The sequence below is a fragment of the Nicotiana tomentosiformis genome, chromosome 3 (genome assembly GCF_000390325.3).
Source record: "Nicotiana tomentosiformis chromosome 3, ASM39032v3, whole genome shotgun sequence".
Classification (NCBI taxonomy): domain Eukaryota; kingdom Viridiplantae; phylum Streptophyta; class Magnoliopsida; order Solanales; family Solanaceae; genus Nicotiana; species Nicotiana tomentosiformis.
In genome coordinates this window covers 118,919,776-118,991,864 of record NC_090814.1, presented here as the reverse complement: position 1 = coordinate 118,991,864, position 72,089 = coordinate 118,919,776, and the positions used below count along the sequence as shown (strand labels likewise).

Here is a 72,089-nt window from a genome sequence, read left to right as displayed (position 1 = left end):
ATAAATAAAAGTCTGAATAAAATATAGTTGTCTGAAAATAAACACACAGCTAAAGTACAATAGACGGGGACTTCAGAACTGCGGATGCCATGCAGTTATACCTCAAGTCTCCTCTGGTAGCTGAAATCCGAGCAAGTCTATGGTACGCTGCTGGGACCAACTCCAAAATCTGCACAAGAAGTGCAGAGTGTAGTATCAGTACAACCGACCCCATGTAATGGTAAGTGCTGAGCCTAACCTTGACGAAGTAGTGACGAGGCTAAGGCGGTTCACTCACATTAACCTGTATGCAATATTAATAACAACAACAAATAATAGAAATAAATCAGGCAACTCATTTATAATAATTGAAGCCAACTCAGCAGTCATAACCAATTATCATTTCCATCAAGTCTGTTGCAGCGTGCAACCCGCTCTCACAATATATTCACATTCAATTCTGTTGCAGCGTACAACCCGCTCTCACAATATATTCACATTCGATTCTGTTGCGGCATGCAACCCGCTCCTCCAATATATTTATTTTAATCAAGTATGTCATATATTTATTTTAATAAAGTATAGATATAGACTTTTAAATATTGACTTTTTAATAAGTCTATTGCGGCGTGCAATCCGATCCCCCAATATTGACTTTTCAATAAGTCTATTGCGGCGTGCAATCCGATCCCCCAATATTGAGTTTTCAATAAGTCTGTTGCGTCGTGCAACCCGATCCTCCAATATTAATTTTTCATAAGTCTGTTGCGGCATGCAACCCGATCTTCCAATATTAACTTTTAATAAATCTGTTGCGGCGTGCAACCCGATCCTCCAATATTAACTTTTAATAAGTCTGTTACAGCGTGCAACCCGATCCTCCAATATATCCATTTCAATCAATTTTTATAGAAGAAATATCCCCAATAAATGCAATAATTAATATAAAATTATAAGACATCAAGTATACAATAATTATGATTTAATTATGAAACAAACAATGACAAATAGCAAATTAGTATAGAAATCAGAGAGAAAATAGGTTGTTTAATATTTAATATGCTAAATGTCAAATAACAATTAAATCACATAATTCAAATAGCATGTAACAATTAATGCATAAATTCAAGAATTAATATTTGACAAAGAATAAGAGAGAAACAATTATTATAATAATTAATTTATGATTTTTTAAGTAAGCAGGCAAACAATTAATTTGACGACGTATAGACACTCGTCACCTCGCCTATACGTCGTTCACATGCATTTCACATAACAAATAATTTAAGGGATCCACTTCCTCAAGTCAAGGTTAACCCCGACACTTAACTCGTTTTGTGAATTGCAATAAATTATTCAACCATAACTTTTCCTTTTAAATTTTCCTCTGAAAGCTTCAAATATATTCACAAACAATTAGATATATTCAATACGAATCATAGGAATTAATTTCATATGAATTTATAAATTTTCCGGATAAAAATCCAAAATTTATTAAAATATTCGGTAGTAGGACCCACGTCTCGAATCCCAAAAAAACTCATGAAATCCGAACACCCATTCCGATACGAGTTCAACCATACAAAATATGTCCAATTCCGATATCAAATGGACCTTCAAATCTTAATTTTTCGTTTTTGGAAGATTTTATAAAAATCTGATTTTTCTTCCAAAATTTCACGGATTCATGATAAAAATGAGTATGAAATCATGAAATATAATTAATATAGGATAAGGAATACTTACCCCCAATGTTTTTCCGTTAAAATCGCCCAAAAATCGCTTTACCCGAGCTCAAAAATGGGAAAGAATTAAAAATGGGTCGAAACCACATTTTCAGAACTTAAGTTATGTTTCTGGGATTTTTACCCTTCGCGAACGCGGTCAGTGCCTCGCGTTCGCAAAGCACAATTATGTGCTGTTAAATTTTACTCTTCGCGAACGCGAGGGCTACCTCACGAATGCTATGCATGCCTGGCTTGGCCTTCGCGAACGCGAAGGCTAATTATTCCTAGCCAGTCTCTTTCCCTTCGCGAACGCGAGGCTTCTATCGCGAAGGCGAAGCTTTGAACCTCAAGCCTTCGCGAACGCGGTCACTATGTCACGAACGCGAAGCACAAAACATGCCAGCCCAATTTGCTCTTCGCATTCGCGAGAGTACCTTCGCGAACACGAAGAAGATTACAATAGAAGCCTGAAGTCTGCAGAAAACCAAATTTCCTAAGTCCGAAATCATCCTGTAGCCTATCCGAAACTCACCCGAGCCCTCGAGGCTCCAAACCAAACATGCACACAAGTTCTAAAACATCATACGACCTTGCTCGCGCGATCAAATTGCCAAAATAACACCTAGAACTATGAATCAGATACCAAATCAAAGGAAGTTTTCAAGAAAACTTTTAAACTTATATTTTTACAACCGGACATCCGAATCACGTCAAATCAATTCTGATTCTTACCAAATTCGGCAGACAAGTTATAAATATTATAATGGACCTATACCGGGCTCTGAAATCAAAATACGGACCTGAGGTCAATAAATCCAATATCAGTAATTTCTTAAAACTCATTAAGCTTTCAATCTTTAAATTTTTCATCAAAATTCCATATCTCGAGTTAGGGACCTTAGAATTCGATTCTGGGCATACGCCTCAGTCCCAAATCACGATGCGGACCTATCAAAATTTTTAAAATACTGATCCAGGTCCGTTTGCTCAAAATATTGACTAAAGTCAACTTAGTTGAGTTTTAAAGCTCTATTTCACATTTTAATCTATTTTTCACATAACAACTTTCTGAAAATATGTACGGACTGCGCACGCAAGTCGAGGATTGATAAATGGTGCTTTTCGAGGTCTTAGAACACAGAATTACTTATTAAATTTAAAGATGACATTTTGGGTCATCACACTAACACTACGCGTTCACGATGGGCTTGTCGCTTTCGCGAAGGGTAACGCCCCCATCGCTTCGCGTTCGCAAAGAAGAAACCCTGCCTCATCAGTTTACTCTTCGCGTTCACGAGAGGACCTTCGCGAACGCGAAGAAGGACATGCCAGAACCCAGACTCTGCAAAAAAAAAAACAGATTTCCAAAGTCCAAAACATCCCATGGCCTATCCGAAACTCACCCGAGACCTCGGGGCTCCAAATCAAACATGCACACAAGTCTAAAAACATCATACAAATCTGCTCGCTCGATTAAACCGGTTTTAGCACCAAATCAAATGAAATTCTCAAAAACACTTTAAAATTTTTATTTTCTCAACTGGACGTCCGAATCACGTCAAATCAACTCCATTTCTCACCAAATTTCACAGACAAGTCTTAAATATCATAATGAACTGTACCGGGCTCCAAAACCAAAATACGGACCCAATACTCACAATGCCAAACATCAATAAATTCTTAGAAATAATTAATTTTCAGACTTTTAATTTTTATCAAAAATTCATAACTTGAGTTAGGGACCTTCGAATTCGATTCCGGGCATACGCCCAGGTCCCATAATTCGATACGGACCCACCGGGATCGTTAAAATACGGATCTGGGCCCGTTTAGCAAAAATATTGAACGAAGTCAACTAAATTCAACTTTTAAGACATAAATTACTATTTTCATCAATTTTCAACATAAAAACTTTCTAAAAACATGCCCGGACTGCGCACGCAAATCGAGAAGGGTAAAAATGAGATTTTTAAGGCTTAAGAGCGCAGATTCGAGTTCTAAAACATAAGATGACTTTTTGGGTCATCACATTTCGTTTGCTTTCTAATTTCATTTATACTTAGATTTCTCCTTTTAGGTTTAGGAAGGATTTTTATTTAATAAAATTTAAGGTTTTTTTGTTAATAACGTTTTGATAAATTAATTTTTTATAAATATATGTTAGGTAAAATACGTGCATTTTGAACTCAGTTTAGGAGTTTTTATTTTTTAATAATTCTTTTATGATTTTTAACTATACATAATGTGATTTTATATAATTCTTTTTCTGTTTAGAATTGTACACACAAGTAATTCTAAAAAATAAGTTACAATTCCACTTGTCATCATCAAAATGTTGTTGTTCAGTAGCAACTACAAAATTAAGGGTTTTTATGTTCTTTTTCTTTGACTTTGAGCAAAAGGTTTTTGTAGTTGAAATTTACATTCACATATTTATATTAGTAGTTATATTTTGTATTCACGCATTTGTATTTATATTTTGTATTCACGTATTTGTAGTAGTTAATTTTGTATTCACATATTAGCAACAAGAAAAAAAATCTATTTTTATAAAATTAAAACAAAATCAAATACGACGAGTAGTGGGATCCGGAGCTACGCCTTGGCTAAACCTTGGATATCCAAGTGGATTACCTTTGGGAGTTAAGTCGAAGATCACGATGGTCTTGTGAGTAACTGCGATTGCAGTTTACTTTCATAATGTTTTCTTATGGCCTCACCTTTGAAACTCGACAAAGCTGCCTACCTTTCTTTCAATACTTTAAGATGGAAGTACATCGAGTATAGGACTTTCTCAATCTTCGTCCAAACGGGTTTGATTTCTTATTTCATTCCTTCTCTGCTCCTGGAAACATATCAAGATTAAGGATATTAAAAAGACAAAGTCAATCGATAGATCAAAGAGTTGGTTTTTTTTCCTAAAGTGACATTCTCTCTTCTATCTATCTTTATTGAATTATGAACTTCAAGTGTTTATATATTTCAATTAGAAGCAATAGTTGAACTAGCATAATAAAGAAGCTAGCAAAAAGGTGGGCTCAGAGTCAGATTCGGCCAAATAAACCGGTCTTCTTGCATCTTTGAAATTGACTACGCATTTTATCATATGTGTTTTTAGCCGGAATGATTAACCCATACATCTTTATTTTGGTATTCTTGATTGTGAATCTTTGTTGAATTTGACAGTCGCCATATTGCGTCAGACTTTGTGCTTCAACCTTTTTTCAAGCTATTTCTTATACTATTTTGTCGTGCTCTCATATAATAAAATACAATATAACTAAAATATTTTACGCGGGTTGCACGTACACTAAATCTAGTATTTAAAAAAACCGGATGCCTACAAATAGCAACATTTCGTACTCCTTTGGTAATAGACACAACCATTCAATCTATCTTCTTTTTTGAAGTTAGACTTTTCCTTCAACTAAGTTAGATCAATACTTTTATTTTAACGCTACGATATCCTTCTATTCACTTTCGAAATTGTCGCCGGAAATAAAGTTTTCTTACAATTTTTTATTTCACTGGACAAAGCAAGTGAATCACAATAAGTTGATTGGAAAACACGTGCATTGAATATTTGCCCCAATAAACGTACTCTATTTCAAGGTAAATGCAAAGGGAAGAAGAAATCCACGTTTATTTTGACTTTTAAGTTGCACTCAGAGGTTAGTGGCATTCCAGTGATGGTAAAAACTTACATGTATACATTCGCCTTAATTAAGTTAACCATAAAAGATAAATTAAGGCTATTAGGAGTCTTATTTCTAACAAATAAATAAAAATTAAAAAAGAATTAAATTCATAATAACATAAATATAACGATACAAAATATAGGTTTGCCATCAACGTGCCTTCTCTTTTATTTCGTGCAACTCTTCAATTCCAAGCCCTCCGGTGGTTCTTCTCCATCACTCTCCAAGGACTACTGCAGGTTTGTGAGTTAAAGAATCGTCATATAGCATGTTAGTTCATACTATTTTAGGAACATGTGCATATTGAAAGAATTCAAGGACTACTTTTTGTGCATATTATTTCTGCCACTGTTTTTATTTCTCCATTGTCGCTGAGTGAAAAAACTCATTGTTTTACTTGTCTTGGTACTTGAAAAAATCAGAAGTATCGGTACTCTTGAAAACATTAAAATAAATACTCATGGTTTGACTTTAGGACTTAGGAAAGCCTTTCAAGTCAATTAATGTGTAGAAACAAAAATTCGATATGTGTATTATTTAGGAGTACTCTCAATTATACTATCTCAAAAATTTTATTTTTAAATATTATTAATTTGATCTTTTTATATTTTGTAACATGAATCTGGCTAAATCTGATTATAGTTGTATAAAACTTTTTATTTTTTCTGTTGTTATATATATTACAGAAATTTATTTCTTTTTTTGTAATATCAGAATGTCAAATTTTGAGAAGACAAACAATATTGAAAAAACTACCCTCTGTAGCCCCTCAAAATTTTAATAACTCATATTTTTTTTTACTGATACAAAATGGCCCTTCGGCCCAAACTTATTGCATCTAATAGCCCAAAATATCTATTTTGTATATTTTTTGTATAGTGACACTTTATTTTGTATATTGACAGTCTATTTTGTATATGTTTTGTATATTGACAGACTATTTAGTATATATTTTGTATAGTGACAGTCTATTTTGTATATATTTTGTATAGTGACAGTTTATTGTATATAAATTATATAGTGACAGTCTACTTAGTATATTTTTGGATAGTGACAGTCTATTTTGTATATATTTTGTATAGTGACATTCTATTTAGTATATTTTTTTGTATAATGACAGTTTATTTTTGTATATATTTTGTATAGTGACAGTCTATTTTGTATAATATTTATATAATGACAGTTTATTTTGTATATATTTTGTAATATACCAATATTCAAATATATTTTCACCAAAAGAAATACATAAATATCCATGAAAATATATACTAATGGTGGGCCTGAAATTATAATTCCTATCAAAATCAACTAATGACATACATGTGGAAATGAAAATTTATTTGGTGAAAACTAAAAGATTTCCCTAGCAAAGAAAGTTAGCCCTGAAAAAAATGAGGCTATAACAGAGAGCTTGGAATTTTTATTCAAAGGGTGGTTGCCCCTCTCTCTTTAGCCAATGATTTTTCTTTTCCACTTTTAAAACAAAATAAACAGCCCTTGAATTTCTGCAAATACGTACTAATAACAAATGAGTTGATTTGTTCCTTCAGTTTAGTTTGGAGTTGCTCTTGCTCTGTTAAATTGTTATATTATACTTGTTGCATTAATTGCTAAATCTCTTGTAATTAGATCAAAACTGTTCCATTATTGATTTCATAATCAAACGTAAAAAACAAAAGAAGTAAAAAAAAAAGTCCAAATGAAAATCAATAAAACGCGCATGCAGAGGACGAAATCTGAAATCTATCCAATATCATTTCGCAATGCTGCATGACCAAAAATTCCAGAAAAAACAACTATGTGATTATATAGTATGGATTTACGTTAAAACCAAAGTAAAGATTATACCAGATATATAAAATGCTATAGTTAAAAATGAGGGGGTTTCAACAGATTGTAAGCAGAGAAACTGAGAAAGAAGTAGAAAGCAGTACTTTTGGGCTAGCCATTAGAATTACTTTTGGGTTATAATATGTGTATTGGAATTTTGGGCTACCCGATGTTATAGGTTTGGCCCGAGTGGCTATAAATGATATTTGCCCAACAATATTCAAGAAAGAAGAGAGATGCAATTTAGACCATTGGATTTTAAGGGTACACGTGGCAAAAATCAAAGAGGCCATTGAAGAATACATGAGGATTATTTACCTCCAAACCCTTAAAAAAGAAGAAGCTTAGTTAAGTATAAGGAGGGTTATTTACATCCAATACAACGGTGAATATAAGGATATCAGTTTCTTTTGAGATGTTATTAAGTAGTGCAAAACATATAATGATTAACTATAGTTAAGTATTAACAGTTATAATTAAATAAGATGATATGTGGTATTTTTTTATTAGTTGGGTATAAACATCCGATGCGGGTAAGTTTTTATCTTCCACTGACTTTAAGGTATGGCTGTTGCAATCATGGCTATGGTTATACTCTCTCCGGTCCATAATAAGTGATCAATTTCTCTTTGGCACACCCATTAAAGAAATATAAAATTACAGACAAAAATAGTTAGTGTGACTAAACTACCATTAATTAAATATTACGGCATAGTTAATGTGAGGGGTAAAAGACTTTTTAGAGATACGTACATAAGGGTAATTTTGAAAAAATAAATTGAATTTGTTATTGATTATATAAATGGACACTTATTTTGGACCAAAATAAAAAGACAAATGTAACGACCCGGCCGGTCGTTTTGAGAGTAATAGCCCCGATCCCCTATTAATTGCTTTTTTCAAATCTTTTTCTGCTATTGTGACTTGCCGGGATGATTGATTTTGTGTTTCGGAGTGTTTTGGGACACTTAGTCCCTAAATGAGAGCTTAAGCCTTAGGATTTGGACCGTAGTCGGAACTGTGTGAAGACGACTCCGGAATAAAATTCCGTCTGTTCCATTAGCTCCGTTAGGTGATTTTAGATTTAGGAGCGTGTCCGGATTGTATTTTGGAGGTTCGTAACTCATTTAGGCTTGAAATGGCGAAAGTCGAATTTTTAGAGTTTTGGACCGGTAGTGAAATTTTTGATATCGGGATCGTTTTTCGATTCCGGAAGTTGGAGTATGTCCGTAATGTTGATTATGACTTGTGCGCAAAATTTGAAGTCAATCGGACTTGATTTGATAGGTTTCGGCATCGGTAGTAGAATTTTGAAGTTTCAAGTTCTTTAAGTTTGAATTGGAGGATGATTTGTGATTTTAGCGTTGTTTGATGGAATTTAAGAGTTCGACTAAGTTCGTATGGTGTTTTAGGATTGGTTGGTATGTTTGGTCGAGGTCCCGGGGGCCTCGGGTGTATTTCGGATGCTCAACGAGTCATCTTTGGACTTAGAGAAGTGGCAGATTTCTAGTGTTTTATTGCAGAAAAATCCTTCATCGCATTCGCGAGAGGTGCCTCGCGATCGCGTAGAGCATCTGGGAAAGGCAGCGAAGTTGTTCTTCACGTTCGCGATGTTGTTCCCGCGTTCGCGAAGGTGTGGGACCTTAAGCCCACACGTTCGCGATTTGGTCCTCACGTTCGCGTAGAGGAACGCGGCAGAGAAAGCTTCGGGCATTAAGCCTACGCGTTCGCGAAGAGGTTCCCGCGTTCGCGAAGGGTCCGTCAGTGGAAGGTGCGCGTTCGCGAGAAGTCCCCTCGCATTCGCGAAGGAGGAATTTTGGGCCAGTGGAAGATTGTTCATCGCGTTTGCGATCGTGATGTTGCGTTCGCGAAGAAGAACGCACCTGGGCCGAATTTAAGGTTCAAAAATGAGGGTTGAGCTCATAACATAAAAATTTGATTGAGAGCTCAGTAGAAGGCGAAATTTGGAGAGATTTTCGGAGGAAGTTTTTGGGTAATGATTCCTAACTCCTTTATAGTTATATTCCACAAATCTATGGTTGATTTCATCATTTAATTTCGGATTTGGGATGAAAAATTGAGAAAGATTCTTAGGCCGAATTTTGGGATTTTGATCGAGATTTTGGTATCGGATTTGAGCAATTTTGGAACGAGTAAACCCGTGAGTGAATGGGTGTTCGTATTTTTTGACTTTTACCCGATTCCGAGACGTGGACTCGGGGTGACTTTTTGGGCATTTTTTCTAATTTCACGCTTTAGCTTCGAATTAATTAGCTAAATTAGTTACTCGTAGTCATATTTACATTATGCAATTTATTTGAATAGATTCGGGCCATTTGGAGTCGGATATTCGTGGCAAGAACGTGTTATCGAGGTGATTTGAGCGGTTCGAGATAAGGGGCTTGCCTAACCTTGTGTTGGAGACTTTCCCCTTAAGATGTCTTGATATTATTTGGTGTGTGGGCGCCGTGTACGTGAGGTGACGAGTACGTACATGGGCTGTTATTGCAGAAAAAAAAATCATGTTTATCCTTTTTAAATCATAAATTGCTTCTCTTATTAAATTACACTAATATACTTAATTGTTTAGTTTAGACTAGAAAAGCATGCTTACGTGTTCTAACTGCCTATTTGACATTCTGTGCGCCATGCTTAGTTAAATCCCTATTCACTTATATGTATTTAGTATAAACTGTATAACTCGATGCCATACCTGTCATTTCATCTTGCGTTGCATATTTAAATTGGGACTACAGACGTATTACGGGAGATCCCCCAACACTGCATATTTACTTTGGGACTACGGACGTATTCCGGAGATCCCCATGTACTGCATATTTACTTTGGGACTACGGACGTATTCCGGGAGATCCCCCTGTACTGCATATTTATTTTGGAACTACAAACGTATTTCGGGAGATCTCCCTGTACTGCATATTTACTTTGGGACTACGGACGTTTTTTGGGAGATCCCCCAGCACTGCATATTTATTTTGGGACTACTGACGTATTCCGGGAGATCCCCCAGCACTGCATATTTACTTTAGGACTACGGACATATTTCGAAAAATCCCCCCGTACTGCATATTCATTCGGAACTGCGGGGCGGTATCCCGAGAGATTTTCCACTGTGTTTACCTTGTTTTGAGCCTAGGGCTCCCTTAACTGTTAAATTTTTGAGAATTTCTATAACTATGCTACCATAAATTTCACTTATATATTTTACTATTTAATTGATTATATTTACTCCGGTAGGGCCTTGACCTGACCTCGTCACTACTCGACCGAGGTTAGGCTTGGCACATACTGGGTACCATTGTGGTGTACCCATGCCCTTCCTGCACATATTTTCATGTGCAAATCTAGGTACGAGCTATCAGCCTTGGGGTTAGTGCATACTGCTGATTCTAGGAGACTTCAAGGTACTTCTGCTTGCGTCCGCAGATCTTCGGAGTCCCCTTCTGCTTCCTCGCCTAGAGACTTTCTTTATTATCTTCAGATTTTTGTATAGAGCTACATAGATTATAGCAGCTTGTGACTTAGTGATATTTCGGGTCTTGAGAAATTATTTTGTATATGCCGAGTGGTACTACTCTTGGCTATTTATAATATGTTATTTATCTTTAAAATGTTGTGTTTCTTTTTATTTTTCTCAATATTAGGCTTACTTAGTCGTAAAGACTAGGTGCCATCATGACACCTTACGGGGTATAATTTGGGTCGTGTCAAGTTAGTATCAAAGCACTAGGTTCATAGGAGTCGCGAGTCACAAGCCGGTTTATTAGAGTCTCACGGATCGGTGCGAAGACATCCGTACTTATCTTCGGGAGGCTATGTTAATGTTAAGAACAATCATATTTCTTTGATTTCCTTGTCGTGCGAGTTATTGACACAAAAAAAAATTCTAAGATTCAATTCTATTCTTTCTCACAGATGGTGAGGACCCGCAATGGGAGGACCAACGATCAGGCACTCGAGCTCCCTGCCAGAGCCGCCAGAGGCCGGGGTCGGGGTAGAGGACGAACACACGGTGCAGCCCGAGCACCTGCGAGAGCTGCGTCAGAGGACTTTAGCTCAATTCTTGAGCATGTTCAGCACTCTGGCTCAGGCTGGACTATTTCCGATAGCTCCCGCTACATCTCAAGCCGGGGGAGGGGCACAGACTCCCGCAGCCTGCACTCCTGAGCAGAGGGTCCAGGTTGATCAGGCCCCAAAGTATATTCCTATGCCCCCAGTGGCCCTGGTTCAGCATGAGATCAGGGTAGCTGCTTCTGAGGCAGAGCAACTCAGACTTGAGAGGTACAAGAAGTACCACCTACCTACTTTCAGCGGTACAAGATGCTCTGGGTTGTCTTGAGGAGTGTCATCGTATTCTCCGCACTATGGGTATTGTGGAGACGAGTGGGGTTTCTTTCACCGCTTTCCAGCTGAGGGGAGCAGCATATCAGTGGTGGCGTGCCTATGAGCTGAGCAGTACGGATGAGGCAGCCTCACTCACTTGGATTCAGTTTTCAGAGATGTTCTTGCGTGAGTATGTTCCTCAAAGCCGTAGGGATGCTTGGCGTGCAGAGTTTGAGCAGTTGCGTTAGGGTGCTATGACTGTGTCGGAGTATGTAGTCCATTTTAGTGAGTTAGCTCGCCATGCACCGGCTCTGGTTGCTACAGTTAGAGAGAGGGTTCGTCGCTTCATTGAGGGACTCCACCCCAGTATTCGGACCAGTATGGCCAGGGAGTTGGAGATGGACATCACATATCAGTAGGCAGTGAGCATTTCCAGGAGAGTGGAGGGCATGTTCGCCTGGGACAGAGAGGAGAAAGAGGCCAAGAGGTCTCGAGAGACTGGTCATTATTCAGGAGCTTGTGCACCAGCAGCACGCTATGGTAGGGTTTTGTGAGTCACCCTGTTCATTCAGCTCTTCCAGCAGCCAGCGGTGTTCCAGCTCCTCCTAGACCTCAAGAGCCCTATTATGCACCGCCAATATCTAGTATGCCTCCTACTCGGGGTGCTATTACCGGCCAGTCCAGCAGGCCAGGTTCGAGTCACTCTCAGCCGCCGCATCCTCCGAGAGGTTGTTTTGAATGTGGTGATACTTGTCATCTGGTTAGAGACTGCCCCAGAGCCAGGAGGGATGCACCTCCACAGACTTATCAGCCTCCACGTGCTCCACCGGGTCTTCCGGCCATTCTTCCAGCACCAGCTGCCACCCCACCTCCTCAGCCAGCTCCAAGTGGAGGTCGGGGAGGTCGAGGTCGCCCTAGAGGGGGAGGCCAAATCATGTACTATGCCCTTCCAGCCCGTTCAGAGGCCGTTGCTTCAGATTCAGTCATCACAGGTATCGTCCTTGTCTGTCATAGGGATGCATCAGTATTATTTGACCCAGGCTCTACGTATTCATATGTGTCTTCTTATTTTGCTCCATATTTGGGGATATCTTGGGATTCTTTGAGTTCCCCTGTTTATGTATCTACTCCTATGGGAGATTCTCTCGTTGACCGCGTATATCGGTCGTGTTTGATTGCTCTTAGTGGTTTTGAGACTAGAGCCGATTTGTTATTACTCAGTATGGTAGATTTTGATGTTATCTTGGGCGTGGAATTGTTGTCGCCTCATTATGCCATTCTTGATTGTCACGCTCAGACCGTGACGCTGGCTATGCTAGGTTTGCCGAGATCAGAGTGGAGAAGTACCTTAAAGTATACTCCCCGCAAGGTCATTTCATTTCTTAAGGATCAGCTAATGGTTGAGAAGGGGTGTGATGCGTATTTGGCCTATGTGAGAGACGTCAGTATTGGTACCCCTACAGTCGAGTCAATTCCAGTAATGAGGGACTTTCCATATGTGTTTCCAGCTGATCTTCCGGGTATGCCGCCCGATAGAGATATTGATTTCGGCATTGATTTGTTACCGGGCACTCAGCCCATTTCTATTCCTCCCTACCGTATGGCTCCTCCTGAGTTGAAGGAGTTGAAGGAGCAGCTGCAGGAGTTGCTTGATAACGGCTTCATCAGGCCCAGTGTATCACCTTGGGGTGCTCCGGTCTTATTTGTGAAGAAGAAGGATGGTTCTATGCGTGTGTGTATTGATTATCGGCAGTTGAACAAGGTTACAGTGAAGAACAGGTATCCTTTGCCTCACATTGATGATTTATTTGATCAGTTACAGGGTGCCAGGGTGTTTTCCAAGATTGACTTGCATTCTGGCTATCATCAGTTGAAGATTCGGGAGCTGGATATCCCGAAGACTGCTTTCAGGACCAGATATGGTCACAATGAGTTTCTTGTCATGTCATTTGGGCTGACCAATGCCCCAGCAGCCTTTATGCATTTGATGCACAGTGTATTCCGGCCATATCTTGATTCCTTCGTCATTGTGTTTATTGACGACATACTGGTATATTCCCGGTCTCGAGAAGATCATGAGCAGCACCTGAGGACCGTGCTTCAGACTTTGAGGGAGAAGAAATTGTATGCAAAATTTTCTAAGTTTGAATTCTGGCTTGATTCAGTGGCATTCTTGGGCCACATAGTGTCTTGTGATGGGATCAAGGTAGATCCGAAGAAGGTGGAGGCAGTGCAGAGTTGGCCCAGACCGTCATCAGCTACCGAGATCCGCAGTTTCCTTAGTTTGGCGGGGTATTACCATCGCTTTATGGAGGGATTTTCATCCATTACAACACCTATGACCAGGCTGACCTAGAAGGGTGCTCTGTTCAGGTGGACCGAGGAGTATGAGCAGAGCTTTCAGAAGCTCAAGACAGCTTTGACTACAGCCCCAGTATTAGTATTGCCTACAAGTTCGGGGTCCTACACTGTCTATTGTGATGCCTCGAGGATTGGCCTTGGAGCGGTATTGATGCAGGACGGTAAGGTGATTGCCTACGCGTCTAGACAGTTGAAGGTGCATAAGAAGAATTATCCAGTCCATGATCTCGAGTTAGCAGCTATTGTTCACGCCCTAAAGATCTGGCGTCATTATTTGTACGGTGTTCCCTGTGAGATTTACACTGATCACCGGAGTTTGCAGTACTTGTCCAGGCAGAAGAACCTTAATTTGCGTTAGCGGAGGTGGTTGGAGCTACTTAAAGACTATGATATCACTATATTATACCACCCGGGGAAGGCCAATGTAGTGGCCGACGCCTTGAGTCGTCGGGCAGAGAGTTTGGGGAGTTTGGCATATCTTCTGGCAGCTGATAGGCCCTTAGCCTTGGATGTTCAGGCCTTAGCCAACCAGTTCGTGAGATTGGATATTTCAGAGCCTAGCCGGGTATTAGCTTGTGTGGTTGCTCGGTCTTCTCTTTATGACCGTATCAAGGAGCACCAGTAGATGATCCTTATCTTCTAGTTCTTCAGGACAGGGTTCAGCGAGGTGATGTCAGAGATGTGACTATTGGTGATGACGGTGTAATAAGGATGTAGGGCCGGATCTGTGTGCCCAATGTAGATGGGCTTCGGGAGTCGATTCTCGAGGAGGCCCACAGCTCGCGGTACTCCATTCATCCCGGTGCCGCGAAGATGTACCAAGATTTCAGACAACACTACTGGTGGAGGAGGATGAAGAAGGATATAGTTGGGTTTGTGGCCAAGTGTCTCAACTGTCAGCAGGTCAAATATGAGCACCAGAGGCTGGGTGGATTACTTCAGAGCTTAGAGATCCCAGAGTGGAAGTGGGAGCGGATCACCATGGACTTTGTAGTTGGACTTCTACGGACTTTGAAAAGGTTCGATGCTATTTGGGTGATCGTGGATCGGCTGACCAAGTCAGCTCATTTTATTCCAGTGTTGACCACTTATTCTTCTGAGAGGCTGGCTGAGATTTATATCAGAGAGATTATCCGCCTTCATGGTATTCCAGTATCCATCATTTCAGACAGAGGTACACAGTTCACATCCCGATTTTGGAGAGCCGTACAGCAGGAGTTGGGTACTAGGGTAGAGTTGAGCACAGCCTTTCACCCTCAGACGGACGGGCAGTCCGAGCGCACAATTCAGATTCTTGAGGATATGCTTTGTGCCTGTGTGATGGAGTTTGGAGGGTTATGGGACCGATACTTGCCACTTGCAAAGTTCTCTTACAACAACAGTTACCAGTCCAGCATTCAGATGGCACCGTATGAGGCTTTGTATAATAGGCGGTGCCGGTCCCCAATGGGATGGTTTGAGCGGGGCGAGGCTCGATTGTTGGGTACAGATTTGGTCCAGGATGCCCTGAATAAGGTGAAGGTGATTCAGGAGAGACTTCGCATAGCCCAGTCCAGGCAGAAGAGTTATGCAGACTGTAAGGTTCGTGATTTGGCATTTATGGTTGGTGAGCGGGTCTTGCTTCGGGTATCGCCTATGAAGGGTGTCATGAGGTTCGAGAAGAAGGGAAAGTTGAGCCTGAGGTTCATTGGTCCTTTTGAGATATTGCGGCGAGTTGGGGAGGTTGCTTATGAGCTTGCCTTACCTCCCAGCCTAGCAGGAGTTCACCCGGTATTCTACGTGTCTATGCTCCGGAAGTATCACGGTGATCCGACTCATGTATAGGATTTCAGCTCAGTCCAGTTGGACAAAGATCTATCTTATATTGAGGAGCCAGTAGCCATTTTGGACAGGCAGGTCAGAAAGCTCAGGTCAAAGAATATTGCTTCAGTAAAGGTCCAGTGGAGGGGTCAGCCGGTCGAGGAGGCGACTTGGGACACCGAGCAGGATATGTGCAGCCAGTACCCTCATCTTTTCACAGTTTCAGGTATGTCTTTATACTCGTTCGAGGACGAACGATTGTTTTAAGAGGGGGAGGATGTAACGACCCGGCCGGTCATTTTGAGAGTAATAGCCCTGATCCCCTATTAAATGCTTTCCCCAAATCTTTTTCTGCTATTGTGACTTGCCGGGATAATTGGTTTTGAGTTTCGGAGTGTTTTGGGACGCTTAGTCCCTAAATGAGAGCTTAAGCCTTAGGATTTAGATCGTAGTCAGAACTGTGTGAAGACGACCCCGGAATAGAATTTTGTCGGTTCCGTTAGCTCCGTTAGGTGATTTTGGGTTTAGGAGCGTGTCCAAATTGTATTTTGGAGGTTCGTAGCTCATTTAGACTTGAAATGACGAAAGTCGAATTTTTGGAGTTTTGGGCCAGTAGTAGAATTTTTGATATCGGGGTCATTTTCCGATTCCGGAAGTTGGAGTAGGTCCGTAATATTGATTATGTCTTGTGCATAAAATTTGAGGTCAATCGGACGTGATTTGATAGGTTTCGGCATCGGTTGTAGAATTTTAAAGTTTCAAGCTCTTTAAGTTTGAATTGGAGGGTAATTCGTGATTTAAGCATTGTTTGATGGGATTTGAGAGCTCGACTAAGTTCGTATGGTATTTTAAAATTGGTTGGTATATTTGGTCGAGGTCCCGGGGGCCTCGGATGTGTTTCGGATGCTCAACGAGTCATCTTTGGACTTAGAGAAGTGGCTGATTTCTGGTATTTTATTGCAGAAAAATCCTTCATCGCGTTTGCGAGAGGTGCCTCGCGATTGTGTAGAGCATCTAGGAAAGGCAGCAAAGTTGTTCTTCGCATTCGCGATATTGTTCCCGTGTTCGCGAAGGTGTGGGACCTTAAGCCTACGCGTTCGCGATATGGTCCTCGCGTTCGCGTAGAGGAACGGGACAGAGGAAGCTTCGAGCATTAAGCCTACACGTTCGCGAAGAGGTTCCCGCATTCACGAAGGGTCCGTCAGTGGAAGGTACGCTTTCGCGAGAAGTTCCCTCGCGTTCGCGAAGGAGGAATTTTGGGCCAGTGGAAGATTGTTCATCGCGTTCGCGATCGTGATGTCGCGTTCGCGAAGAAGAACGCACCTGAGCAGAATTTAAGGTTCAAAAATGAGGGTTGAGCTCATAACACAAAAGTTTGATTGAGAGCTCGGTAGAAGGCGAAATTTGAAGAGATTTTCGGAGGAAGTTTTTGGGTAATGATTCCTAACTCCTTTATGGTTATATTCCACAAATCTATGGTTGATTTCATTATTTAATTTCGGATTTGGGGTAAAAAATTGAGAAAGATTCTTAGGCCGAATTTTGGGGTTTTGATCGAGATTTTGGTATCGGATTTGAGCAATTTTAGTACGAGTAAACCCGTGAGTGAATGGGTGTTCGTATTTTTTGACTTTTACCCGATTCCGAGACATGGGCTCGGGGTGACTTTTTGGGCGTTTTTCCTAATTTCACGCTTTAGCTTCGAATTAATTAGCTAAATTAGTTACTCGTAGTTATATTTACATTATGCAATTTATTTGAATAGATTCGGGCCATTTGGAGTCGGATACTCGTGGCAAGAACGTGTTATCGAGGTGATTTGAGCGGTTCGAGGTAAGTGGCTTGCCTAACCTTGTGTTGGGGACTTTTCCCTTAAGATGTCTTGATATTATTTGGTATGTGGGCGCCGTGTACGTGAGGTGACGAGTACGTACACGGGCTGTTATTGCAACAAAAAAAAAATCATGTTTATCCTTTTTAAATCATAAATTGCTTCTCTTATTAAATTGTACTAATATGCTTAATTGTTTAGTTTAGACTAGAAAAGCATGCTTACGTGTTCTAACTGCCTATTTGACATTCTGTGCGTCATGCTTAGTTAAATCCCTATTCACTTATCTGAGTTCAGTATAAACTGTATAACTCGATGCCATACCTGTCATTTCATCTTGCGTTGCATATTTAAATTGGGACTACAGACGTATTCCGGGAGATCCCCCAGTACAGCATATTTACTTTGGGACTACGGACGTATTCCGGGAGATCCTCCTGTACTGCATATTTACTTTGGGACTACAGACGTATTTGGGGAGATCCCATGTACTGCATATTTACTTTGGGACTACGGACGTATTCTGGGAGATTCCCCTGTACTGCATATTTACTTTGAGACTACGGACATATTTCGGGAGATCCCCCAGCACTGCATATTTACTTTGGGACTACGGACGTATTCCGGGAGATCTCCCAGCACTGCATATTTACTTTGGGATTACGGACGTATTCCGGGAGATCCCCCTATACTTCATATTCATTCGGAACTGCGAGACGGTATCCCGGGAGATTTTCCACTGTGTTTACCTTGTTTTGAGCCGAGGGCTCCCTTAACTGTTAAATTTTTGAGAATTTCTATAACTATATTACCATAAATTTCACTTATATCTTTTACTGTTTAATTGATTATATTTACTCCGGTAGGGCCTTGACCTGACCTCGTCACTACTCGACCGAAGTTAGGCTTGGCACTTATTGGGTACCATTGTGGTGTACTCATGCCCTTCCTGCATATGTTTTCGTGTGCAGATCTAGGTACGAGCTATCAGCCTTGGGATTAGTGAGTGCTGCTGATTCTAGGAGACTTCAAGGTACTTCTGCTTATGTCCGCAGATCTTCGGAGTCCCCTTCTACTCCCTCGCCTAGAGACTTTCTTTATTATCTTCAGACTTTTGTATAGAGCTATATAGATTATAGCAGCTTGTGACTTAGTGATATTTCGGGTCTTGGAAAATTATTTTGTATATGCCGAGTGGTACTACTTTTGGCTATTTATAATATGTTATTTATCTTTAAAATGTTGTGTTTCTTTATATTTTTCGCAATATTAAACTTATCCAGTCGTAAAGATTAGGTGCCATCACGACATCTTACGGGGAATAATTTGTATCGTGACAACAAATTGATCACTTGTTATGGATTGGACTGCGCAGCGTCACAGAAACAATAGCAAATACTAGACTTTTCAAAGTTTCTAATAACTAATTAGCAGGTATGTCCTCAAGTCCTTTCCTTAATTGTATGTGTATAAGGATGAGTCGATTGATACCGGTACACCCAATAAGTCAGTGTTTCATCTATATTACTTTTTATATAAGTCCTAATTATTATTTATACATTTTAACTTAGGCTCTGGTTAGAGAATATTTTACTTTACTTTGTTAAGAGAATAATTGAAATTGCACCAAGAGTTTGGCAGGTTTCTCTCATATACTATCGCATTAATTAAAAGAATCTTATATAATAATTATTAATGTCCTCTATAAAAAATAAAAAAATAAAAAAGTTAACGATTTGCACAAATCGAGTTACATATGGGTTTGAACTAACAGTTGGAGATTAAAATTTTGAACACCTAAGGTTGCATGATTTGTAATAAATTAATTATTCATTTTAGTGTTACATGTATAGCTACAGTCACTTGACAGTCAAGATTAAGAATATTTAGTTTAATCTTTCTCTTGGTACATGAAGCATTTAATTAAATCATTAAGCTTAAGTTAGACCAACATTGTAGGACAACTATGGAATGGAAAAATAAAAGGTTTACATTTACACTCAAGTTTACATGGGACTTTGAAGTATTGTAGTGCAACAATATCTATACTTTCTTAAACAAATTGAAGTTGGCTATTTAAAATATTATAGTAAAGCATTTTAAATTATGTGAATGTACAACTAATCTTTGTTTATCACACTCTCATGAGCAAGAACTCACTATGAAATGGCAAATTTGATTTTTATGTTTAGATATTGGGGCCATTGGTTGAGAAGAAATGTTTTATGGTAGTTTTAGCAAATCTCTGAATTAACATATCAGTGGGGGGAAAAGTTTCTTCGTTCAATAATTTTTTATGTATTTGGTATCTTTATTCTTTTATTTGTGAGGACAAATTTTTGGTTTAGCACCGATTTAATATTTGTCTGAGTACTATTATTGCCTCTCTTCTTTTTAATTTTCTTTCTTTAGTACATATCATTCAATTTTTTGAAAAACTACCCCTAACGGATGGTCTGTTTATTACATGATAACTACATTGAAATAAGAATAGTATTGGCCTCTTTGCTATGAAGGCAGTTTTAGATTTTTGCCATAGCTTAAAACGAATGATCTAATTCTTTCATGTACCTCTCAAAAGATGATTGTGTACTTCTAACATTTTGATAAGTTAAATATTTTTGGTGTGTGATGCTTTTTAATAGAAGAATTAATCCAAATAGTCGTTCACCAAACCATTTAAACTAAAAATATCCGGTGTAAGTACAATATATGTATAATTTATGTATTATATGTATATAATTATATATATTTACTGTATAATCTATGTATATGATTAAAAAAAGTAAATAATGAATATGACTGTCTATTTGTATAAAAAATCTTATTTAATATCTGTAATTCATCGGATATTGGTTTTTGACATATTTTATTTATATAAAATTATAAAGTTTTCAACTTTGAAGTGTCCAATCTTGTTGATTTCGGCGAGCTTCGTCTTTCGTATGGAGAAAAATATTTTGATGCAGATTTGCGAGAAATACTTTTATCTTCAAAAACAAAGTTAATGTTATAGTCACACAGTTCATTATTGGTCGCAAATAAGGTAGTATAATTCAAATACTTACAAATATCCAATTTTAATTTGTTCTTTGACTTTCCTTTTTTTTATGAAATTTTATACTTTCATTGGCGGATGGAGAAAAATATTTTGATGCAGATTTGCGAGAAATACTTTTATCTTCAAAAACAAAGTTAATGTTATAGTCACACAGTTCATTATTGGTCGCAAATAAGGTAGTATAATTCAAATACTTACAAATATCCAATTTTAATTTGTTCTTTGACTTTCCTTTTTTTATGAAATTTTATACTTTCATTGGTAGTTCTTGAAAAAGATGTAGTGCTCAACATTTGATAAGTTAACTGTTTTAATTTATTAATTATTTATTCTTGATTAAATTTTCACAAATTTGATTATTTTCACCTTTGACGTGTCCCATCTTGAGTGAGTTTCATATGCAAAAAAAATATCTTGATAAATTTTTTTGTGAGAAATATTTTATCTTAGAAAATAAGTTAATGCTTTAGTAAATGTGCAAGCCAGAAACAATGTAAACTTTTCAATTTCTCTCAATAACATCAAATTTTAATATGTTCTCCAAGTTCTTATTTAGAAAAAGTGCACTTTTATTAATTGGCGTTAGATAAGAGAGTGAAATTTCATAAAATTATGACTATCAATAAATTTCTGTTGATTGTTTATGGTGCACTGATTTCGAACTTGACCTAAGAAATTTAAGTTTGAAGTTATTTTGTTAATTATCTAGAAAGGATCCAATTTTTTACTACTATATTGTGTTTAGACTTAGTATAAGAACTACATGTATCTAATTATACTTTGATTGTTCATATTTATAACCTTAGACAATATCCAATCATCTTAACCTTGATAAAAAAATTATCATATTTGAATATTTTTGTTTTAATAATATTAACATTATTTACATCATGTTCGTCGTGGCTCGGAATACACAGTGTCGAGAAACTAGTATATATTTAAATAAAGAAACAGATTTCGAATACCATATGCTTGACAACTGATTCTATTCACCTGTGGACCACAAAATCACATAACATTGTGGATTTTGCTGATTCGATAAACATTTTTTTAGTAATACAATAACTAAAAGTTGCGCTTCTGATACTGCGATATCTCGAGGTTAGTGCGTATCACACAGAATTATAGGGAGATACTTGGAATATTTTAATATTGTACAAATATGATCTAGGAGTATCTTTTATTCACGTGGAAAGTTGGTACTGTCTTTATTGTCGTCATTTAAATCAAAGCACTTGACCTTTGAAATGGAAATGTCAGACACCTACCCCATTTTTAATACCTGCAACAGAAGAGACAAATCAAAGCTGGCCAAGCAAATGAGGAGTCCGGGAAAAAAAAGTGTGATTATTTTGGAACGATACAAATAAGTAAAAATAAGATTGTGTACCATTTTATATATAGTGTCAGTGGTGGAATCATATTTAACCAAAGGGTGTCAAATTGATATCATTTTGCTAGAAAATTATACTGTTAGATAAATTTATTATACGTTGACTCTTCTTGACTTTTTGGTATATTTAATTTTTTATATCTTGACACTCCTTAGTAAAAATCCTGGCTCCGCCACTGTATAGCGCAATTATTCACCGCGCTATATTTGAACTCAAAAAGGGCGGGAGATATAGCGCACATATAGGACGCGCTATAGTATAACACATCCTATATATGCGCTATACCCTTAAAAAAGCGGTCATCCATCTTCCCCGACCAGGAAACTAGTAAACCCTATTTCCCCATTCCAGCGGTCCCCCCTCCCCCCCCCCCCCAATTTTTAAAGCAAAAAAAACTCATTGAAGCCCACCCGTCCCACAAAAAGTATATCTTCTCCGTATTATAGCAAGCTAACACCGGATCTAAGTGGTTATTGCGTAGTGGATTGCTTGTTTCGGCCCTCAAATCATCAAATTTTCACCTTTCAAAAAAATTTAAATCGAGGTATTCCGACTTACTTTTTGGTAAAACTCATGCATAAAAAATGCGTATTAGTTATTTTTTACTGTGGTCTATTTTTTTTAGTGATTGTTTTGTGATTTAATTAATTTGTTATTTTTTTATCCAGTTTAGATTATTTATGTGCTAAAAAATTAATAAAATAGATAAATTATTATTTTATGAATAATTAATGTTATTAGTTGTTATAAAAATTATTTATTAGTTGTTTTTTACTGTGGTATATATTTTTTTGTGATTGTTTTATGATTAAATTAATTTTTTATTTTTTATCCGAATTAGATTATTTATGTGCTTAAAATTTAGTAAAATAGATAAATTGTTATTTTATGAATAATTAATATTATTTGGATTTTATTGTTGTACGTATATTAATATGTGACTTTATTATTTTTTAGTACCCTTTAGTATTATGTTGTGCCCGTAATTATAATTTAGTGCCCGTAATTGTAATGTAATGCCCTTTAGCATAGTAAAACTAATAATAAATTTTAGGTAATGGTAGTTGACTTTGTATAAACTAACATATGAAATATAAATATAGAAAATTTATCAACCTAAGTATCTGTTATATGAATAATTACTAAATTATCTTTGTAGTTTTTGAAATTAATCATTTAATTATCGGTTAACCCAAAAAATATCTGAAAAATGATAGTTCAAACACAAACTCTCTCGAATTTTAGCCAACAAATGTAAGAAATAACATAAAAACAACAATATTTGTCAAACTAAGTATTTTTGTATGAATAATTATTACTTATACCATGTATAGTTATAAAAATTAATTATTTAATTCTATTATACCCAAAAATAGTTGAGTAAGAAACAAACATATAAAATAATAAACTAACATATAAAATAAAAAATAAATATATAAAATAATAAACTAACATATAAAATAATAAACTAACATATAAAATAATGTAATAAACTAACATATAAAATAATAATATAGAAAATGTATCAACCTAAATAATAATATAGTAAAAATATCAATTAAATATTAATATAAAAGAGATTGCAATATGTTTAAAGATGTTAAGCAATCAAAAAGAAAAATACTTTAATTAATATTGTTCAATTTACAGACATCGTCATGGAGGTTCCCCCTATGCATCTCGGACCTACATCTCGAGAGCTACTATTGCTACAGGACAACCATAGGTCTTCATACATCTGGGATTGGCAGTGTCTGGCCCAGACATTCCGCCCCAGATGTATAGATGATATGTGGGAGTTCATTAGGGACCACCCACTCCATCCCCGTATAGTTAGACGCCTTTAGGATACTGGTTTCTACAGGATCATAGAGATCGGCCGGTTGCAGTTCGACTGGGCGTTGATCACGGCTATGATAGAGTGGTGGCGATCGGAGACGCACACATTTCATCTACCCTTCGGCGAGGCTACCATCACGCTTGAGGATGTGGAGGTTCTTTTCGGGCTACCGGTTGATGGATTACCTGTAGCTTACCCGCATGTTCTTAGAGACTATAGGGGAGTGCATTACCTGCATATGTTGCAACGGCTCACCGGTTTCCAACCAGCGGAGCCGACTACATTGAGTGGGGCCAATCAATTGCATCTGACACTCGTCCGACAGCATCTGGCGGTAATGGATGCGGAGATTATGGATGATTCACCGCCGGAGGATATCGACCGGCATACGAGATTGATGTTGCTGCTGATGTTAGGTGGTGTACTGTTCCCGAACACTTCGAAAAACCTAGTCAGTTTGAGATTTCTACATTATCTGGAGCGACTAGATGATTTACCTGGTTACAACTGGGGTGCAGTTGTTCTAGGTTAACTGTATAGGCAGATGTGTCGGGCGTGTATGGGCACCCAGAGAGACGTTGTCAGATTTTTACCGCTGCTGCAGGTAAAAACATAGTCAATTCTTTTCATGATTATAATATACATAGTAAAAAAATACCTTAAATTTTACGTCTACAATCTATATTAGGTTTGGGCTTGGGAGCGGTTCCTGCAGTTCTAGCCACCTCTACCACTGATCGCTCTGCATGCACCACCTCCACTATTTCTCCCTTTAGCTTGGAGGTAGGTTGATAGGGGAGGCTATGGACGCAAGGTCGAGGCTCGACATCATCTCCCCTGTTACAGGGATTTGTTGGATTTTCTTGAAGGCGCGCAAGTACATATATACTTAAGTTTACTTGGCCTGGCTTTATATGTGTTGCATTTACTCACGATTCTTGTGTTTAATAAATAGTTTGTATGGAGGCCATACAGCAATGCGCTCATAGCTGGTTTGCCCGATTATTGCTCCCGCGGCCGAGCTATGTGGATCTCTTCCGTCCTATTGATATGTCTCGATATAGTCGAGCATCATGCCATGAGTGAGTCCTTCGCCAGTTTGGTCGACCGTAGCTTGTACCTATTCCGCCCACTTGGGTTAGGACACGTTACCAGTGGGATAATTGTTGCAGGGTTGATCAGACATACTTGGCCTAGCTAGAGGCCCAGATTGAGGTTTGGGACCAGAGGTATGACCTGATTCCGCCACACCCTCCACCTGAGCGTAAGGATGGCGAGCATGAGTATATGGGTTAGTATCGCAATGTTACCCGACTTCTCGTCGGGAATCCTGTTCATCGCGCTGGTGGTCGGTACATTCCATACGTCGGGAGACATGAGGCACTGGTATGTTATTTGTTATACTTACTTATAACGTTACATTATCCTTCCGTAATTAATATTTTACATATTATGTAGGCTATTGGCTTACATCAGTTCTACCAGTTGGGACTGCAGATGTTGCAGCACACCGGCGAGGGAGCTGCAGCTTTACATGTGTTTGGCTGTCGGGTTACTGATCTTGCTGCCGAGACATTGAGACGTGCCCGAGATGATGAGCGCTTAGGATACGAGGCTGCTTATGTGCCGCTAGAGGAGTACCATCATGGGCCACCAGTCGAGCCTGAACGTGGTAAACGTGGCAGGCGTGGCCAGAGAGAAAGGGGTGTCCCACGAGGTCGTGGTGGTCGGCGAGGACGGGGTCCCTGGCAAGGGGTCGATGAGGCACCCGTGGAGGATATTAGAGATGATCAGCCGGGTGAACACCCTGAGCCACACGATGCTCCTCATGATATGCCATAATTTAGCCTTCAGCTATCGCCAGGGACTTCGCAGTTGACCCCGTCAGCTTCATTGTTGATCGCGGGCACGGGCATTATGCGACAGGAGTGGGATAAGTATTTTCCTGATCCCCCAGAGCCACGAGAGGTGCATAGTGGGCGACGATTGAGTTATGGCTCATTATCGAGGGATGTTGAGGATCTTTCACATACTTCATCTACTTTAGTGCACCTTGATGTTTCGATAGAGTATTGTGGCGCTACTCAAGCGCAGGTTTGTTTGTATTATTATTATTTCTAATTTTTTTATCTCATTGATTAGTCAGTAATATCTAAAGCGTTTTTATTTTTTTTTAAAGACATCGTCATCGCCCGTCACGGAGGCCACATTGTGCGATACTGACATGCCAGAGACGGATGATCTTATTCAGGAACCCGCTGAGACCATGATATGACCATTAAATTATTTTTTGCTAATACGTACGTTAGTAATTTTTATTTCATATACTAAAATATCTTATTATTCTGTAAGTTACTGCTGGCCCAACGACCACTTCTACCTAGTATGCCAGCCTTACCGACGATCATGCTGCAGCGCATCCTCTGATAAAGAGGCGACATGATGAGGATGATCCTGATAGCGTAGCCGGGCGGGATGGGATGCGCTTTAAGCTAGCCAATGCTTTAAAGCATACAGGCTGTGGGACACATTGACATTTATTATTATTTGTATATATGACATTAAATATATAATAGTAACATTATTTATGTTTTACATAATTTGCGCACGTATTTTTATTTCTCGGGTTATTTATTAGTTTAACACTGTAACAAAAAAAAATGACAACTTAACATAAAATTTAAATTCGTTACCAATTAAAGATAATACATTGTTACGACCCAAACCGATGGGCCACGACGGGCACCCAGTGTCTTACCTAACCGAGCACCAACGTAACGTATCCTTCTTATCATACCATTATGGGTAAATAGGCCAAAAATGACGTTATGAGATAAACAGAATAAAACATAAGAGGATATTAGACATATGGCGACCCAACATGATATAGAAACTTATACATGTGACATACGGGCCTATAAAGACGACATGATCATACAAGTATCCATAAACATGATATCTGTCTACAAGCCTCTAAGAGTACATAAATATCATAAAGGTCGGGACAGGGTCCCGCCATACCAATTGATGCATGTCCAAATCATACTGACCAAATAGGCAACTCCGGAGCAAGTGGAGTGCACCAACACCTTCCGCTGAGATGATAGCCTACTAAGGGTACTCTCAACCTATCTATCGGGACCTGCGGGCATGAAACGCATCGTTCCCAAGAAAAAGAGACGTCGGTACAAATAAAGTACCGAGTATGTAAGGCATGGAAGCAGTATATAAAAGACATGAAAGAAACATGGAGTAAAGAACTCAACCTGTAAGTCTGAATAGCTCTGTGAATCATGAAATATTTATAATGTCATGCATATGCGTATAAATGTCACATCATGCATAGGTCCTCTGAGAGCATCCCATCATATCATCTCGTCCTCTATGGGCAAAATTATCAATGTAGACTAGTTGATCAGGTGGTGGTGCGTATATAACGCCATAGCCTTTCCCCATTCCCCACACCCCATATACATATATTATATGCGTATATAACGTCATCTGGTCATGGGTCAATATACATGTATAAATGAATACAATGCATAATGAAGTAAGTCAATAAGATCTCTCGGAATGTCATAAGACCCATGAACAGACGATGTGATAGTCGGACGTATGGGGAATCAAGAACATAGGCAACCCTAGTACTTTTAGGAATAGAATCATTTGTGAAAGTTGCGTGCTTGCTCGTTTCGTTGTATCATATGGATCATGCCAAAAGGAAAGAAGGGATAGCCTTAACATACCTTAACTCTATTGAATTCTTAATACCTTCTAAGCAATTCTTCAAATAACTCAACTCAATCTACCATAGCATAAAGAGATTCAAAATCAGTGTTGAGTAAAGGCTAGGTCCGTAACTTAAACTAGTAACTCGCTTATGTAAATTTGGGCAGCATATCCCCTGTAACAAGAGCCTCCTCGAATACCATATACCAGCAACAATGACCAGAGAAATCCAAAAATACATAATTATCAATAACAAGATACCATATAACAACAATAAGTCAAAACTACTTCACGACGAGCGGCAAGCTCCGATTAAAACCTATATACCCCATATCACCCCTTATAGACTTCTTAATTAACTTAACAGTATCATTAACATGATAATGAAGTCATTCATAAATGATTCCATACTTATACCATATATTTATAATATAAAAAAAACAATCCACAACTCCAACTATCCTCAATTAACAACTTTATTCACTAGTTCATGTCTAGCCCATCCATTTAACTTAATCAACATCGAGATAACCTTAAGCACATGAAATAACATAATATAATTACCTCCTATAGTGGATTCAAGTCAAAATCCATGTTATATTTAGCTTACAACAACCCAACACACCCCAATCACTTCATACCCAAAACGACAACTATAGTAGTGTCAAACACACCGAAAATGTTACAAAGAATGACTAATCCATCATTTAGCCATTATGTGGTGTTTCTCCACAAAATTTCTCCTCCAAAACTCTATTAAACAGTAGCAAAATAGACAGCCCCAAAACAACAAGAAACAGTCCACTGCAAGTCGAATAACTCGAACTCATGACTTCAGATCACCGTCCAGTGAGTTCTAACTATTAGGAAATGAATTTATCAACCTTCCTTGATATTTAAAATCTTAAATATATAAATTATGAATTTTCTTAACTATTAAATACCTTCCAAAACTCAAACTACAAAGAAAAAGAGAGGCGATATAGCGATACTTACGTTGTAGGGATCGTTCTAATGTTATCGCTTCTTGATTTCATACCCGGGATGTTAATCTTCTATGAAACCCTTGTAGAGAGCTTAAGGGTAAGTTTATGGGTCTTATTTGGTCATGGTTTCTAGAAAAATGAAGAAAGAGACGACATAAGGGATATAAATATCCATTTTGTTGAAAAGTCAAAAAAGGTGCTACTTGGCACCCTATCATTAGCCCTTCTTCCAACGCTTATATCTTTTTATCCGTATGTCGTATGAACAAACGGTTAAAAGATTTGAAAACTAATTCCAAGACCTTTAATTTGGTATATAATATGTCCCAAAAAGACCTCATATACCATACGAAAGGTATTGCTCAAAAAGCTTTAGTGACCCACCTACTTGTCACCTATGCAGTGTGCGCAGTCTCACGAAACTACATATATCTCTCTACTTCGATGTAGTATCAACAAACGGTTTAATGATTTAGAAACTAGACTCGTTGATCTTTAATTTGATATGTGGATCATCCTGTAATTCCAAGTAAATTAGGAGAAAAGCTCTGCTATATTTGACCTAATATTCAGCACATTATGAACGTAACTTGTGATGACCTTTGTCAACTTTTGTTCCAAAACTCGCTTGACTTGAAAATGTAACACACGACTATCATACGACTCAAATAACTCATAACATAACCTCTTTATCACGTTAAGAACCCTAGTATCACCCCAAAAGTACATGTTATAACGTTCCCAACTTGTCGACATTCGACGAAACTTATTTTCTTCAATTTGCTTAGATCCTAAGCCTTTCAACCCTCTTGGTAGTTGTTATCCATGATCTTAAAGATTTGTAACCTCCAAGGTAATATGATTAACTTACTTTATGTACTTTCAAAGATGATCTCATTTCTGAGCTTACATCAATTGACTTATGATGTACTCTCATGTACGAAAATATGAGGTGTAACATACATGACACGTACAACATAAAAATAAAATACTACACTCAACACATCCATGTGTTTGTTTAGTCATTATCTCCCTTTATTCTGTGCTTCAACCACTTAAATTTCTCTTCCAAACTATTTTTTTCTTCTTCTGCCTCTTTTAGTTTCTCCTTCACTGCCGCAAGTTGTTCTTGTAGTTTCACGATCTGGAGTTCGTATTCACCGGTCAGATTCCAAATGTTTAGCAAACATGATCTGTAGTATTCCTGATTAATGGGTTCATCATACCATTCTTCATAACCACATTGATTTTCGTCCTACCAACGGAAAATAACACAAGACTATTAATTAACATATTATATAAAAAGTATTAACAAACATTTTTTCCAAGAATAATTACTTACAACTTGTGTACACATCCAACATTTGCGCCCTATATTGAAATTTGACCAACATGGCTTCAAAATTGCATGTCTGCCACAAAAACACATTGGTACGTAATTGCGTCCATACATGTCGTAATGCTCGAAAATGAAAAATTAATGGAAAGCTTTTCTATTCGTTTCGTTACCATGCAAATAATAACTAAAATGCGCAAGTTTTTATAGGCAGCTAAGAGTGATTTTAGGTTACATAACGCATATTGGTGAGGCGCTATGTTTCGCGTGATAATAATTCTTTAGGGTACAAATGAGTCCAGCTGTTTCAATTTTTCAAGTCGATAACTTTTTCAAATCGATATCTTTTCAGCTCGACATGACAATACACATAATGCATATTGGTGAGGCGCCATGTTTCGCGTGATAATTATTTTACGGGTACAAGTGGGTCCAGCTTTTCAGGTCAATGGCTTTTTCAGGCCGACAACTTTTTCAGGTCGGCATGACAATACACATAACGCATATTGGTGAGGCGCTATGTTGTGATGCAGACCAGTGCGAACTTCAAAAATATTTTGCTTGTTGCAATACTGCAAAAATGAATGTCATTGTGCTCACTTCCTATATTTCTCAAATCGTTTCATTGGTTGTGGCATAAATTCAACACCCATTTCTATCTGCTTGAATGACATCAGTATCATGGCAGTGACATGCAATCTACGTGCAGACTTCAATAACCCATTGAAAGACTCTGACACATTTGTAGTCATAATTTCCCATCTTCTACCACCATCCTCATGCAAAGTCCATTTGTCAAGCTCATGTCGCATCAACCAACGATAGTCTTCTAGGTCCTGCCTAATCAATTCCATTCGCCTCCTGAATTTACACTCTTGGTGATCTGTTGCAGCCATCCACATTAAATCATGCAAGTCCTTGTTCGGATAAGCCCTCTGGAAGTTGGCCTTTAAGTGCCTAACACAGTAACAGTGGTAGATATACGGTTCTTGCCATTCACGCAAATTCTGTACAAAACTTAAAATACTGCCATACTAATCAGATATTAGACAAATACCCGAATGTTGTCTGACAACATGCTCCTTCAAGTGGTTAAAAAACAATGTCCATATCTCTTGGCTTTCATTGGCATAAATAGCAAATGCTAGGGGAAATATACTTCCATTAGCATCTACTACAACGGCGATCAACAACTTAATATCATACTTTCCATAGACATTAGTGCCGTCTATGGATATTACCGGCCGACAATGCACAAAACCATCAATGGCTGGTTTAAATGCCCAGAATATATATCTGAATATGTATTCTGGTATTCCCGGACTCCACTCAAGCTTCCACTCAACAACAGTCCCCGGGTTAAAGTGTTGCAATGCAGCCATGTACCTGGGTAGAGCGGTAAATGACTTGTCCCAGTTACCATAAACAATTTCAAATGCACGTTTACGCCCGAGAAATGTCTTTCTTTTGGTAATGGTACATCCATATACATGGTGGACACATATTATACACTCTTTGATCTTGTACCTTATGGACGCTTCAATGTGTGGAATCAAGACAAAAGAAATCAAGTTAACATTCAACTTAAAATGATTCCCACTGACTGTGTCCATTTCACGATTATGGGTGCCAATGTATTTCCCCAAAATCCACATATTTGTATTCAACTTTCTTGCACGCAGCATCGAATTACAACCTTGAAACCATCTACGACAAATAACCTTGTATACTTCTGGAGATGACTCATGAACCACGATCTCACGACACTCTTTTATGCTGTACATTCGCACCGCCCTGCTTAGGCGTGCCTTATCAGCAAAAAACATGCCCTTTGATAGCACCATTGCTCTAGATCCATCCCACATTGCTGTGCAAATTTTGTCAAGATCCCTTGTGAGGGCATCGACATCCGGCATACTTGGCAACTGATCAAGGTAGGGAATCTCCCTCAAATGAAATGGCACATAGGACTCATACACTCTCGGTCTAATGGGAGGTGGCACATGCTCCCTCGTGAAATCAGGTTCATCATTCCTGTCCTCATCATCATCACCCTCATCAGGGAAGGGTGTGTCATCTCCAGACTCATCAACATTGTTGTCATAATCACTATCATCTTCCTGACTCTGTGCATCTGCCAGATCCCGATTAAATATGTCGTCTTCGGGCAATTGAGTAAGGACAGGACCTTCAAGTTGCTCATTTTCACTGCACAACCAATAAAATAACAAGTTTCTCAAATTCATCCAAATATTACAAATAAACTTTATCACTTCACTTACAAATCATAATGTGTTGATATCCCATGATACATATCATCATGTTGATGATGACTCCCGGATGGACCACCATGATCCAATACACCAAAACTAGACATATTCCAACTGTCCGTTGGTTTGTAAAATTCATATCTCGTCGGTTACCCCTGTGGAATATATGAGTGTTAATACAAATTTAATACATAAAAATAAACATCATAATATAAAGAAAAATTGAAGTTTACCACTCGGCTTGTGGATTATGTAAACTTGGGGAGAAATTATGTCCTCGCTCCGCATTCGCCCGTGGAGATAAGTTTAGATCTGGCCAAACTCTTTCACCCGGAACCTGTTCGGATAAAACTGCTCCAAGAAAACCACACGATGATTGAGGGATATCCCTATTTTGTGGAACCTCATTATTGCGAACGTCTTCAGCCTTGACATACATTTCCAATATTTTTATCACAAGAAGTTCTCGGTGTTCATCTGGAGTCCTCAAAAAATCTTTAAGAGTTTCATCGTCTTCTATGTTAAACTCATCATAACAAACGACCCCTTGCGGAGTAACAGAATACGGATATCTTTTGGTTACTTTAATATTCACCGAACATTTGCTCATACTCATTTTTTACATAACAATGATACCAATCTATCGTACTCCATTGTAAGTGACAACTTAACATGACACTAAGGAGAACAACTATAGCGCACTGAGTTATTCTCCGCCATAACCTCACCTCCCCAATATTATGAAACCCTAATTTTTTGCTTTACGGACTGTCACGGCCCAAACTCCCTCCGTATAACGTTGTGACGACACCTAGTCTCTACGACTAGCTAAGCCAAACAAATTGCGGAAAATAACAAAACGAAAGTAAAACTTGGAAACTAACAACAATGGTAAATTGAACAACTAGTAACAATGTCGCTCGTCATGTACAATAACCAATACTCTATGAATACATAGTCTTCCCAAAACCCGGAACATCATGAGTCACAAGATATAGAAGGAAACTAATATCTCTATACACAGAGTCTAACAAAAGAAGTACGGAAGGTAAATGACATAGGAGAGAATAGAGGGGGACTCCGGGGTCTGCGGATGCGACAGATGTACCTTGAAGTCTCCGTACTACAACAAGCACTCTCAGCTAATAGCGGAGCTGATAAGAAGTACCTGAATCTGCACACAAAACATGTGCAGAAGAGTAGCATGAGTACACCACAATGGTTCACAGTAAGCGTCAAGCCTAACCTCGGTCGGGAGTGACGAGGTCAGGTCAGGCCCACTGGTAAATAATAAATAAGGCAAGAGAATATACAGTATAATAAGAGATTGGAATTTAACAAAAGGAAACACAACAAGGCAACAGTACAACACGCAGGGGTAAACAACAAGGGATCTCCCGAGATACCGTCTCGTAGTTCCAAAAGTAAATGTGCAGGGAGAACTCCCGAGAAAATGCCTCGTAGTCTAAAAAGTAAATGTGCAGGGAGAACTCCCGAGGAACTGCCTCGTAGTCTCAAAAGTAAATGTGCAGGGAGAACTCCCGAGGAACCGCCTCGTAGTGTCAAAAGTAAATGTGTAGGGAGAACTCCCGAGGAACCGCCTCGTAGTCTCAAAAGTAAACACATAGCTCAAACCGATAAATACAACAGTTAACAGCAAGATTTCTACAGTTATACTGTTAAAGAATAAGGAAAAGCAGGAATCAACTAGGCATGCTTCACAGAGTTCAAATAAGCAGTTAAAGCACGTAGACTTGCGATATTATACTAAACACGATAACTACACATATTGGAATAGTTCAATTAAGAATGAAAAACAGACTAATACTCATTTAAATAGTATAACTCAAATTAAAAGGAAAACAGGTTGATACTTAGTAAAAATCAGGTTTTACAACAAATAGCCCATGTACGTACTCGTCACCTCACGTACACGGTGCTCACATATGACAACAGTACCAAATCCTATGGGGATTTTCCCCACACAAGGTTAGGCAAGCCACTTACCTCGAACCAAGCTCAATCAATCGGTAACAATGCCTTTTCCATGAATATCCGACTCTGAATGACCCAAATCTAGCCAAAATTAATTACATACCATAAATACACTATAAGGAACTAATCTAATTAATGAAATCAGAGCTAAAGTAAGAAATAAGAAAATCGTCCCAAAAAGTTGACCTGAGCCCACGTCTCGGAATCGGGTAAAAGTCACAAAATATGAACAGCCATTTGCTCATGAGTACACTCGTACCAAAATTATCCAAATCCTATATCAAAATCCCAATCAAAACCCAAAACCTTAGTTAAAGAACTTATTCCTATTTTCCCCAAATTTTCCACCCAAATCCGAAATTAAAAGATGAAATTAGTGATAGATTAGTGGAATATAACCATAAATGGGTTAAGAATCGTTACACAAAAGCTTTCTCTGAAAATCTGCCAAATTATCACCTCAATCCGAGCTCTCAAAGACCCAAAATGAAAATGAGATCAAACCCTCGAAATTGATCTTTTCTGCCCAGCGATTCTGCATCTGCGGACAACCAGTCGCACATGCGATGCCGCACCTGCAAAAATTCCCTCGCATGTGCGAAAATGACTTCAAGGAGTCTAGGTCCGCATCTGCGTGCAAGGGGCTGCACCTGCGCGCCCGCTCCTACGGATATCTTCTGCGATCTTCCTTCGCTCATGGGGTTCCTCTACCACATCTGCGGGCATCGCAGATACGGTATTTTCCTCGTACCTGCGAACCCAGCCTGGGCTGCCCAAACCCGCATCTATGCTCCTCCTCCCGCACGTTCGAGTCCGCACCTGCAGTCTCCCCACCAAGGTGCGAAAACACCAGAAACCAGAAAACTTCAGCAATTTGCATAAGTCCAATTTCAATCCGTTAAGCATCTGAAACACACCCGAGGCCCCCGGGACCTCAACCAAACATACCAACAAGTCCTAAAACACCATACGAACTTAGTCGAGCCCTCAAATCACATCAAACAACACTAAAAACATGAATCACCCTCTGATTCAAACTTAATGAACTTTGAAACTTCAAACTTCTAAAACCGATGCCGAAACCTATCAAACCACGTCCGATTGAACCTCAAATTTTGCACACAAGTCATATTCAGCCTTACGTCCTACTCCAACTTCCCAAATCAGAATCCGACCCCGATATAAAAAGTCCACTACTGGTCAAACTTTTTTAAAAAATCGATTTTCGCCAATTCAAGCCTAAATCAGCTACAGACCTCCAAAACGCAATACGGGCACGCCCCTAAGCCCAAAATCACCCAACGGAGCTAACGGAACCGACGAAACTCCATTCCGGAGTCGTCTTTATACAGTTCTGACTACGGTAAAAAATCCTAAGACTTAAGCTTCTGTTTAGGGACTAAATGTCCCAATTCACTCCGAAACCACAACAACAACCTCCCGGAAAGTCACATAAGCAAAAAATGATATGGGGAAAGCAGTAAACAAGGAATCGGGGCTATAACTCTCAAAACGACCGGCCGGGTCGTTACATCCTTCCCCTCTTAAAACAATCGTTCGTCCTCGAACGAGTATAGAGACATACCTAAAGTGGTAAAAGGATGAGGATAACAGCTGTGCATATCCTGTTCGGTCTCCCAAGTCGCCTCCTTGACCAGTTGACCCCTTCACTGAACCTTCACGGAAGCAATGTTCTTTGACCTCAGCTTTTGAACTTGCCTGTCCAAAATAGCCATCGACTCCTCAACATAAGATAAATCCTTGTCCAACTAGAATGAGCTGAAATCCAACACATAAGACGGATCGCTGTGATACTTCTAGAGCATCGAGACATGGAATACTGGATGAACTCTTGCTAGACTGAGAGGTAAAGCAAGCTCATTAGCAACCTCCCCAACACGCCGCAAAACCTAAAAGGGACCAATGAACCTTGGGCTCAACTTACCCTTCTTCTCGAACCTCATAACGCCCTTCATAGGCGAAACCCGGAGCAAGACCCGCTCCCCAACCATGTATGCAACATCGCGAACCTTCCGATCTGCATAACTCTTCTGTCTGGAATGGGCTGTGCGAAATCGATCCTAAATCACCTTCACCTTATCCAGGGCATCTTGAACCAAGTCTGTACCCAATAATCTAGCCTCGCCCGGCTCGAACCAACCCACTGGAGACCGACACCGCCTACCATACAGAGCCTCACATGATGCCATATGGATGCTCGACTGATAAATGTTGTTGTAGGCAAACTCCACAAGTGGCAAGAACTGATCCCACGAACCTCCAAACTCCATCACACACGCACGGAGCATATTCTCTAATATCTGAATAGTACGCTCGGACTGTCCGTCTGTCTGAGGGTGAAATGATGTGCTCAGCTCCACTCGAGTACCCAACTCATGTTGTACAGCCCTCCAGAACTGTGATGTAAACTGCGTACCCCAGTTAGAGATGATGGATACCGATATACCATGAAGCCTAACGATCTCGCGGATATAAATTCGAGCCAGCTGCTCGGAAGAATAGGTAGTCATCACAGGAAGGAAATGAGCTGACTTGGTCAGCCTATCCACAATCACCCAAACTGCATCAAACCTCCGCTGAGTCCGTGGGAGTCCAACAATGAAATCCATAGTGATCCGCTCCCATTTCCACTCCGGAATCTCTAACTTCTGAAGTAACCCACCTGGCCGCTGATGCTCATACTTCACCTGCTGGCAATTTAGACACTGAGCTATATACTCCACTATGTCCTTCTTCATCCTCCTCCACCAATAATGCTGCCTCAAGTCCTAGTACATCTTCGCGGCACCCGGATGAATGGAGTACCGCGAGCTGTGAGCCTCCTGGAGAATCAACTCATGTAACCCATCTACATTGGGAACACATAGCCTGCCCTGCATCCTCATTGCACCATCATCCCTAATAGTGACCTCCTTAGCATCACTGTGCTGAACCGTGTCCCTAAGGACAAGCAGATGGAGGTCATCATACTGACGCTCCCTGATACGATTATAAAGAGAAGACCGATAGACCACACAAGCCAATACTCGGCTCGGCTCAGAAATATCCAATCTCACAAACTGGCTGGCTAAGGCCTGAACATCCAACGCCAATGGCCTCTCTACTGCTGGTAGATATGCTAAACTCCCCAAACTCTCTACCCGGCAACTCAAAGCATCGGCCACCACATTAGCCTTCCTCGGATGGTATAATATGGTGATATCATAATCCTTAAGTAGCTCCAACCACCTCCACTGACGCAAGTTAAGATCCTTCTGTTTGAACAGATGCTGCGAACTCTGGTGATCGGTGTAGATCTCATAAGGGACACCGTACAAATAGTGCCGCCAAATCTTCAAGGCATGAACAATAGCTGCTAACTCAAGGTCGTGGACATGATAGTTCTTTTTATGCACCTTCAACTATCTGGACGCGTAGGCAATCACCCTACCGTCCTGCCTCAACACCATGCCGAGACCAAACCACGACGCATCACAATATACAGTATAAGACCCCGAACCTGTAGGCAATACCAATACTAAGGCTGTAGTCAAAGATGTCTTGAGCTTCTGAAAGCTCTCCTCACACTCCTCTGTCCACCTGAACGGAGCACCCTTCTGGGTCAGCCTGGTCATAGGTGCTGCAATAGATGAGAAACCCTCTACAAATTGACGGTAATACCCTGCCAAACCAAGAAAACTCCAGATCTCCGTAGCTGAGGACGGTCTAGGCCAACTCTGCACTGCTTCAACCTTCTTCGGATCCACCTTGATCCCATCACTCGATACTATATGACCCAAGAATGCCACTGAGTCTAGCCAAAACTCACACTTTGAAAATTTTGCATATAACTTCTTTTCTCTCAAGGTCTGAAGCACAGTCCTCAGGTGCTGCTCGTGATCCTCCCGAGTTCGGGAGTACACCAGAATGTCGTCAATAAAAACAATGATGAAAGAGTCAAGATAAGGCCGGAACACACTGAGCATCAAGTGCATAAAAGCTATTGGGGCATTGGTCAACCCAAATGATATCACAAGGAACTCGTAGTGACCAAACCGAGTCCTGAAAGCAGTCTTCGGGATATCTGGCTCCCGAATCTTCAGCTGATGATAGCCGGAACGTAAATCAATCTTGGAAAACACCCTGGCACCCTGTAGCTAATCAAATAAATCATCAATACGAGGCAATGGATACCTTTTCTTCATTGTAACTTTGTTCAGCTGGCGATAATCAATGCACATACGCATAAAACCATCCTTCTTCTTCACAAACAAGGCAGGAGCACCCCAAGGTGACACACTGGGCCGAATGAAGCCCTTATCAAGCAACTCCTGTAGCTGCTCCTTCAACTCAGGAGGAGCCATACGATATGGAGCAATAGAGATAGGCTGAGTGCCCGGCAACAAATCAATACCAAAATCAATATCTCTGTCTGGCGGCATGCCTGGAAGATCAGCTGGAAACACATCTGGAAAGTCCCTCACTGCTGGGACTGACTCAACTGTAGGGGCATCAATACTGATATCTCTCACATAAGCTAGATACGCGCCACACCCCTTCTCAACTATTCATTGAGCGTTAAGAAATGAAATAACTCTGTTAGGAGTATACTCTAAGGTACCTCTCCACTCTAATCATGGTAACCCTGCATAGCCAGTATCACGGTCTTAGCGTGACAATCAAGAATATCATAATGGGGCAACAACCAGTCCATGCCCAAGATAACATCAAAGTCTACCATACTGAGCAATAATAAATCGGCTCTGGTCTCAAAACTACTAAGAGCAATCAAACATGACCGATACACGTGGTCTACAATAAGAGAATCTCCCACAGGAGTAGACACATAAACATGGAAACTCAAGGAATCACGATATACGCCCAAATACAAGGCAAAATAAGAGGACACGTAGGAATAAGTGGAGCCTGGATCAAATAAAACCGACGCATCTCTATGACAGACCAGAACAATACCTGTAATGAAAGAGTCGAGAAGCAACTGCCTCTGTACGAGCCGAAAGAGCATAATATCTTGCATGGCTTCCCCCTCTAGGGCGACCTCGACCTCCCCGACCTCCACCTCAAGCTGGTTAAGCAGGTGGGGCGGTAGCTGGTGCTGGAATCATAGACTGAGAACTCGGTGAAGCACGCGGTGGCTGAGAAGTCTGTGGAGGTGCACCCCTCCTAAGTCTGGGGCAATCCCTCACCATATGGCGGGTGTCGTCACACTCAAAACAAGCTCTCGGAGAGTGTGGCTGCTGTGACTGGCTCGTGCCAGGTATGCTGGACTGACCGCTAAAAGCACCCCGTGCAGGAGGCACACTAGACACTAGCGGTGCATATTAAGGCTCCTGGGGCCTAGAAGGGGCCGGAATACCACTGGCGGCTGGAAGTGCTGAATGGACGGGGCGACTCCCATAGCCCCTACCATGGCAAACTGCAGCTGGGGCACGAGTACCACTGTAAGTGCCACACTCTCGAGACCTCTTGGCCTCCCTCTCCTCTTAATCCCGACCGAGCATGCCCTCCAATCTCCTAGAAACACTTACAACCTGTTGGTAAGAAATATCCATCTCCAGCTCCCTGACCATACTAATCCTGATATTGGGGTGGAGTCCCTCAATAAACCGATGAACCCTCTCTCGAACTGTGGCAACCAAGGCCGGTACATGTCGGGCCAAATCACTGAAACGAACTTCATACTCTGACACAGTCATAGCACCCTGGCGCAGCTACTCAAACTTCGCGTGTCATGCGTCCCTGAGGCTCTGAGGGACATACTCTCTCAAAAATATGTCCGAGAACTGAGTCCATATAAGTGAAGCTGCCTCATCCTGACTACTTAACTCATAAGCACGCCACCACTGATAGGCTTCTCCTCTAAGCTGGAATGCAGTAAAGGAAACCCAACTCGACTCTACTACACCTATAGTACGGAGAATATGGTGACACTCCTCTAGAAAACCCTGGGCATCCTCTGACGCCAATCCACTGAAAGTAGGAGAGTGGTACTTCTTGTACCTCTCAAGTCTGAACTGCTCCGCCTCAGAAATTGTTGTCCTAGTCTCGTGTTGAACCGGAGCTACCGGCTGCATAGGGATGAACTCTGGGGCCTAGTCTACCTGAACTCACTACTCTGGGGTACCGGCAACGGGAGTCTGTGCTCCTCCCCCGACCTGAGATGTGGCAGGAGCAAGTGGAATCAATCCAGCCTGAGCTAAGGTGCTGAACATGCTCAGAAACTGTGCTAAAGTCTCCTGGAGGGATGGTACAGCAACAGGTACCTCAGGTGCCTGCCCTCCAGCTGGAGCTACTGGGGGCTCCTCTGTAGCAGCTCGTGCGGGTGCTCTGGCTGCACCACATAGACGTCCTTGGCCTCTACCCCGGCCCCGGCCTCTCGCGGCTCTAGCAAGGGGTACGGGTGCCTGGTCATCAGATCCGCCTGTACGTGTCCTCACCATCTGTGAGAGAATAGAATACAGAAGTTTAGAAGTTTGAAGTCAACAAATTTCGCACGACAAGGAATCAAAGAAGTATAATTTTTTTCTAACAGTTCCATAGCCTCCCGAAGATAAGTACAGACGTCTCTATACTGATCTGCGAGACTCTAATAAACCGGCTTGTGACTCACGACACCTATGAACCTAGAGCTCTGATACCAACTTGTCATGACCCAAACTCCCTTTGTATAACGTCATGACGGCACCTAGTCTCTACGACTAGGTAAGCCTAACAAATTATAGAAAATAACAAAACGAAAGTAAAATTTGGTAACTAACAGGAGTGGACAGATGAATAACTAGTAACAATACCGCTCGGCATGTACAATAACCAATACTCTATAAATACACAGTCTTCCCAAAACCCGAAACATCATGAGTTACAAGCTACAAAAGAAAACTAATATCTTTATACACCAGAGTCTAACAAAAGAAATACGGAAGGTAAATGACATAGAAGAGAATAGAGGGGGACTCCGGGGTTTGCGGACGCAACAGATGTACCTTGAAGTCTCCGTACAACAGCAAGCACTCTCAGCTAATAGCGGGGCTGATAAGAAGTACCTGGATCTGCACACAAAACATGTGCAGAAGAGTAGCATGAGTACACCACAATTGTACCCAGTAAGTACCAAGCCTAACCTTGGTCGAGTAGTGACGAGGTCAGGTCAGGCCCATTGGTAAATAATAAATAAGGCAGGAGAATATACAGTATAATAAGAGACTGGAATTTAACAAAAGGAAACACGACAACAGTACAACACGCATGGGTAAACAGCAGGGGATCTCCCGAGAAACCGTCTCGTAGTCCCAAAAGTAAATGTGCAAGGAGAACTCCCGAACCACCTCGTAGCCTCAAAAGTAAATGTGCAGGGAGAACTCCCGAGGTACCGCCTCGTAGGCTCAAAAGTAAATGTGCAGGGAGAACTCCCGAGGAACCGCCTCGTAGTCTCAAAAGTAAATGTGCAGGGAGAACTCCCTAAGAACCGCCTCGTAGTCTCAAAAGTAAACACACAGCTCAAACCGATAAATACAACAGTTAACAGCAAGATTTCTACGGTTATACTAATAAAGAACAAGGAAAAGCAGGAATCAACTAGGCATGCTTCACAGAGTTCAAATAAGCAGTTAAAGCACGTAGACATGTGATATTAGACTAAAGAGGATAACTACATATATTTGAATAGTTCAATTAAGAATGAAAAACAGACTAGTACTCATTTAAATAGTATAACTCAAATTAAAAGGAAAACAGGTTGATACTCAGTAAAAATCGGGTTTTACAACAAATAGCCCGTGTACGTACTCGTCACCTCACGTACACGACACTCACATATGACAACAGTACCAAATCCTATGGGGATCCCCCCCCCCCCCCACAAGGTTAGGCAAGCCACTTACTTCGAACCAAGCTCAATCAATAGGTAACAATGCCTTTTCCACGAATATCCGACTCCGAATGGCCCAAATCTAGCCAAAATCAATTACATACCATAAATACACTATAAGAAACTAATCTAATTAATGAAATCAAAGCTAAAGCAAGAAATTAAAAAATTACCCCAAAAAGTCGACTCGGGTCCACGTCTCAGAATCGGGTAAAAGTCATAAAATATGAATACCCATTCGCTCACGAGTACACTCATACCAAAATTAGCCAAATCCGATATCAAAATCCCAATCCAAACCCAAAACCTTAGTTAAAGAGCTTCTTCCTATTTTTTCCAAATTTTCCATCCAAATCTGAAATTAAAAGATGAAATTAGTAATAGATTAGTGGAATATAACCATAAATGGGTTCAGAATCGTTACCCAAAAGCTTCCTCTGAAAATCTCCCAAATTATCGCCTCAATCCGAGATCTCAAAGACCCAAAATGAAAATGAGATCAAACCCTTGAAATTGATCTTTTCTGCCCAGCGATTCCGCATCTGCGGACCACCAGTCGCACCTGCAAAAATTCCCTCGCAGGTGCGAAAATGACGTAAGGGGGCTGGGTCCGCATCTGCGAGCAAGGGGCTGTACCTGCGCTCCCGCTCCTGCGGATATCTTTCGCTTCTGCGATCTTCCTTCGCGCCTACGGTTCCTCTAGCGCATCTGCGGGCATCGCAAATGCAGCATTTTCCTCGCACTTGTGAACCCAACCCGGGCTGCCCAAATCCGCATCTGCGCTCCTCCTTCCGCACGGGCGAGTCCGCACCTGCGGTCTCCTCACCGCACGTGCGAAAACACCAGAAACCAGAAAACTTCAGCAATTTGCATAAGTCCAATTTCAATCAGTTAAGCATCTGAAACACACACGAGGCTCCCGGGACCTCAACCAAATATACCAACAAGTCCTAAAATACCATACGAACTTAGTCGAGCCCTCAAATCACATCAAACAACACTAAAAATACGAATCACCCTTCGATTCAAACTTAATAAACTTTGAAACTTTAAACTTCTAAAACCGATGACGAAACCTATCAAACCACGTCTGATTGACCTCAAATTTTGTACACAAGTCATATTCAGCCTTACGGACCTACTCCAACTTTCGGAATCAAAATCCGACCCCGATATCAAAAAGTCCACTACCGGTCAAACTTCCTAAAAAATTCGACTTTCGCCAATTCAAGTTTAAATCAGCTACAGACCTCCAAAACACAACCGGACACGCCCCTAAGCCCAAAATCACCCAAGGAGCTAATAGAACAGACAAAACTCCATTCCAGAGTCATCTTCACAGAGTTCCGACTACGGTAAAAAATTCTAAGACTTAAGCTTCCGTTTAGGGACTACGTATCCCAATTCACTCCGAAACCACAACAACAACCTCCCGGCAAGTCACATAAGCAGAATGCATGAAGTTAGGAACATGTGCATTCTGCACCATTTTAATTTAGATCTAACATTAGAAAAAATCTGTCGGATTTTCACGTATGTATTTATATTTTGCATTGAAAAATATTAAATTTCGATAAATTAGCAGCCAAAGAGCTGTATCCGTCACTGCATCCATCTATTTGCCTGAAATATTTCATTAATACTGGCAACTTTGGTATCCATCATCAGGGGTGTACATAGGCCGAGTTGGTTTGAATTTTTTAATTACCAAACCAAATCAATTGTCTCGCATTTTTAAATCTATAAACCAAACCAAACCAACAAAAGTCGGATTTTTCAATCTAGATTTTTCTCAAATTTTTCGGTTTTCTCGTGTTTTTCGGGTTTTTTCCGATAAAATCTTCATAGCATAAAATATATAATGTGTGCTCTAATATTTCTTAGGTCCTAGTAGGATAAAACTATAAAAGATATTTTCCAAGAAAATAATACAAAATAATATTAGATGAGTCATGATTATATTAAAATACTCAACAAGTCGCATAAAATAAATATTGTTAATTAATAAGACATAATAAAAATAAACATAATCTAAAGTTACTAAGTCATGCTACAATAAGTTCTAAGTATTAATTACATGACTAAATAATGATAAAAATAAGGGATGCATTTTCACTATCTAAACCAATGCAAAACTAAAAGAATAAATATACAATAATACTATTGTCATTCCTACTTCTATTGATTGATTTTTTTTTAGCATTAATATTGATTTATTTTGCTTTGGGCTTTATTTGAGTTACTAACTTTTATGGGATATAAAACATATTTGACCATTCAAAAATTCTAAGTCCTAGTTTGAAATTATACATTAAAAGAGTGAATTATGAAAAAGTTTTAAAAAAAATTTATAAATCACATTACAATAATTATTTCTATGTATAAAATATTTTTAAAACTTGTATACATGTAATGTCGAGTTGGTTTAGTTTCGGTTTGACTTTTTCTAGTTAAAACCAAACCAAACCAATTATGGTCGGATTTTGCTTTCTAACACCAAACCAAATCAAACCAAACCATAGTCGGATTTTTTTCTCAGTTTGATTCGGATCATCGATTTAGCGCGGTTTATCAGTTTCCTTTGTACTCCCTTATCCATCATCCTCTTTAGGAACTTCCAAGGGAAAACAAACAATAATCATTGAAAATATATAATTTATTATTGGTAAGCATAAAGAAGCCAAAAAGAAAACAAGACGACAAAATTCAACAAGATATCACTGAATTACAATCACATATAACTAACCCCCATGCATTATGCAATTAGGAAAAGGTAACATGTCATGCACCAAAACATGTGCTATTTTTGATTTCTTGCACGCAATCAGGACATTAATATTGGGTGTGCGAATAAAGTCTCATATTGATAGCTGAAAATATTGGGAGTCTACATATAAGGTGGAGGGGTCTCCTAATGGTGTGGGGCCTTTTGAGAAAAACCGTGCGGGCTTGACTCGAAGAGGATAGTATCACACCATGTTAAGAGTGTCGTTGGGCCATTTTAGCTCAATAACTAGTATCAGAGCCCAGGTTCTGCGAGACGAGTATGGTGATGGCAGGATGATAACGTGGGGCTCAGTTTCTTTACCTTTACATGCTTGGAGATACGCACACAAAAAGAAGCTAGTTGTTCATGTGGTAGTGGGCCACATGAAACTTAGTTTGAGGAGGAGATTGTTGACAACATCAATGGAGATGAAATCGATCAGAATTATTCTAGGGTTTGAGAGCAAACGAAAGAGAGCTTTTGATATTATTGATGTAATGAAAGAATGAAAAAATGATTCGTCGTTACAATTGAGAGGCCCAAGTAATATATGTACATAACCCGACTTCCCTTTTAACCCATCTCGGATAACATAATTACAAATCAAAGAAAAGTAGGCTTAACCCAGTACAAATAATATTAAAACAGAAATGAGCCTAACAAACTAACTACTAACTAATCAGGACTTGGTGGTATATTTCTAACACCCCCCTCAAGTTGGAGGGTGATAAAACCTCCAACTTGGAAAGGAAACCATGATGAGCAACACCAGATAGAGCCTTAGTGAAAATGTCAGTCAGCTGAGAAGAAGAAGAAGAATGCAGCAGATGTATAAGACCTTCAGCAAGCTTGACCCTCACCAAATGACAGTCAAGTTAAATATGCTTCGTTCGTTCATGAAAAACTGGGTTTTTAGCAATATGAATAGCAATCCGAGAATCACTAAACAAAGGAACAGGTGAAGAAGAAGGCAAACCCAAATCAGATAACAAACGAGACAACCAAGCCAGCTCAGCCACAACTTTGCTCATAGCCCTGTATTCAGCTTTAGCAGAGGACATGGAAACAACAGGTTGCTTTTTAGACTTCCAAACCACAAGTCTGCCACCTAAAAACACACAATAACCACTCACAAATCTCCTGGTGTCAGGGCAGGCAGCCCAATCACTATCACAGTAAGTAGCGAGAGACAAATTAGGGGAGTTGTTGAAGAAAATCCCACAATCAGATATGCCCTTCAAATATCTTAACACGTGGAGGGCAACTTACATATGGGGAAAGCAATGGGATTGCATGAATTGACTAAGGTGTTGAACAACAAAATAAATACCAGGCCTAGTGTTGGTAAGGGAATTCACTTCCCAATAAGAGACCTGTAGACATCAGATTTGGGTAAGGAGGATCATCTTCATGAGCTTTAAGCTTGGCAGACAATTCAAGAGGATAAAGAACAAACTTCCTCTAATGAAGGAAAACACAGAATCTGAATAATAAACCTCAGTGCCCAGAAAATAGTTAAGAGACCCCAAATCTTTAATCTTTGAACTGAGCATAAAGAAAGGACTTAACAACAGAGATTTCAGAAGAATCAGCCCAGTGATCACAATATCATCCACATAAATAACCAATATCACAAGAGAATCACCAGAACCCTTAATGAAGATGGAGTAATCATTGAGAGAAGAAGAATAGCCTCTTGAGGTGAGGGCTTGAGACAGCTTAGCATACCATTGACTTGAAACTTGTCTCAGGCAATAAAGGCATTTCTAAAGCTTGCACACCAATTGGTCAGAGCCAGATGAATGAGGAACAGAATAACCAGGAGAGAGTTTCATAAAAACTTTCTCATCCAAGTCCCCATGCAAGAATGCATTATTGACATCAAGCTGAAACAAGGGACATTGTCTTTTAACAGCAAGAGCAACTAGGGTTTTAATGGTGGACATCTTGACAACATAAGAAAAAGTCTCCTCTAAATCAACACCCTCTACTTAAGTGTCCCCCCTAACTACCAGTCTAGCTTTAAACCTCTCAACACTGCCATCAACCTTATATTTGACCTTGTAAACCCACTTACACCTAATTGACTTCTTACTAGGAGGCAAGGGCATCACATACTAGGTCCCATTGCCTTCCAAAGCCTCAAATTCCTATCTCATAGCCTCCTTTTGTAATGACCCAAAATATTATCTTTAAATTTAATAAGTAATTCTGTATTCTAAGACCTTAAAAAGTACCATTTATAATTTCTCGACTTGCGTGCGCAGTCCGTATATTTTTCCGGAACGTTTTTATGTGAAAAATGGATTAAAATGGGAAATAGAGCTTTAAAATCAACTACGTTGACTTTGGTCAATATTTTAAGAAAATGGACCCAGGTCAGTGTTTTAAAAATTTTGATAGGTCCGTATCGTGATTTGGGACTTGGGCATATGCCCGAAATCGAATTCCGAGGTCCTTAGCTCGAGTTATGGAATTATGATGAAAAATTAAAAGCTTGAAAGCTTAATGATTATTAAGAAATTACTGATGTTGGATTTATTGACCTCGGTTCCGTATTTTGGTTCCGGAGCGTGGTATAGGTCCACTATAATATTTATGACTTGTCTTCCGAATTTGGCGAGAATCGGAGTTGATTTGATGTGATTCGGACGTCCGGTTGTAAAAATATAAGTTTTAAAGTTTTCTTGAAAACTTCCTTTGATTTGGTGTCCGATTCGTAGTTTTAGGTGTTATTTTGGCGATTCGATCCTGCGAGCAAGTTCGTATGATGTTTTAGAACTTGTGTGCATGTTTGGTTTGGAGCCCCGTGGGCTCGGGTGAGTTTCGGATAGGCTACAGGATGATTTCAGACTTAGGAAATCTGGTTTTCTGCAGACTTCAGGCTTCTGGTGTGTTCTTCTTCGCATTCGCGAAGGTACTCTCGCGAACGCGAAGAGCAAATCGGGCTGGCACGTGTTGTGCTTCGCGTTCGCGATATAGTGATCGTGTTCGCGAAGGCTTGAGGTTCAAAGCTTCGCCTTCGCGATAGAAGCCTCGCGATCGCGAAGGGAAAGAGACTGGCAAGGAAAATTAGCCTTCGCGTTCGTGAAGGCCAAGCCAGGCAAGCTTCGCGTTCGCGGAGTAGCCCTCGCGTTTGCAAAGAGTAAAATTTGATAGCACATAATTGTGCTTAGCGAACGCGAGACACTGACCGCGTTCGCGAAGGGTATAAATCTCATAAACAGAACTTAAGTTCTATAATGGGGTTTCGACCGATTTTCAATTCTTTCCCATTTTTGAGCTCGGGTAGTGAGATTTTTGGGCGATTTTCACGGGAATATTGGGGTAAGTATTCCTTATCCTATATTGGTTATATTTCATGATTTCATACTCATTTATATCATGAATCCTTGAATTTATGGAAGAAAAATCAGATTTTTATAAAATCTTCCAAAAACAAAAATTTAAGATTTGAAGGTCCATTTGATATCGGAATTGGACAAATTTGGTATGGTTGAACTCGTATCGGAACGGGTGTTCGGATTTCACGAGTTTTTTCAGAATTTGAGATATGGGTCCCACTGCCAAATATTTTAATGAATTTTGATGTTTTATCTAGAAAATTTGTAAATTCATATTGAATTAATTCCTATGATTAGTATTGAATATATTGAATTATTTGTGAATAGATTTGAAGCTTTCGGAGGCAAATATAAAAGGAAAAGCTGTGGTTAAATAATTGATTGGAAATTACAAAGCGAGGTAAGTGTCGGAGTTAACCTTGACTTGAGGGAATAGAATCCTTAAATTGTTTGTTATGTGAATTGCATGTAAACGACGTATAGGCGAGGTGATGAGTGTCTATACGTCGTCAAATTAATTATTTGCCTGCTTACTTGAAAAATCACAAATTATTTTTAATCATAAGTTAATTATTATAATAATTATTTCTCTCTTATTCTTTGCAAATATAAATTCTTGAATTCCTGCATTAATTATTACATGCTATTTGAATTATGTGCCTTAATTATTATTTGACATTTAGCATAATAAATATTAAATTGCCTATTTGCTCCCTGATTTCCCTAATAATTTGCTATTTATCATTGTTTGCTTCATAATTAAACCATAATTATTGTATGCTTGTTGTCTTGTAAATTTATATTAATTGTTACATTTATTGGGAAAATTTTTTCTATAAGAATTATTAAATGAAAATGTTGGAGGAGCGGGTTGCACGCCTCAACATGATTAATTATAATGAATATATTGGAGGATCGGGTTGCACGCCGCAACAGACTTATTAAAAGTCTATATTGGAGGATCGGGTTGCACGCCGCAACACTCTTATTAAAAGTTAATAATGGAGGATCGGGTTGCACGCCGCAACAGACTTGTTAAAAATTTAATATTGGAGGATCGGGTTGCACGCCGCAACAAACTTGATTAAAATGAATATGTTGGAGGAGCGGGTTGCATGCCGCAACAGAACTGAATGTGAATATATTATGAGAGCGGGTTGCACGCTGTAACAGAATTGAATGTGAATATATTGTGAGAGCGGGTTGCACGCTGCAACAGAATTGGTTGAAATAATAATGGATTATGACTGCTGGGTTAGTTTTAATTATTATAAATGAGTTACCTGATTTATTTATATTATTTGTTGTTATTATCAATATTGCGTACAGGTTAATGTAAGTGAACCGCCTTAGCCTCGTCACTACTTCGTCGAGGTTAGGCTCAGCACTTACCAGTACATGGGGTCGATTATACTGATACTACACTCTGCACTTCTTGGGCAGGTTTTGGAGTTGGTCCCAGTGGCGTACCATAGACTTGCTCGGATTTCAGCTATCAGAGGAGACTTGAGGTATAACTGCATGGCATTCGCAGTTCTGAAGTCCCCGTCTATTGTACTTTAGCTGTGTGTTTATTTTCAGACAGCTTTATTTTATTCAGACCTTTATTTATATTTATTCTAGAAGCTCGTGCACTTATGACACCAATTCTGGAATGGTTTTTAGACACCGTTGTTATTATGGATTATTTCAACATTGTTTCCGCATTTGCTTCCTTGTTATTAATAAATTTAAAAATTATTTTAAAAACGGTTAATATTATTCTAACGTTGGCTTGCCTAGCAAGTGAAATGTTAGGCGCCATCACGGTCCGAAGGTGGTAAATTCGGGTCGTGACAGTTGGTATCAGAGCACTAGGTTACATAGGTCTCACGTGTCACGAGCAAGCTTAGTAGAGTCTGAAGGATCGGTATGGAGACGTCTGTACTTATCTCTCATAGGCTATGAAGTTTAGAAACAATATCACTCATTTCTTATTCTATGGTGCGATTTTATTCTTTCATCGATAATTGAACCATTCTACTCTTATTCTCTCGCAGATGGTGAGAACACGTAATAACTCTACCGATGGACAGGACCAGAACCCCCGGTGGCAACTATGGCTAGGGGTAGAGGTCGAGGCCGAGGTCGTGCTAGAGGCCGAGGCAGAGGCCAAGTTATAGCTCAGTCCAGAGCTCGAGCAGCTGTACCTGTTGAAGAACCTCAAATAGACCTTCAGGAGGAGGTCCCAGTTCAGAATGTACCAGTTGGACCGGTTCAGGTCCCGGAAGGATTCATAGCCACTCCAGTGCTTCAGGACGCTCTAGTCCGATTAGTGAGTCTTGTGGAGGGTGTGGCCCAGAATGGTACATTTCCAGTGGCACCAGCCGTCCCACAGGATGGGGGGAGCACAAACTCCCACTAATCCCGCTCCGAAGCAGATGGCTCCCCAGAATCAGGCTCCAGCAGCCCCGCTAGTTGGGGTACTTCAGCCGGTTGTTGCGGCACAGACCGGTATTAGGCCCGCCATGTCTTTTGAGGCCTTATTGAGACTGGATAAGTTCATTAAGCTCTTTCCAGTTCACTTCAGTGGTACACCTTCTGAGGACCCACAAGATTATCTTGAACGCTGCCATGAGGTGCTGCGGAACATGGGTATAGTTGAGACCAATGGGGTAGATTTTGCTGTATTCCAGATGATGGGTTCCGCCAAGAGGTGGTGGAGATATTACGCATTGACCCGACCAGTCGGATCACCTGCACTTACCTGGGAGCAGTTCTCTCAATTATTTCTAGAGAAGTTCCTCCCTATCACACTGAGAGAGGAATTTCGCAAGCAATTCGAGCGTCTACAATAGGGCAGTATGACTGTTACTCAGTATGAGTCCCGTTTTGTGGATTTGGCCCGTCATGCTCTCCTTTTACTACCTACGGAGGGAGAGAGGGTGAGGAGGTTTATTGAGGGACTCACTCACCCTATCAGACTTCAGATGGCCAAGGAGACCGAAAGTGAGATTTCTTTTCAGGAGGCTGCTAATGTCGCAAGGAGGATCGAAATGGTTCTTGCACAGGAAAGAGGGCAGAGGTCCGATAAGAGGCCTCGTCAGTTCGGTGGTTACAGTGGTGCCTTGTCTGGAGACCGTTAGAGGTGGAGGCCAGCCAGTTAGAGGCCGTCCTAGAGATGCAGTTCAGAGTGGTGGGGCCCAGCCCCGATTTTATGCTTTTCCAACTAGGCCTTAGGCCGAGTCATCTGATGATGTGATCACAGGTATTATTCCAGTTTGCCATAGAGATGCTTCAGTTCTATTTGATCCAGGATCTACTTATTCCTATGTGTCCTCCTATTTTGCTTCATATTTGGTTGTGCCTTGTGATTCTCTGAGTGCTTCTGTGTGTATCTACACTGGTGGGAGACTCTGTAGTAGTAGATCATGTCCACCGTTTGTGTGTGGTTACTATTGGTAATCTTGAAACTAGTGTGGATCTTCTACTTCTTGATATGGTAGATTTTGATGTCATCTTAGGTATGGATTGGTTGTCTCCTTATCATGCTATATTGGACTGTCATGCCAAGACAGTGACCCTAGCTATGCCACGGTTACCTCGATTAGAGTGGAAAGGAACTCCTGGCCATTCTGCCAGCAGGGTTATTTCTTATATGAAAGCTCGGCGTATGGTAGAGAAAGGATGTCTAGTCTATTTGGCTTATATTCGTGATCCCAGTGCGGATGTCCCTTCTATGGACTCAATACCAGTTGTTCGTGAATTTTCAGAAGTATTTCCTGCAGATCTGCCAGGGATGCCACCCGACAGACATATTGACTTCTGTATTGATTTGGCTCCGGGCACTCAGCCCATTTCTATTCCACCATACCGTATGGTCCCGCCAGAGTTGAAGGAATTGAAAGAGCAGTTACAAGACTTGCTTGATCAAGGATTCATTAGACCCAGTGTCTCACCCTGGGGTGCACCAGTATTATTTGTAAAGAAGAAAGATGGCTCGATGCAGATGTGTATAGACTATCGGCAGTTGAACAGGGCCACTATCAAAAACAAATATCCGCTGCCAAGAATTGATGACTTATTTGATCAGCTTCAGGGTGCCAAGGTATTTTCGAAAATTGATTTGAGATCTGGTTACCATCAGTTGAAGATTAGGGCATCTGATGTCCCTAAGACAGCTTTTCGGACTCGGTATGGGCATTACGAGTCCCTAGTGATGTCATTTGGGTTGACACTCCAGCAACATTTATGGATTTGATGAATCGGATGTTCAAGCCTTATTTGGATTCTTTTGTGGTTGTATTCATTGATGATATCTTGATTTACTCCAGCAGTCGAGAGGAGCATGGGCAGTATCTTCGAAGTCCGCTTCACACCTTGAAGAATAATTAGTTATATGCCAAATTTTCAAAATGTGAGTTTCGGTTAGACTCAGTTGCCTTTTTGGGACATGTTGTATCGGCATAAGGCATAAAGGTGGATCCTAAGAAGATTGAGGCTGTTCAAAATTGGCCTAGACCTACTTCGGTTACAGAGATACGGAGCTTCCTGGGTTTGGCAGGTTATTATCGTCGGTTCGTGGAAGGGTTTTCATCTATAGCAAGCCCATTGATCCAGAAAGGTGTTCCATTCAGATGGTCAGACGAGTATGAGTTGAGCTTTTAGAAGCTCAAGACTGGTTTGACTACGGTGCCAGTATTGGTATTACCCACAGGCTCAGGATCATATACGATATATTGTGACGCATCTCACATTGGGCTTGATGCAGTATTAATGCAAGATGGCAAGGTAATTGCATATGCGTCGCGGCAGTTGAAAGTGCACCAGAAGAATTATCATGTTCATGACTTAGAATTGGCAGCCATTGTTCATGCGCTGAAGATTTGGAGGCACTACCTCTACGATGTCTCGTGTGAGGTATTTACTAATCATCGTAGCCTGCAGTATCTGTTCAAACAAAAAGATCTTAATTTGAGGCAGAGAAGATGGTTGGAGTTGTTGAAAGACTATGATATTACCATTTTGTATCACCCCGGAAAGGCCAATGTGGTGGCCGATGCTTTGAGTAGAAAGGTTGTGAGTATGGGCAGTCTTGCGTATATCCGGTTGGTGAGAGGCCATTAGCTGTAGATGTTCAGACTTTAGCTAATCAGTTTGTGAGGTTAGATGTTTCAGAACCCAGTCGGGTTCTAGCTTGTACAGTCGCTCGGTCTTCTTTATATGAGCGCATCAGAGAGAGGCAGTATGATGATCCTCATTTACTTGTCCTTAAGGACACGGTGCGGCAAGGTGATGCCAAACAGGTTGTTGCGGGGGAAGATGGAGTTCTGCGAATGCAGGACCGTATTTGTGTGCCTAATGTGGATGGGCTTCGTGAATTAATTCTTGAAGAAGCACACAGTTCCAGGTATTCTATTCATCCAGGTACCGCTAAAATATATCAAGATTTGCAGCAACATTATTGGTGAAGGAGAATGAAAAAGGATATAGTTGCACATGTAGCTCGGTGTCTAAATTGTCAGCAAGTTAAGTACGATCATCAAAGACCTGGTGGTTTGCTTCAGAAGTTAGAAATTTCTAAGTGGAAGGGGAGCGTATCACTATGGATTTTGTTGTTGGGCTCCCACGGGCACAGAGAAAATTTGACGCAATTTGGGTCATTGTGGACAGGTTGACCAAGTCAGCCATTTCATTCCAGTGGCAGTTACCTATTCTTCAGAGAGGTTAGCTGAAATTTACATTTGTGAGATTGTCCGCCTTCATGGTGTGCCCGTGTCTATTATTTCAGATCGAGGTACGCAGTTTACCTCACATTTGTGGAGGGTTGTACATCGTGAGTTAGGCACGTGGGTGGAGTTGAGTATAATATTTCATCCACAGACAGACGGACAGTCAGAGCGCACTATTCAGATATTGGAAGATATGCTTCGCGCTTGTGTTATAGATTTTGGAGGTTCTTGGGATCATTTCTTACCACTTGCGGAGTTTGCTTATAATAATAGCTACCATTCGAGCATTCAGATGGCTCCATATGAGGCATTATACGGAAGGCGATGCCGATCGCCAGTTGGTTGGTTTGAACCAGGAGAGGCTCGGTTGTTGGGTACCGATTTGGTACAGGATGCCTTGGATAAGGTCAAGATTATTCATGATCGACTTCGCACAGCTCAATCTAGGCAAAAGCATTATGCCGACCGTAAAGTTCGTGATATTGCATTCATGGTTGGAGAACGAATATTGCTCCGGGTTTCACCTATGAAAGGTGTAATGAGGTTCGGAAAGAAGGGCAAGTTGAGCCCTAGGTATATCGGACCCTTTGGAATTCTTGAAAGGGTGGGTGAAGTAGCCTACAGGCTTGCATTACCACCTAGTTTATCAACGGTTTATCTGGTGTTCCATGTGTCGATGCTCCGGAAATATTATGGTGATCCGTCCCATGTGTTAGATTTCAGCTCAGTCCAATTGGACAAAGATTTGACTTACGAGGAGGAGGCGGTGGCTATTCTAGCCCGGCAGGTCCGACAGTTGAGGTCTAAGAGTTATCCTTCAGTTCGGGTGCAATGGAGAGGTCAGTCGGTAGAGGCATCTACCTGGGAGTCCGAGTCAGACATGCGGAGTAAATATCCACACCTTTTCTCCAGCTCAGGTACTTTTTTCTAACTCCGTTAGAGGACGAACGTTTGTTTTAGAGGTGGAGAATGTGATGACCCAAAATGTTATCTTTAAATTTAATAAGTAATTTTGTATTCTAAGACCTCGAAAAGTACCATTTATCATTCCTCGACTTACGTGCGCAGTCCGTACATTTTTCCGGAAAGTTTTTATGTGAAAAATGGATTAAAATGGGAAATAGAGCTTTAAAACTCAACTAAGTTGACTTTGGTCAATATTTTGAGCAAACGGACCCGGATCAGTGTTTTAAAAATTCATGTAGGTCCGTATCGTGATTTGGGACTTGGGCGTATGCCCAGAATCAAATTCCGAGATCCCTAGCCCGAGTTATGGAATTTTGATGAAAAATTAAAAGCTTGAAAGCTTAATGATTTCTAAGAAATTACTGATGTTGGATTTATTGACCTCGGGTACGTATTTTGGTTGCAGAGCCCGATATAGGTCCACTATAATATTTATGACTTGTCTGCCGAATTTGGTGAGAATCAGAGTTGATTTGACGTGATTCGGACGTCTGGTTGTAAAAATATAAGTTTTAAAGTTTTCTTGAAAACTTCCTTTGATTTGGTGTCCGATTCGTAGTTCTAGGTGTTATTTTGGCGATTCAATCATGCGAGCAAGTTCGTATGATATTTTAAAACTTGTGTGCATGTTTAGTTTGGAGCCTCGAGGGCTCGAGTGAGTTTCGGATAGGCTACGGGATGATTTTGGACTTAGGAAAGAGACTGGCCAGGAAAATTAGCCTTCGCGTTCACGAAGGCCAAGCCAGGCAAGCTTCGCGTTCGCGAAGTAGTCCTCGCGTTTACGAAGAGTAAAATTTGACAGCACATAATTGTGCTTCGCGAACGCGAGGCACTGACCGCGTTCGCGAAGGGTAAAAATCCCAGAAACAGAACTTAAGTTCTGAAAATGGGGTTTCGACCCATTTTCAATATTTTCCCATTTTTGAGCTCGGGTAGTGAGATTTTTGGGCTATTTTTACGGGAAAACATTGGGGTAAGTATTCCTTATCCTATATTGATTATATTTTATGATTTTATACTCATTTATATCATGAATCCGTGAATTTATGGAAGAAAAATCAGATTTTTATAAAATCTTCCAAAAACGAAAATTTAAGATTTGAAGGTCCATTTGATATCGGAATTGGACAAATTTAGTATGGTTAAACTCGTATCAGAACGAGTGTTCGGATTTCGTAAGTTTTTCCAGGATTTGAGATGTGGGTCCCACTGCCAAATATTTTAATGAATTTCGGATTTTTTATCCGGAAAAGTTATAAATTCATATGGAATTAATTCCTATGATTAGTATTGAATATATTGAATTGTTTGTGAATAGATTTGAAGCTTTCGGAGGCAAATTTAAAAGGAAAAGCTGTGGTTGAATAATTAATTGGAAATTGCAAAGCGAGGTAAGTGTCGGGGTTAACCTTGACTTGAGGAAATAGAATCCTTAAATTATTTGTTATGTGAATTGCATGTAAACGATGTATAGGCGAGGCGACGAGTGTCTATACGTCGTCAAATTAATTGTTTGCCTGCTTACTTGAAAAATCACAAATTGTTTTAAATCATAAGTTAATTATTATAATAATTGTTTCTCTCTTATTATTTGCAAATATAAATTCTTGAATTCCTGCATTAATTGTTACATACTATTTGAATTATGTGCCTTAATTGTTATTTGACATTTAGCATAATAAATATTAAACTTCTTATTTGCTCCCTGATATCCCTAATAATTTGCTATTTGTCATTGTTTGCTTCATAATTAAACCATAATTATTGTATGCTTGTTGTCTTGTAAATTTATATTAATTGTTACATTTATTGGGAAAATTTCTTCTATAAGAATTATTAAATGAAAATATTGGAGGAGCGGGTTGCACGCCTCAACATGATTAATTATAATGAATATATTGGAGGATCGGGTTGCACGCCACAACAGACTTATTAAAAGTCAATATTGGAGGATTGGGTTGCACGCCGCAACAGACTTGTTAAAAAGTTAATATTGGAGGATCGGGTTGCACGCCGCAACAGACTTGATTAAAATGAATATGTTGGAGGAGCGGGTTGCACGCCGCAACAGAACTGAATGTGAATATATTGTGAGAGCGGGTTGCACGCTGCAACAGAATCGAACGTGAATATATTATGAGAGCGGGTTGCACGCTACAACAGAATTGGTTGAAATAATAATGGATTATGATTGCTGGGTTGGTTTCAATTATTATAAATGAGTTACATGATTTATTTATATTATTTGTTGTTATTATCAATACTGCGTACAGGTTAATATAAGTGAACCGCCTTAGCCTCGTCACTACTTCGTCGATGTTAGGCTCAGCACTTACCAGTACATGGGGTCGATTGTACTGATACTACACTCTGCACTTCTTGTGCAGATTTTGGAGTTGGTCCAAGCGGTGTACCATAGACTTGCTCGGATTTCAGCTATCAGAGGAGACTTGAGGTATAACTGCATGGCGTTCGCAGTTCTGAAGTCCCCGTCTATTGTACTTTAGCTGTGTGTTTATTTCCAGACAGCTTTATTTTATTCAGACATTTATTTGTATTTATTCTAGAAGCTCGTGCACTTGTGACACCAATTCTGGGATGGTATTTAGACACCGTTATTATTATGGATTATTTCAAAATTGCTTCCGCATTTGCTTCCTTGTTATTAATAAATTTAAAAATTATTTTAAAAACGGTTAATATTATTCTAACGTTGGCTTGCCTAGCAAGTGAAATGTTAGGCACCATCACGGTCCGAAGGTGGGAAATTCGGGTCGTGACACCTTCCACTCAAGGACAAAAGCAGCTTGGGAGTAGGACTGGGGTTCAAATATAGAGAGAGCACCAGCAGCTGTAAGGAAGTAGCATGCCTGGAACAAGAAGGGAGATAACAAACATAGTTCTAGAGGTAACTTAGTGGATTGTAAGGTCTGGAATACTTTCTGACAATGGGAGGAGAAGTAAAAGGAGCAGGAGAAAGAGAGGAAGAAGGAGAAGAGGGAAAATCACCAGAAGGAGGTGAAGGTTAGGGAAAATCCTCATTCCTCTCCTCACCAGAATGAGGAGAGGAAGAAAGAGCAGAGACAGAAGGAAACATATCATGCAGAAGAGGGCTGGGGAGGAAAAACAGTAGAATGAGTGGAGGAAGGCTAGGCAAAAGGAAAGATAGTCTCATGGAAGATAACATCTTTGGAGACAAATGTAAGACTTAGAGACAAGATTATACATCTTATAGCCCTTTTTAGCAAAGGGGTAACCCAAAAAGACACATGGGACAGACCTAGCCCCAAAAGACACCCAAAGGATCTAAATGGCCATAAGAAGGAGGATGCCCATAGAGGAGTTCAAAGGGGCTTTTGTGATGGAGTAATGGGAAAGGAAACCTATTGATAAAATAAGTTGCAGTGAGAATGCGATCACCCTAGAAAGAAGTAGGCAAGCTGGATTGAAAAAGTAAAGCTCTTGCAGTTTCAAGCAAGTGTCTGTGTTTTCTCTTAACTATACCATTTTGTTGAGGAGTGTGGGGGCAAGAAGTCTGGTGAATGATGCCTTTCTCAACAAAGAATTTGGAACCAGAAGTAGAAAAACCCAACTCTAAAGCATTGTCACTCCTAACAGTTTAAACTTTAATGTGAAAGTGAGTCTCAACCATGGCTAAGAAAGATTTAAGGAGGTCAAAAGCATTGCTTTTGGATCCAAGAAGATGGGTCCAGGTAGCCCTAGTATAGTCATCAACTATAGTAAGAAAGTACCTGGCACCACCTAATATGAGGGAATGGTAAGGACTCCAAGTATCAACATGTATCAATTGAAATAGAGAAGACGATTGAATGAAGCTATCAGGGAAAGGTAACCTAGTTTGCCTAGCCAAAGGACATATAGTACCGGGGAAAGATTGCTTAGGAGATAGACAAGAATTAATATCAGAAATATGCTTCATCTTAGAAAAAGGTGCATGACCTAGTCTAAAATGCCAAAGAACATCCATTTTATTAATAGTGGAATGAGAGGAATTACAAACAGGATCAACAGGAAAAACAAGTAGATGAACACATAGCAACAATAGGAAAAGAAACAACAGATGTGAAAAATATGGCATGGATGTAGGGTGAGGAGAAATGTTCAGCTTGTATAACCCTTTGTCCAGTTTACCAAGAACCGGTGGCTTCTTTAGAGACGGGCCTTGTAAAACATACACAACCTTAGAAAACTGAGTAATGCTATCAAATTGTGCCACTAGCTGATAAACAGAGATAAGGTTATACAGAAAAGTAGGAACATAAAGGACATTATGAAGAATGAAATTGGAAAATAAAGTTAAAGATCCAGTAAGTGTAGCCTTAACTTTATATCCATTAGGGAGAGAAACAAGACAAGGAACAGTAAGAGGTTGTAGATTAAAAAAAAGAGACTTTTGAGAAGTAATATGATCAGATGCCCCAGAGTCAAGAATCCAAGCTGAACTTTCTACTTATGAGAATAAGGCAGGTTTAAGTAATACACTGTGAGTAACAATCCTACTAACAAAGTAGGCAGAGGCCATGAGAGAATAAGAAGGATCTAGGATGACATGAGACAGTTGCAGAAGTAGCATCAAATGAGAATATTGCTCCTTGGTCAGCCCCTGATACTCCAGAGTGTTGATCAGTTGCAGCATGAGCAAGTACATTAATGGGACTAGGACTAGAACAGACAGAGTCAGAGGAAGATCCAATAGCAGCATTGGCAGATGCCTTTCTGAGGTGTAGCATTATTGGTGAATTTAAAATTGGGTGAAAAACCATGGAGCTTGTAGCACTTCTCAATGTTATGTCCAGGTTTTTTGCAGTATTTACAAATGAGAGACTTTGAAGACTCAAAATTCACTCGAGGGGCATAAGAAGGTTTAGATGTACCAACATTAAAAGAAGTAGATTATGAGGTAAATTGAGAGATAGAAGACACATGTCTCTGTTTCTCTTCACTTAGCAGAATGTTGTACACAATATCTATAGAGGGGAGGGGCTTTAGCATAATGATGTTGCTGCGCACCTGAACATACATATCATTCAGCCCCATCAAGAACTGGTAAACACGTTTCTCCTCCTATGCCTTGACATCACCACCACAAGTACACTTACTCTCAGAAATAGAAGCGAACTCATCCCATAGTTACTTTATTTTATTGAAATAAGAGGCAATGTCAAGAGCCCCTTGAGAAATGTTAGCTAATTCCCTTTTAACTCAACAACTCTAGCCCCATCATGCCTACTCATACCTACTCTCTAATTCTCTCCAAATATCCTTAGCATATTCAGAACACACGACTGTGTGATGAATTTGCTTAGTGACAGAGTTGGCAAGCTATGCAACAATTAGATCATTGCATCTCTGCCACTGTCGCATGAGAGGAGATCCCTCAGGAGGTTTCTCAATAGTCCAATGGATAAAATCTAGTTTATTTCTAACGGAAATGGCAACCAGTACAGATCGTCACCAACTCCCATAATAGGTCCCATCAAAGGGCTTAGAGACTAAAGAGCTCCCCAACAAATCAGAAGGGTGAACATATAGAGGATGGCAATGGTGAGTATAATCGTCAGGATGGATAGGAAGACGAGTGTATGTTGGTGTAGTATCACTTGTAGGGTCAGAAGTACATGAAGGCGAAGATGCATCATTCACCGCCATTAAAAACCAAAAAAATTACTAACAACACTAAACCTAGTGAACAATCACAAGATAATGGGAGAAATTAAAAGAGAGTACCAACTCTTCTCGCAACCAGAGAAGATACGGCCTTGAAATTAAAGGAAAATCATCAACAAACCCTAACACGTACTGTTTGGGCCATGATACGCAGATTTGAAGCAACAATCCGTGAAGAAGCAACATCCTCGTGTTGTGAAGAAGAAAAAAACCCATAAAATGGCTCAATCAGTGAAGAATTCGTTGATTTTGTCAGTTTCGACGGAGATCGTGACGGTGATGAAATTCGACGAGGGTAACATCGGAAGAAAGAGGAACACCGAATCTATAAGATTTCGAGTTCTGATACCATGTTGACAACAACAATGGAGATGAAATCGATCAGATTTATTCTAGGATTTGAGAGCAAACGAGAGAGAGCTTTTGATATTATTGATGTAATGAAAGAATGAAAAAATGATCTATCGTTACAATTGAGAGGCCCAAGTAATATATGTACATAACCCGACTTCCCCTTTAGCCCATCTTGGATAATATAGTTACAAATCAAAGAAAAGTGGGCTTAGCCCAGTACAAATAATACTAAAACAGAAATGGGTCTAACAAACTAACTACTAACTAATCAGGACTTGGTGGTATATTTCTAACAGTGATTATTGGGTGTACGAACAACGTCTCACATTGGTAGCTGAAAAGATTCGGAGTCTACATATAAGATGTAGGGATTTCCTAATGGTGTGAGACCTTAAGAAAAACAGTGCGTGCTTGGCCCAAAGCGAACAATATCACACCATATTAAGAGTATGATTGGGTCGTTTTAGCCCTAACAGTTAAAATGTTGATCGCTACACCTAATTACTCAATTATGACTTCCTTTGAATTAGGCAGAGAAATAGAAAAAGGAAGAAAATTGTAATCTTAGAGAACGGAAATTAAGAAAAGGAACGTTTCTCTTTGACTCATAAAAGAGTTGCCCAATTTATTATTTCCCTTCACATTTATCTTTCTAGCAAAGCAATGTTAAATGTTGAATGTTCCCCAATTAGGAAAAGTGTTAAATGTGTTCCTAATTGTCTTTTACGTTTCCTCTCTTAAGTTTCTTTTATTTCCTAGTTTGTGCATTGTACACTGCATCTTAGAGCAATGCCGGGGCCAAGCAAAGTACCAGAAAAAGCACATATGTATAATGCAGTATTTGTACAAGTTTTATAAGCAAGAGAATAAAATAGTTGGAGAGTTCAACACAGTCGTTTCTTCGCAAATCCCCTTAGCAATTCCATTCATTACTAAATAAACACTAAATAAAAAATATGATATGAGCATGAGTATACATTTTGTCCCCTTCACTTATCGCTCTAACAAATCCATTATTACGATTTAAAAGCTAAATAAGAAAATGACTTGTGATTGAACTTTTGGTTCAACACTTCAACTCTTATACTTTCATGTACAACCTACTATTAATAATTTTTCCCCTACATAAGCGCATGATATAATATTTTAGTCAGAAATTATGTAGTTGAGTGATTACCTATGGAGATTAAACATATGTATAGACGGTATAAAAATTGTTTACTTATAAAAAGTTTACAATAAATTCTTATATTGAACATTAATTGATAATTATACAAATAAAAATACTCTACCTATCCTAGTTTATATGATGCAAGCATCGAATTTAAGAAATAAAAAAATACTTTTATAACTTGCTCTCTAAAATAAATCATAACTAGTTATTTCGGTATAAATTATCTTATTATAAATAAATATAAAGTTTAAAATTAATTATTTTTAAATATAAAATATATTGTATTTCTTTAAGATAAACTAAAATGCAGAAAGCGCGACTTAGGTGGTTTGGTCATGTGAGGAGGAGGAGCACAGGCGCACCGATGAGGAGGTGTGAGAGGTTGATATTGGAGGGACTGCGGAGAGGTAGAGGTATGCTAAAGAAGAGGTGGGGAGAGGTGATTAGGCAAGACATGGCACAACTTCAGCTGACCGAGGACATGACCCTTGATAAGAAGGTATGGGGTCGAGGATTAAGCCAGTAGAGTAGGTAGTCTAGAGTGTTCATAACAGTAGTATTAACACGCAGTCTCGCTTTCTGTTGGTAGAGTACGTTTTTATGACTAACCGTTACTTTTTTCATTGTTGATTACCTTACTGTCTTGTTGTTTTTATTATGCTTTTATATGACTTTTTGGTACTGTCCCTTCTTGTCTATATTTTCATTAATGTGGTGCTTATGCTTTACTAAGCCGATGGTCTATTAGAAACAACCTCTCTATCCTCACAAGGTAGGGGTAATGTCACGACCCAAAATTTCTGTGATGACCCAAAATATAATCTTTAAATTTAATGAGTAATTCTATGTTCTAAGACATTGAAAACCACCATTTATCATTCCTCGACTTGCGTGCGCAGTCCGTATAATTTTTCGGAAAGTTTTTTATGTGAAAAATGGATTAAAATGTGAAATAGAGCTTTAAAACTCAATTAAGTTGACTTTGGTCAACATTTTGAGCAAACGAACTCGGATCAATTCTTTGATAATTCCGGTAGCTCCGTATCATGATTTGGGACTTAGGCGTATGCCCGGAATCGAATTCCGAGGTCCCTAGCCCGAGATATGGAATTTTGATGAAAAACTTAAAAGCTTGAAAGCTTAATAATTTTTAAGAAATTACTGATGTTGGATTTATTGACCTCGGGTCCGTATTTTAGTTTCGGAGCCCGGTATAGGTCCACTATAATATTTATAACTTGTCTGCCGAATTTGGTGAGAATTGGAGTTGATTTGACGTGATTCGGACGTCCGGTTGTAAAAATATAAGTTTTAAAGTTTTCTTGAAAACTTTCTTTGATTTGATATCCGATTCGTAGTTCTAGGTGTTAGTTTGGCGATTTGATCACGCGAGCAAGTTCGTATGATATTTTAGGACTTGTGTGCATGTTTGGTTTGGAGCCCCGTGGGCTCGGGTAAGTTTCGGATATGCTACGGATGTTTTGGACTTTGAAAATCTGGTATTTTGATACAGCAGGTGTTCTGCCATGTCCTTCTCCGCGTTCGCGAAGGTACTCTCGCGAATGCGAAGAGTAAACTGGGCAGCTGAAGTTTTCTTCTTCGCGAATGCGAAGCGATGGGGGCATTACCCTTCGCGAACGCGACCAGCTCTTCGCGAACACGTAGTGTTAGGCACACCTAGGGGAGGGTTGATCATTCCTTCATCGCGAACGCGAGCCATGCCTCGCGAACGCGAAGGCCAAGGGGAAAGCATTCACGAACGCGAAGGAGGACTCGCAAACACGAAAGCCACGGGCTGCTACTCATCGCGAACGCGACAGGCCCTTCGCGAACGCGAAGAAGGCCTGACCCCTGTTACTTAAAACAGAACCAAAACGGGATTTTTCCCATTTTTCACAAACCCTCAATTATAACTCGGCTTAGGGGCGATTTCAAAGGAGTTTTTTACGATTTCGAACTGGGTAAGTGTTCTTTATCATATATTGATTGTATTTCATAAATCTAAGCCTATATTCATCATTTATTTCGGATTTAGATGGAAGAAATTGGAATTTTTGTAAAACTTTTCAAAAACGAAAATTTAAGATTTAAAGGTCCATTTGATATCGGAATTGGACAAATTTTGTATGGTTGAAATCGTATCAGAACGGGTGTTCGGATTTCACATGTTTTTTCGGGACTTGAGACGTGGGTTCCACTGCCGAATATTTTAATGAATTTCTATTTTTATCCGAAAAATTTATAAATTCATATGGAATTAATTCCTATGATTCGTATTAAATATATCGAATTGTTTGTGAATAGATTTGAAGCTTTCGGAGGCAAATTTAAAAGGAAAAGCTGTGGTTGAATAATTGATTGGAATTTGCAAAGCGAGGTAAGTGTCGTGGTTAACCTTGACTTGAGGGAATAGAACCCTTAAATTATTTGTTATGTGAATTGTATGTGAACGACGTATAGGCGAGGTGACGAGTGTCTATACATTGTCAAATTAATTATTTGCCTGCTTACTTGAAAAATCATAAATTATTTTTAATCATAAATTAATTATTATAATAATTGTTTCTCTCTTATTCTTTGTCAAATATTGATTCTTGAATTCCTGCATTAATTGTTACATGCTATTTAAATTATGTGCCTTAATTGTTATTTGACATTTAGCATATTAAATATTAAACTGCCTATTTGCTCCATGATTTCCATAATAATTAGCTATTTGTCATTGTTTACTTCATAATTAAACCATAGTTATTGTATGCTTGTTGTCTTATAATTTTATATTAATTGTTACATTTATTAGGAAAATTTCTTCTATAAGAATTGGTAAATGAATATGTTGGAGGAGCGGGTTGCACGCCGCAACAGGATTGATTATAATGAATATATTGGAGGATCGGGTTGCACGCCGCAACAGACTTATTAAAAGTCTATATTGGAGGATCGGGTTGCGGCGTCTATATTGGAGGATCGGGTTGCACGCCGCAACAAACTTATTAAAAGGTCCATATTGGAGGATCGGGTTGTATGCTGCAACAGACTTATTAAAAGTCAATATTGGGGGATCGGATTACACGCCGCAATAGACTTATTGAAAAGTCAATATTGGGGGATCGGATTGCACGCTGCAACAAATTTATTTAAAAGTCTATATATATACTTGGTTGAAATAAATATATGGCAGACTTGATAAAAAGAAATGTATATTAGGAGAGCGGGTTGCACGCTGCAATAGAAATGAATGTGAATATATTATGAGATCGTGTTACACGCTGCAACAGAATTAGTTGAAATGATAATGGATTATGACTACTGAGTTGGCTTCAATTATTATAAATGAGTCACATGTTTTATTTCTATTATTTGTTGTTGTCATTAATATTGCGTACAGGTTAATGTAAGTGAACCGCCTTAGCCTTGTCACTACTTCGTCGAGGTTAGGCTTAGCACTTACCATTACACGGGATCGGTTGTACTGATACTACACTCTGTACTTCTTGTGCAGATTTTGAAGTTGGTCCCAGTGGCGTACCGTAGACTTACTCGGATTTCAGCTACTAGAGGAGACTCGAGGTATAATTGCATGGCTTCCGCAATTCTGGAGTCCCCGTCTATTTTACTTTAGTTGTGTGTTTATTTCCATACAGCTTTATTTTATTCAGACCTTATTTGTATTTATTCTAGAAGCTCGTGCACTTGTGACACTAATTCTGGGATAGTATTTAGACACCGTTATTTTTATGGATTATTCACTATATTTCAAACTTGCTTCCGCATTTGTTCTTGGATTATTAATAATTTAAAAATTATTTAAAAAATTGGTTAATATTATTCTAACGTTGGCTTGCCTAGCAAGTGAAATGTTAGGCGCCATCACAATCCGAAGGTGGAAATTTTGGGTCGTGACAGTTGGTATCAGAGCACTAGGTTAAATAGGTCTCATGAGTCACGAGCAAGCTTAGTAGAGTCTGAAGGATCGGTACGGAGACGTCTGTACTTATCTCTCAAAGGCTATGAAGTTTAGGAACAATATCACTTCTTTCTTATTCTGTCGTGCGATTTTATTCTATCATCGATAATTGAACCATTCTACTCTTATTCTCTCGCAGATGGTGAGAACACGTAATACCTCTACCGATCACTACTAAAAAAATCAGGTTTAAGCAACGGGCAAATTCTGTAGCTAAACAGAAATATCCGTCACTAATCTCATTTAGCGATGGATTAGCAATGGATTATCAAGAAATTCTACTAGCTACGAGTATTTTAGCGACAGATCAGCGACGACGTTCGTAACTAATTCCAATTTTTTTGTAGTGGATGGACAGGGACCAGAACCCCCGATGACAACTATGGCCAAGGGTAGAGGTCGAGGCCGAGGTCATGCAAGAGGCTGAGGCCGAGGTAGAGCTCAGTCCAGAGCTCGAGCAGCTGCACCTATTATAGAACCTCAGGTGGATCTTCAGGAGGAAGTTCCAGTTCAGAATGTACTAGTTGGACTAGTTCAGGTCCCGGAAGGATTCATAGCCACTCCAGTACTTCAGGTCGCTCTAGTCTATTTGGTAAGTCTTATAGAGGGCGTGGCCCAGAATGGTACATTTCCAATGGCACCAGCTGTCTCACAGGCTGGGGGAGGAGCACAAAGTCCCACTACTCCCACTCCGGAGCAGATGGCTCCCCAGAATCAGGCTCCAGCAGCCTCGCCAGTTAGGGTAGTTCAGCCAGTTGTTGCGGCACAGATCGGTGATAGGCCCGCCATGTATTTTGAGGCCTTATTGAGACTGGTTAAGTTTACTAAGCTCTTTCCAGTTCACTTCGGTGGTACACCTTCTGAGGACCCACAGGATTATCTTGAACGCTACCTCGAGGTGCTGCAGAACATGGGTATAGTTGAGACCAATGGAGTTGATTTTGCTGTATTTCAGATGACGGGTTCCACCAAGAGGTGGTAGAGAGATTATATATTGACCCGACCAGTCGGATCGCCTGTACTTACCTGGGAGCAGTTCTCCCAGCTATTTCTGGAGAAGTTCCTTCCTATCACACTGAGAGAGGAATTCCGCAAGCAATTTGAGCGTCTACAGCAGGGTAGTATGACTGTTACTCAGTATGAGTCCCGTTTTGTGGGTTTGACCCGTCATGCTCTCCTTTTACTACCTACGGAGGGAGAGTGAGTGAGGAGGTTTATTGAGGGACTCACTCACCCTATCAGACTTCAGATGGCCAAGGAAATCGGAAGTGAGATTTCTTTTCAGGCAGCTGCTAATGTCGCCAGAAGGATTAAGATGGTAGTTACACAGGAGAGAGGGCAGAGGTCTGATAAGAGGCCTCGTCAGTTCGGTGGTTTCAGTGGTGTCTCGTCTGGAAACAGGGGTAATTTTGGTAGGGGTCATCCTCCCAGACCGTTTCATTCAGCTCCTATCAGTGCATCACCACTCCAAAGTTACTACAACAGTTATCCGGCCCATTTAGGTCAGCTTCAGCTTCAGCAGCCACGGCATCAGGATAGGTGTTATGAGTGTGGGAACATTGGTCACATCAGGAGGTATTGCCCTAGATTGGCGAGTAACAGATCTCGGCAAGATTCTCGTGCCATCATACCAGCACCGGTTGCTTCACCGCCTACCCAGCCAGCTAGAGGTAGGGGTCAGACAGCTAGAGGTGGAGGTCACGCTATTAGAGGTGGAGGTCAGGCCATTAGAGGTGGAGGTCAGACCGTTAGAGGTGGAGGCCAGCCAGTTAGAGGCCGTCTTAGAGATACAGTTCAGAGTGGTGGGGCCCAGCCCCGATTTTATGCTTTTCCAACTAGGCCTTAGGCCGAGTCATCTGATGATGTGATCACAGGTATTATTCCAGTTTGCCATAGAGATGCTTCAGTTCTATTTGATCCAGGATCTACTTATTCCTATGTGTCCTCCTATTTTGCTTCATATTTGGTTGTGCCTTGTGATTCTCTGAGTGCTTTTGTGTGTGTATCTACACTGGTGGGAGACTCTGTTGTAGTAGATCATGTCTATCGTTCGTGTGTGGTTACTATTGGTAATCTTGAGACTAGTGTGGATCTTTTACTTCTTGATATGGTAGATTTTGATGTCATCTTGGGTATGGATTGGCCATCTCCTTATCATGCTATATTGTACTGTCATGCCAAGACAGTGACCCTAACTATACTGGGGTTACCTCGGTTAGAGTGGAAAGGAACTCCTGGCCATTCTGCCAGCAGGGTTATTTCTTATATGAAAGCTTGGCGTATGGTAGAGAAAGGGTGTCTAGCCTATTTGGCCTATATTCGCGATCCCAGTGCGGATGTTCCTTCTGTAGACTCAATACCAGTTGTTCGTGAATTTCCAGAAGTATTTCCTGCAGATTTGCCGGGGATACCACCCGATAGAAATATTAATTTCTGTATTGATTTGGCTCTGGGCATTCAGCCCATTTCTATTCCACCATATCGTATGGCCCCGCCAGAGTTAAAAGAATTGAAAGAGCAGTTACAAGACTTGCTTGATCAGGGATTCATTAGATCCGGTGTCTCGCCCTGGGGTGCACCAGTATTATTTGTAAAGAAGAAAGATGGCTCTATGCGGATGTGTATAGACTATCGGCAGTTGAACAAGGCCACTATCAAAAACAAATATCCGCTGCCAAGAATTGATGACTTATTTGATCAGTTTCAAGGTGCTAAGGTATTTTCGAAGATCGATTTGAGGTTTGGTTACCATCAATTGAAGATTAGGGCATCTGATGTCCCTAAAATAGCTTTTCGAACGCGGTATGGGCATTACGAATTCCTAGTGATGTCATTTGGGTTGACAAATGCCCCAGCAGCATTTATGGATTTGATGAATCGGGTGTTCAAGCCTTATTTGGATTCTTTTGTGGTTGTATTCATTGATGATATCTTGATTTACTCCAGTAGTCGAGAGGAACATGAGCAACATCTTCGAAGTGTGCTTCACACCTTGAAGAATAATCAGTTATATGCCAAGTTTTCAAAATGTGAGTTTTGGTTAGACTTAGTTGCCTTTTTTTGACATGTTGTATCGGCAGAAGGTATAAAGGTGGATCCTAAGAAGATTGAGGCTGTTCAGAATTGGCCTAGACCTACTTCGGTTACAGAGATCCGGAGTTTCCTGGGTTTGGCAAGTTATTATCGTCGGTTCGTGGAAGGGTTTCAATCTATAGCAAACCCATTGACCAGCTTGATCCAGAAAGGTGTCCCATTCATATGGTCAGACAAATGTGAGTTGAGCTTTCAAAAGCTCAAGACCGCTTTGACTACGGCGGCAGTGTTGATATTACCCACAGGTTCAGGTTAGTATACGGTATATTGTGACGCATCTCACATTGGGCTTGGTGCAATATTAATTCAAGATGGCAAGGTAATTGCATATACGTCGTGGTAGTTGAAAGTTCACGAGAAGAATTATCCTGTTCATGATTTAGAATTGGCAGCCATTGTTCATGAGCTAAAGATTTGGAGGCATTACCTATACGGTGTCTCGTGTGAGGTATTTACTGATCATCGCAGCCTTCAGTATCTGTTCAAACAAAAAGATCTTAATTTGAGGCAGAGGAGATGGTTGGAGTTGTTGAAAGACTATGATATCACCATTTTGTATCACCCCGGAAAGGCTAATGTGGTGGCCGATGCTTTGAGTAGAAAGGCTGTGAGTATGGGCAGTCTTGTGTATATTCTGGTTGGTGAGAGGCCATTAGTTGCAGATGTTCAGACTTTGGCTAATCAGTTCGTGAGGTTAGATATTTCAGAACCCAGTCGAGTTCTAGCTTGCACAGTCGCTCGGTCTTCTTTATATGAGCGCATCAGAGAGAGGTAGTATGATGATCCTCATTTACTTGTCCTTAAGGACACGGCGCGGCACGATGATGCTAAATAGGTTGCTGTGGGGAAGATGGGGTTCTGCGAATGCAGGGTCGTATTTGTGTGCCTAATATGGATGGGCTTCGTGAATTAATTCTTGAAGAAGCACACAGTTTCAGGTATTCTATTCATCCAGGTACCGCCAAAATGTATCAAGATTTGCGGCAACATTATTGGTGAAGGAGAATGAAAAAGGATATAGTTGCACATGTAGCTCGGTGTCTGAATTGTCAGCAAGTTAAGTATGAGCATTAGAGACCTGGTGGTTTGCTTCAGAAGTTAGAAATTCCTGAGTGGAAGTGGAAGCGTATCACTATAGATTTTGTTGTTGGGCTCCCACTGACTTAGAGAAAATTTGACGCAGTTTGGGTCATTGTGGACATGTTAGCTGTTACCTATTCTTCAGAGAGGTTAGCTGAAATTTACATTCGTGAGATTGCCCGCCTTCATGATGTGCCCGTGTCTATTATTTCAAATCGAGGTTCGCAGTTTACCTCACATTTCTGGAGGGCTGTACGGCGTGAGTTAGGCACGCGGGTGGAGTTGAGTATAGCATTTCATCCACAGACAGATGGACAGTCAGAGCGCACTATTCAGATATTGGAAGATATGCTCCGTGCTTGTATTATAGACTTTGGAGGTTCTTGGGATCATTTCTTGCCACTTGCGGAGTTTTCTTATAATAATAGCTATCAGTCGAGCATTCAGATAGCTCCATATGAGGCATTATACTGAAGGCAATGCCGATCGCCAATTGGTTGGTTTGAACCGGGAGAGGCTCGGTTGTTGGGTACCTATTTGGTACAGGATGCCTTGGATAAGGTCAAGATTATTCAGGATCGACTTCGCACAGCTCAGTCTAGACAAACGAGTTATGCCGACCGTAAAGTTTGAGATATTGCATTCATGGTTGGAGAAAGAATATTGCTCCGAGTTTCACCTATGAAAGGTGTAATGAGGTTCGGAAAGAAGGGCAAGTTGAGCGCTAGGTATATCGGACCCTTTGAAATTCTTGAAAGGTTGGGTGAAGTAGCCTATAGGCTTGCATTACCACCTATTTTATCAGCGGTTCATCCGGTGTTCCATGTGTCCATGCTCCGGAAATATCATGGTGATCCGTCCCATGTGTTAGATTTCAGCTCAGTCCAATTGGACAAAGATTTGACTTACGAGAAGGAGCAGGTGGCTATTCTAGCCCGACACGTCCGACAGTTGAGGTCAAAGAGTTATCTTTCAGTTCGGGTGCAATGGAGAGATCAGCCGGTAGAGGCATCTACCTGGAGTCCGAGTCGGACATGCGGAGTAAATATCCACACTTATTCACCAGCTCAAGTACTTTTTTTTCCTATCTCCGTTCGAGGACGAACGGTTGTTTTAGAGGTGGAGAATGTGATGACCCAAAATGTTAACTTTAAATTTAATGAGTAATTCTGTGTTCTAAAACCTAAAAAAGTACCATTTATCATTCCTCGACTTGCGTGCGCAGTCCGTACAATTTTTCAGAAAATTTTTATGTGAAAAATGGATTAAAATATGAAATAGAGCTTTAAAACTCAACTAACGTGACTTTGGTCAATATTTTGAGCAAATGGACTCGGGTTAGTACTTTGACAATTCCGGTAGGTCCGTAACATGATTTGGGACTCGGGCGTATGCCCGGAATCAAATTCCGAGGTCCCTAGCCCAAGATATGGAATTTTGATAAAAAACTTAAAAGCTTTAAAGATTAATGATTTCTAAGAAATTACTGATGTTGGATTTATTGACCTCGGGTCCGTATTTTAGTTTCGGAACCCGATATAGGTCCACTATAATATTTATGACCTGTCTGCCGAATTTGGTGAGAATCGGAGTTGATTTGACGTGATTCGGACGTCCGGTTGTAAAAATATAAGTTTTAAAATTTTCTTGAAAATTTCCTTTGATTTGGTGTTTGATACGTAGTTCTATGTATTATTTTGGCGATTTGATCACGTGAGCAAGTTCGTATGATATTTTAGGACTTGTGTGCATGTTTGGTTTGGAGACCCGAGGGCTCGGGTGAGTTTCGGATAGGCTACGGGATGTTTTGGACTTTGAAAATCTAGTATTTTGCTGCAGCAGGTGTTCTAGCATGTCCTTCTTCGCGTTCGCGAAGGTA

General features: G+C 40.0%; 1 protein-coding gene across 1 annotated transcript; it reads right to left on the bottom strand.

Annotated features, from left to right (window-relative positions):
* Window positions 1–43,471: 43,471 nt before the first annotated feature.
* On the bottom strand, window positions 43,472–46,779 carry LOC138908406 (uncharacterized). Its single transcript, XM_070199071.1, has 5 exons — window positions 46,615–46,779; window positions 46,207–46,294; window positions 45,739–45,941; window positions 45,568–45,633; window positions 43,472–43,546 (listed from the first exon to the last, which is right to left on the bottom strand). Exons 1-5 carry the CDS (start codon window positions 46,777–46,779, stop codon window positions 43,472–43,474), a joined length of 597 nt encoding a protein of 198 aa, XP_070055172.1.
* Between the last annotated feature and the right edge of the window lie 25,310 nt (window positions 46,780–72,089).

Bases quoted from the DNA above. Each gene is read 5' to 3' on its own strand.
- LOC138908406 (XM_070199071.1), bottom strand. From the start codon at position 46,779: ATGTCCACCATTAAAACCCTAGTTGCTCTTGCTGTTAAAAGACAATGT. The intron at 46,295-46,614 runs GTGTGCAAGCTT...TTCCTTCATTAG, and splicing joins CATCTGGCTCTGACCAATTG to AGGAAGTTTGTTCTTTATCC. The intron at 45,634-45,738 runs GTTTTTCATGAA...TCTTCTTCTCAG, and splicing joins TTCATATTGCTAAAAACCCA to CTGACTGACATTTTCACTAA.